Genomic DNA, 72,089 nt, shown 5'->3' with positions numbered 1-72,089 from the left:
ATGAGATCACTTATAACTGGAATCGAATATCCAGCACAAATGAACATCTCCTCAGAAAAGAAAAGCATGGACTTGGAGAAGAGACTTGTGGGTGCCTGCTGGGAGGGGGAGGGAGTGGGAGGGATCCGGAGCTTGGGCTTCTCAGACGCAACTTAGAATAGATTTACAAGGAGATCCTGCTGAATAGCATTGGGAACGTTGTCTAGATACTCATGTTGCAACAGAAGAAAGGGAGGGGGAAGAAATGTAATTGTAATGTATACATGTAAGGACAACCTGACCCCCTTGCTATACAGTGGGAAAATAAAAACATTATTAAGGAAAAAAAAGACACAGAGTGGCTGAGTGGATAAAAAGGCAAGAACCTTCAATATGCTGCCTGCAAGAAACTCACCTTAGGACAAAAGATCCATATAGATTGAAAGTGAAAGCGTAGGGAAAAATATTTCATGCCAATAGACATGACAGAGAAGCAGGAGTCGCAACGCTCATATCAGACAAAATAGACTTTAAAACAAAAGACATAAAGAAAGACAAAGAAGGACACTACTTAATGATTAAGGGATCCATCCAAGGAGAGGATGTTACTATCGTCAACATATATGCCCCAAATACAGGAGCACCCAGATACATTCAACAAATATTAACAGACATAAAGGGAGATATTGATGAGAATACAAGCTTGGTAGGAGACCTTAATACCCCCCTCACAGCAATGGACAGATCCTCTAGACAGAAATCCAATAAAGCAACGGAGATCCTAAAGGAAACAATAGAAAAGTTAGACTTCATTGATATCTGCAGGACACTACATCCAAAAAAATCAGCATACACATTCTTCTCAAATGCTCATGGAACATGCTCAAGAATCGACCACATATTGGGACACAAAGCTAACCTCAACAAATTTAGGAGCATAGAAATGATCTCAAGTATCTTCTCTGACCACAATGCCATGAAGTTAGAAACCAACCATGGGAAAAGGAAAGAGAAAATATCTACTACATGGAGACTAAAGAGCAGGCGACTAAAAAACCAATGGGTCAACGAGGAAATCAAGAAGGAAATTAAAAGCTACCTTGAAACAGATGATAAGGAAGACACCACCTCTCAAAATCTATGGGATGCTGCGAAAGCAGTGCTCAGAGGGAAATTTATAGCAGTACAGGCCTTTCTCACAAAAGAAGAAAGATCCCAAATGGACAACTTAACCCTCCACCTAAACGAATTGGGAAAAGAAGAACAAAAAAGGCCTAAAGTCAGCAGAAGGAAGGAAATCATAAAGATCACAGAAGAAATCAATAAAATAGAGCCTCACAAAACAATAGAGAAAATTAATAAAACCAAGAGCTGGTTCTTTGAAACGGTCAACAAAATTGACAAACCCCTGGCCAGACTCACTAAAAAGAGGAGAGAAAGAACCCAAATAACCAAAATTAGAAATGAAAAAGGAGAAATCACAACGGATACAGCGGAAATACAAAAACCCATAGGAGAACACTATGAACAACTATACGGCAACAAGTTTGACAATCTGGAAGAAATGGACAATTTTCTAGAATCTGACAGCCTGCCGAAACTGAATCAAGCAGAAACAGACCAACTGAACAGACCGATCCCTAGAAATGAAATTGAAGAGGTCATAAAATCACTCCCTACAAATAAAAGTCCAGAACCAGAGGGCTTCACAGGCAAATTCTATCAAACATATAAAGAGGAATTGGGGCCCATCCTCCTTAAACTCTTTCAAAAGGTTGAAGAAGAAGGAATACTCCCAAAGACATTCTATGAGGCCACCATCACCCTCACTCCAAAACCAGACAGAGATGCCACCAAAAAAGAAAACCATCGCCCAATATCATTGATGAATATAGATGCAAAACTTCTCAACAAAATCTTAGCCAACCGAATCCAACAACATACCAAACAAATTATACACCATGACCAGGTTGGGTTCATCCCAGGTTCACAAGGATGGTTCAACATACGCAAATCAATCAGCACCATACACCACATTACCAAAAGAAAAGTCAGAACCACACGATCATCTCAATAGACGCAGAAAAAGCATTTGACAAACTCCAACATCCATTCATGATCAAGACCCTCGCCAAAGTGGGTATAGAGGGAACGTTCCTGAACATAAGCAAAGCCATTTATCATAAAGCCACAGCAAATATAATCCTCAATGGGGAAAAACAGAAAGCCTTCTCATTCAAATCTGGAACAAGACAGGGATGCCCACTCTCACCACTGCTCTTCAACAGAGTTTTGGAAGTCCTAGCCACAGCAATTAGACAACCAAAAGAAATAAAAGGCATCCATATAGGAAGAGAAGAGATCAAACTGTCACTGTATGCAGACGACATGATACTATACATAGAAAACCCTAAGGACTCAACTCCAAAACTACTGGAACTGATTAATAAATTCAGCAAAGTAGCAGGATATAAGATAAACATTCAGAAGTCAGTTGCAGTTCTGTATACCAGCCATGAAACATTAGAAAAGGAATACAAAAATACGATACCTTTCAAAATTGCACCTCACAAAATCAAATACCTCGGAATACAGCTGACCAAGGAGGTAAAGGACCTATACGCCGAGAACTATAAAACTTTAGTCAAAGAAATCAAAGAAGAGGTAAAGAAATGGAAAGACATTCCATGTTCCTGGATTGGGAAATTCAATATTGTAAAAATGGCCATACTACCCAAAGCCATCTACAGATTCAATGCAATCCCTATCAAATGACCCAGGACATTTTTCACAGAACTAGAACAAACAACCCAAACATTTATATGGAACCACAAAAGACCCAGAATCACCAAAGCAATCCTGAGAAACAAAAACCAAGCAGGGGGCATAACTCTCCCAGACTTCAAGAAATACTACCAAGCCACAGTCATCAAAACAGTGTGGTACTGGTATCACAACAGACAGACAGACCAATGGAACAGAAGAGAGGACCCGGAAATAAACCCTGACACCCATGATCAATTAATCCTTGACAAGGGAGGCAAGAACATAAAATGGGAAAAAGAAAGCCTATTCAGCAAGCATTGCTGGGAAACCTGGACAGCTGCATGCAAAGCAGTGAAACGAGAACACACCCTCACACCATGCACAAAAATAAACTCCAAATGGCTGCAAGACTTAAATATACGACAGGACACCATCAAACTCCTAGAAGGAAACATAGGCCAAACACTCTCTGACATCAACGTCAGGAATGTTTTCTCGGGTCAGTCTCCCAAAGCAACAGAAGTAAGGGCAAAAATAAACCCATGGGACCTCATCAAACTGAAACGCTTTTGCACAGCAAAGGAAACCCAAAAGAAAACTAAAAGACAACTTACAGAATGGGAGAAAATAGTTTCAAATGATGCAACCGACAAGGGCTTAATCTCTAGAATATATTAGCCATGTATACAACCCACCAGCAAAAAAGCCACTCAACCAATGGAAAAGTGGGCAAAAGACCTGAATAGACATTTCTCCGAAGAAGATATACAGATGGCCAACAAACACATGAGAAAATGCTCAACATCGCTGACTATAAGAGAAATGCAAATCAAAACAACCATGAGATACCCCCTCACACCAGTCAGAATGGCCATCATTCATAAATCCACAAATAACAAGTGCTGGAGGGGCTGTGGAGAAAAGGGAGCCCTCCTGCACTGCTGGTGGGAATGCAAACTGGTACAGCCACTATGGAGAACAGTCTGGACATACCTTAGAAATCTATACAAAGAACTTCCATATGACCCCGCAATCCCACTCTTGGGCATCTATCTGGACAAAACTCTACTTAAAAGAGACACGTGCACCCGCATGTTCATTGCAGCACTCTTCACAATAGCCAGGACATGGAAACCACCCAAATGTCCATCGACAGAGGATTGGACTCGGAAGAAGTGGTATATATACACAATGGAATACTACTCAGCCATAAAAAGGAATGACATAATGCCATTTGCAGCAACATGGATGGAACTAGAGACTCTCCTCCTGAGTGAAATGAGCCAGAAAGACAAAGACAAATACCATATGAGATCACTTATAACTGGAATCGAATATCCAGCACAAATGAACATCTCCTCAGAAAAGAAAAGCATGGACTTGGAGAAGAGACTTGTGGGTGCCTGCTGGGAGGGGGAGGGAGTGGGAGGGATCCGGAGCTTGGGCTTCTCAGACGCAACTTAGAATAGATTTACAAGGAGATCCTGCTGAATAGCATTGGGAACGTTGTCTAGATACTCATGTTGCAACAGAAGAAAGGGAGGGGGAAGAAATGTAATTGTAATGTATACATGTAAGGACAACCTGACCCCCTTGCTATACAGTGGGAAAATAAAAACATTATTAAGGAAAAAAAAGACACAGAGTGGCTGAGTGGATAAAAAGGCAAGAACCTTCAATATGCTGCCTGCAAGAAACTCACCTTAGGACAAAAGATCCATATAGATTGAAAGTGAAAGCGTAGGGAAAAATATTTCATGCCAATAGACATGACAGAGAAGCAGGAGTCGCAACGCTCATATCAGACAAAATAGACTTTAAAACAAAAGACATAAAGAAAGACAAAGAAGGACACTACTTAATGATTAAGGGATCCATCCAAGGAGAGGATGTTACTATCGTCAACATATATGCCCCAAATACAGGAGCACCCAGATACATTCAACAAATATTAACAGACATAAAGGGAGATATTGATGAGAATACAAGCTTGGTAGGAGACCTTAATACCCCCCTCACAGCAATGGACAGATCCTCTAGACAGAAATCCAATAAAGCAACGGAGATCCTAAAGGAAACAATAGAAAAGTTAGACTTCATTGATATCTGCAGGACACTACATCCAAAAAAATCAGCATACACATTCTTCTCAAATGCTCATGGAACATGCTCAAGAATCGACCACATATTGGGACACAAAGCTAACCTCAACAAATTTAGGAGCATAGAAATGATCTCAAGTATCTTCTCTGACCACAATGCCATGAAGTTAGAAACCAACCATGGGAAAAGGAAAGAGAAAATATCTACTACATGGAGACTAAAGAGCAGGCGACTAAAAAACCAATGGGTCAACGAGGAAATCAAGAAGGAAATTAAAAGCTACCTTGAAACAGATGATAAGGAAGACACCACCTCTCAAAATCTATGGGATGCTGCGAAAGCAGTGCTCAGAGGGAAATTTATAGCAGTACAGGCCTTTCTCACAAAAGAAGAAAGATCCCAAATGGACAACTTAACCCTCCACCTAAACGAATTGGGAAAAGAAGAACAAAAAAGGCCTAAAGTCAGCAGAAGGAAGGAAATCATAAAGATCACAGAAGAAATCAATAAAATAGAGCCTCACAAAACAATAGAGAAAATTAATAAAACCAAGAGCTGGTTCTTTGAAAAGGTCAACAAAATTGACAAACCCCTGGCCAGACTCACTAAAAAGAGGAGAGAAAGAACCCAAATAACCAAAATTAGAAATGAAAAAGGAGAAATCACAACGGATACAGCGGAAATACAAAAACCCATAGGAGAACACTATGAACAACTATACGGCAACAAGTTTGACAATCTGGAAGAAATGGACAATTTTCTAGAATCTGACAGCCTGCCGAAACTGAATCAAGCAGAAACAGACCAACTGAACAGACCGATCCCTAGAAATGAAATTGAAGAGGTCATAAAATCACTCCCTACAAATAAAAGTCCAGAACCAGAGGGCTTCACAGGCAAATTCTATCAAACATATAAAGAGGAATTGGGGCCCATCCTCCTTAAACTCTTTCAAAAGGTTGAAGAAGAAGGAATACTCCCAAAGACATTCTATGAGGCCACCATCACCCTCACTCCAAAACCAGACAGAGATGCCACCAAAAAAGAAAACCATCGCCCAATATCATTGATGAATATAGATGCAAAACTTCTCAACAAAATCTTAGCCAACCGAATCCAACAACATACCAAACAAATTATACACCATGACCAGGTTGGGTTCATCCCAGGTTCACAAGGATGGTTCAACATACGCAAATCAATCAGCACCATACACCACATTACCAAAAGAAAAGTCAGAACCACACGATCATCTCAATAGACGCAGAAAAAGCATTTGACAAACTCCAACATCCATTCATGATCAAGACCCTCGCCAAAGTGGGTATAGAGGGAACGTTCCTGAACATAAGCAAAGCCATTTATCATAAAGCCACAGCAAATATAATCCTCAATGGGGAAAAACTGAAAGCCTTCTCATTCAAATCTGGAACAAGACAGGGATGCCCACTCTCACCACTGCTCTTCAACAGAGTTTTGGAAGTCCTAGCCACAGCAATTAGACAACCAAAAGAAATAAAAGGCATCCATATAGGAAGAGAAGAGATCAAACTGTCACTGTATGCAGACGACATGATACTATACATAGAAAACCCTAAGGACTCAACTCCAAAACTACTGGAACTGATTAATAAATTCAGCAACGTAGCAGGATATAAGATAAACATTCAGAAGTCAGTTGCAGTTCTGTATACCAGCCATGAAACATTAGAAAAGGAATACAAAAATACGATACCTTTCAAAATTGCACCTCACAAAATCAAATACCTCGGAATACAGCTGACCAAGGAGGTAAAGGACCTATACGCCGAGAACTATAAAACTTTAATCAAAGAAATCAAAGAAGAGGTAAAGAAATGGAAAGACATTCCATGTTCCTGGATTGGGAAATTCAATATTGTAAAAATGGCCATACTACCCAAAGCCATCTACAGATTCAATGCAATCCCTATCAAATGACCCAGGACATTTTTCACAGAACTAGAACAAACAACCCAAACATTTATATGGAACCACAAAAGACCCAGAATCACCAAAGCAATCCTGAGAAACAAAAACCAAGCAGGGGGCATAACTCTCCCAGACTTCAAGAAATACTACCAAGCCACAGTCATCAAAACAGTGTGGTACTGGTATCACAACAGACAGACAGACCAATGGAACAGAAGAGAGGACCCGGAAATAAACCCTGACACCCATGATCAATTAATCCTTGACAAGGGAGGCAAGAACATAAAATGGGAAAAAGAAAGCCTATTCAGCAAGCATTGCTGGGAAACCTGGACAGCTGCATGCAAAGCAGTGAAACGAGAACACACCCTCACACCATGCACAAAAATAAACTCCAAATGGCTGCAAGACTTAAATATACGACAGGACACCATCAAACTCCTAGAAGGAAACATAGGCCAAACACTCTCTGACATCAACGTCAGGAATGTTTTCTCGGGTCAGTCTCCCAAAGCAACAGAAGTAAGGGCAAAAATAAACCCATGGGACCTCATCAAACTGAAACGCTTTTGCACAGCAAAGGAAACCCAAAAGAAAACTAAAAGACAACTTACAGAATGGGAGAAAATAGTTTCAAATGATGCAACCGACAAGGGCTTAATCTCTAGAATATATTAGCCATGTATACAACCCACCAGCAAAAAAGCCACTCAACCAATGGAAAAGTGGGCAAAAGACCTGAATAGACATTTCTCCGAAGAAGATATACAGATGGCCAACAAACACATGAGAAAATGCCCAACATTCCTGGTTCTAAGAGAAATGCAAATCAAAACAACCATGAGATACCCCCTCACACCAGTCAGAATGGCCATCATTCATAAATCCACAAATAACAAGTGCTGGAGGGGCTGTGGAGAAAAGGGAGCCCTCCTGCACTGCTGGTGGGAATGCAAACTGGTACAGCCACTATGGAGAACAGTCTGGACATACCTTAGAAATCTATACAAAGAACTTCCATATGACCCCGCAATCCCACTCTTGGGCATCTATCTGGACAAAACTCTACTTAAAAGAGACACGTGCACCCGCATGTTCATTGCAGCACTCTTCACAATAGCCAGGACATGGAAACCACCCAAATGTCCATCGACAGAGGATTGGACTCGGAAGAAGTGGTATATATACACAATGGAATACTACTCAGCCATAAAAAGGAATGACATAATGCCATTTGCAGCAACATGGATGGAACTAGAGACTCTCCTCCTGAGTGAAATGAGCCAGAAAGACAAAGACAAATACCATATGAGATCACTTATAACTGGAATCGAATATCCAGCACAAATGAACATCTCCTCAGAAAAGAAAAGCATGGACTTGGAGAAGAGACTTGTGGGTGCCTGCTGGGAGGGGGAGGGAGTGGGAGGGATCCGGAGCTTGGGCTTCTCAGACGCAACTTAGAATAGATTTACAAGGAGATCCTGCTGAATAGCATTGGGAACGTTGTCTAGATACTCATGTTGCAACAGAAGAAAGGGAGGGGGAAGAAATGTAATTGTAATGTATACATGTAAGGACAACCTGACCCCCTTGCTATACAGTGGGAAAATAAAAACATTATTAAGGAAAAAAAAGACACAGAGTGGCTGAGTGGATAAAAAGGCAAGAACCTTCAATATGCTGCCTGCAAGAAACTCACCTTAGGACAAAAGATCCATATAGATTGAAAGTGAAAGCGTAGGGAAAAATATTTCATGCCAATAGACATGACAGAGAAGCAGGAGTCGCAACGCTCATATCAGACAAAATAGACTTTAAAACAAAAGACATAAAGAAAGACAAAGAAGGACACTACTTAATGATTAAGGGATCCATCCAAGGAGAGGATGTTACTATCGTCAACATATATGCCCCAAATACAGGAGCACCCAGATACATTCAACAAATATTAACAGACATAAAGGGAGATATTGATGAGAATACAAGCTTGGTAGGAGACCTTAATACCCCCCTCACAGCAATGGACAGATCCTCTAGACAGAAATCCAATAAAGCAACGGAGATCCTAAAGGAAACAATAGAAAAGTTAGACTTCATTGATATCTGCAGGACACTACATCCAAAAAAATCAGCATACACATTCTTCTCAAATGCTCATGGAACATGCTCAAGAATCGACCACATATTGGGACACAAAGCTAACCTCAACAAATTTAGGAGCATAGAAATGATCTCAAGTATCTTCTCTGACCACAATGCCATGAAGTTAGAAACCAACCATGGGAAAAGGAAAGAGAAAATATCTACTACATGGAGACTAAAGAGCAGGCGACTAAAAAACCAATGGGTCAACGAGGAAATCAAGAAGGAAATTAAAAGCTACCTTGAAACAGATGATAAGGAAGACACCACCTCTCAAAATCTATGGGATGCTGCGAAAGCAGTGCTCAGAGGGAAATTTATAGCAGTACAGGCCTTTCTCACAAAAGAAGAAAGATCCCAAATGGACAACTTAACCCTCCACCTAAACGAATTGGGAAAAGAAGAACAAAAAAGGCCTAAAGTCAGCAGAAGGAAGGAAATCATAAAGATCACAGAAGAAATCAATAAAATAGAGCCTCACAAAACAATAGAGAAAATTAATAAAACCAAGAGCTGGTTCTTTGAAAAGGTCAACAAAATTGACAAACCCCTGGCCAGACTCACTAAAAAGAGGAGAGAAAGAACCCAAATAACCAAAATTAGAAATGAAAAAGGAGAAATCACAACGGATACAGCGGAAATACAAAAACCCATAGGAGAACACTATGAACAACTATACGGCAACAAGTTTGACAATCTGGAAGAAATGGACAATTTTCTAGAATCTGACAGCCTGCCGAAACTGAATCAAGCAGAAACAGACCAACTGAACAGACCGATCCCTAGAAATGAAATTGAAGAGGTCATAAAATCACTCCCTACAAATAAAAGTCCAGAACCAGAGGGCTTCACAGGCAAATTCTATCAAACATATAAAGAGGAATTGGGGCCCATCCTCCTTAAACTCTTTCAAAAGGTTGAAGAAGAAGGAATACTCCCAAAGACATTCTATGAGGCCACCATCACCCTCACTCCAAAACCAGACAGAGATGCCACCAAAAAAGAAAACCATCGCCCAATATCATTGATGAATATAGATGCAAAACTTCTCAACAAAATCTTAGCCAACCGAATCCAACAACATACCAAACAAATTATACACCATGACCAGGTTGGGTTCATCCCAGGTTCACAAGGATGGTTCAACATACGCAAATCAATCAGCACCATACACCACATTACCAAAAGAAAAGTCAGAACCACACGATCATCTCAATAGACGCAGAAAAAGCATTTGACAAACTCCAACATCCATTCATGATCAAGACCCTCGCCAAAGTGGGTATAGAGGGAACGTTCCTGAACATAAGCAAAGCCATTTATCATAAAGCCACAGCAAATATAATCCTCAATGGGGAAAAACTGAAAGCCTTCTCATTCAAATCTGGAACAAGACAGGGATGCCCACTCTCACCACTGCTCTTCAACAGAGTTTTGGAAGTCCTAGCCACAGCAATTAGACAACCAAAAGAAATAAAAGGCATCCATATAGGAAGAGAAGAGATCAAACTGTCACTGTATGCAGACGACATGATACTATACATAGAAAACCCTAAGGACTCAACTCCAAAACTACTGGAACTGATTAATAAATTCAGCAAAGTAGCAGGATATAAGATAAACATTCAGAAGTCAGTTGCAGTTCTGTATACCAGCCATGAAACATTAGAAAAGGAATACAAAAATACGATACCTTTCAAAATTGCACCTCACAAAATCAAATACCTCGGAATACAGCTGACCAAGGAGGTAAAGGACCTATACGCCGAGAACTATAAAACTTTAATCAAAGAAATCAAAGAAGAGGTAAAGAAATGGAAAGACATTCCATGTTCCTGGATTGGGAAATTCAATATTGTAAAAATGGCCATACTACCCAAAGCCATCTACAGATTCAATGCAATCCCTATCAAATGACCCAGGACATTTTTCACAGAACTAGAACAAACAACCCAAACATTTATATGGAACCACAAAAGACCCAGAATCACCAAAGCAATCCTGAGAAACAAAAACCAAGCAGGGGGCATAACTCTCCCAGACTTCAAGAAATACTACCAAGCCACAGTCATCAAAACAGTGTGGTACTGGTATCACAACAGACAGACAGACCAATGGAACAGAAGAGAGGACCCGGAAATAAACCCTGACACCCATGATCAATTAATCCTTGACAAGGGAGGCAAGAACATAAAATGGGAAAAAGAAAGCCTATTCAGCAAGCATTGCTGGGAAACCTGGACAGCTGCATGCAAAGCAGTGAAACGAGAACACACCCTCACACCATGCACAAAAATAAACTCCAAATGGCTGCAAGACTTAAATATACGACAGGACACCATCAAACTCCTAGAAGGAAACATAGGCCAAACACTCTCTGACATCAACGTCAGGAATGTTTTCTCGGGTCAGTCTCCCAAAGCAACAGAAGTAAGGGCAAAAATAAACCCATGGGACCTCATCAAACTGAAACGCTTTTGCACAGCAAAGGAAACCCAAAAGAAAACTAAAAGACAACTTACAGAATGGGAGAAAATAGTTTCAAATGATGCAACCGACAAGGGCTTAATCTCTAGAATATATTAGCCATGTATACAACCCACCAGCAAAAAAGCCACTCAACCAATGGAAAAGTGGGCAAAAGACCTGAATAGACATTTCTCCGAAGAAGATATACAGATGGCCAACAAACACATGAGAAAATGCCCAACATTCCTGGTTCTAAGAGAAATGCAAATCAAAACAACCATGAGATACCCCCTCACACCAGTCAGAATGGCCATCATTCATAAATCCACAAATAACAAGTGCTGGAGGGGCTGTGGAGAAAAGGGAGCCCTCCTGCACTGCTGGTGGGAATGCAAACTGGTACAGCCACTATGGAGAACAGTCTGGACATACCTTAGAAATCTATACAAAGAACTTCCATATGACCCCGCAATCCCACTCTTGGGCATCTATCTGGACAAAACTCTACTTAAAAGAGACACGTGCACCCGCATGTTCATTGCAGCACTCTTCACAATAGCCAGGACATGGAAACCACCCAAATGTCCATCGACAGAGGATTGGACTCGGAAGAAGTGGTATATATACACAATGGAATACTACTCAGCCATAAAAAGGAATGACATAATGCCATTTGCAGCAACATGGATGGAACTAGAGACTCTCCTCCTGAGTGAAATGAGCCAGAAAGACAAAGACAAATACCATATGAGATCACTTATAACTGGAATCGAATATCCAGCACAAATGAACATCTCCTCAGAAAAGAAAAGCATGGACTTGGAGAAGAGACTTGTGGGTGCCTGCTGGGAGGGGGAGGGAGTGGGAGGGATCCGGAGCTTGGGCTTCTCAGACGCAACTTAGAATAGATTTACAAGGAGATCCTGCTGAATAGCATTGGGAACGTTGTCTAGATACTCATGTTGCAACAGAAGAAAGGGAGGGGGAAGAAATGTAATTGTAATGTATACATGTAAGGACAACCTGACCCCCTTGCTATACAGTGGGAAAATAAAAACATTATTAAGGAAAAAAAAGACACAGAGTGGCTGAGTGGATAAAAAGGCAAGAACCTTCAATATGCTGCCTGCAAGAAACTCACCTTAGGACAAAAGATCCATATAGATTGAAAGTGAAAGCGTAGGGAAAAATATTTCATGCCAATAGACATGACAGAGAAGCAGGAGTCGCAACGCTCATATCAGACAAAATAGACTTTAAAACAAAAGACATAAAGAAAGACAAAGAAGGACACTACTTAATGATTAAGGGATCCATCCAAGGAGAGGATGTTACTATCGTCAACATATATGCCCCAAATACAGGAGCACCCAGATACATTCAACAAATATTAACAGACATAAAGGGAGATATTGATGAGAATACAAGCTTGGTAGGAGACCTTAATACCCCCCTCACAGCAATGGACAGATCCTCTAGACAGAAATCCAATAAAGCAACGGAGATCCTAAAGGAAACAATAGAAAAGTTAGACTTCATTGATATCTGCAGGACACTACATCCAAAAAAATCAGCATACACATTCTTCTCAAATGCTCATGGAACATGCTCAAGAATCGACCACATATTGGGACACAAAGCTAACCTCAACAAATTTAGGAGCATAGAAATGATCTCAAGTATCTTCTCTGACCACAATGCCATGAAGTTAGAAACCAACCATGGGAAAAGGAAAGAGAAAATATCTACTACATGGAGACTAAAGAGCAGGCGACTAAAAAACCAATGGGTCAACGAGGAAATCAAGAAGGAAATTAAAAGCTACCTTGAAACAGATGATAAGGAAGACACCACCTCTCAAAATCTATGGGATGCTGCGAAAGCAGTGCTCAGAGGGAAATTTATAGCAGTACAGGCCTTTCTCACAAAAGAAGAAAGATCCCAAATGGACAACTTAACCCTCCACCTAAACGAATTGGGAAAAGAAGAACAAAAAAGGCCTAAAGTCAGCAGAAGGAAGGAAATCATAAAGATCACAGAAGAAATCAATAAAATAGAGCCTCACAAAACAATAGAGAAAATTAATAAAACCAAGAGCTGGTTCTTTGAAAAGGTCAACAAAATTGACAAACCCCTGGCCAGACTCACTAAAAAGAGGAGAGAAAGAACCCAAATAACCAAAATTAGAAATGAAAAAGGAGAAATCACAACGGATACAGCGGAAATACAAAAACCCATAGGAGAACACTATGAACAACTATACGGCAACAAGTTTGACAATCTGGAAGAAATGGACAATTTTCTAGAATCTGACAGCCTGCCGAAACTGAATCAAGCAGAAACAGACCAACTGAACAGACCGATCCCTAGAAATGAAATTGAAGAGGTCATAAAATCACTCCCTACAAATAAAAGTCCAGAACCAGAGGGCTTCACAGGCAAATTCTATCAAACATATAAAGAGGAATTGGGGCCCATCCTCCTTAAACTCTTTCAAAAGGTTGAAGAAGAAGGAATACTCCCAAAGACATTCTATGAGGCCACCATCACCCTCACTCCAAAACCAGACAGAGATGCCACCAAAAAAGAAAACCATCGCCCAATATCATTGATGAATATAGATGCAAAACTTCTCAACAAAATCTTAGCCAACCGAATCCAACAACATACCAAACAAATTATACACCATGACCAGGTTGGGTTCATCCCAGGTTCACAAGGATGGTTCAACATACGCAAATCAATCAGCACCATACACCACATTACCAAAAGAAAAGTCAGAACCACACGATCATCTCAATAGACGCAGAAAAAGCATTTGACAAACTCCAACATCCATTCATGATCAAGACCCTCGCCAAAGTGGGTATAGAGGGAACGTTCCTGAACATAAGCAAAGCCATTTATCATAAAGCCACAGCAAATATAATCCTCAATGGGGAAAAACTGAAAGCCTTCTCATTCAAATCTGGAACAAGACAGGGATGCCCACTCTCACCACTGCTCTTCAACAGAGTTTTGGAAGTCCTAGCCACAGCAATTAGACAACCAAAAGAAATAAAAGGCATCCATATAGGAAGAGAAGAGATCAAACTGTCACTGTATGCAGACGACATGATACTATACATAGAAAACCCTAAGGACTCAACTCCAAAACTACTGGAACTGATTAATAAATTCAGCAAAGTAGCAGGATATAAGATAAACATTCAGAAGTCAGTTGCAGTTCTGTATACCAGCCATGAAACATTAGAAAAGGAATACAAAAATACGATACCTTTCAAAATTGCACCTCACAAAATCAAATACCTCGGAATACAGCTGACCAAGGAGGTAAAGGACCTATACGCCGAGAACTATAAAACTTTAATCAAAGAAATCAAAGAAGAGGTAAAGAAATGGAAAGACATTCCATGTTCCTGGATTGGGAAATTCAATATTGTAAAAATGGCCATACTACCCAAAGCCATCTACAGATTCAATGCAATCCCTATCAAATGACCCAGGACATTTTTCACAGAACTAGAACAAACAACCCAAACATTTATATGGAACCACAAAAGACCCAGAATCACCAAAGCAATCCTGAGAAACAAAAACCAAGCAGGGGGCATAACTCTCCCAGACTTCAAGAAATACTACCAAGCCACAGTCATCAAAACAGTGTGGTACTGGTATCACAACAGACAGACAGACCAATGGAACAGAAGAGAGGACCCGGAAATAAACCCTGACACCCATGATCAATTAATCCTTGACAAGGGAGGCAAGAACATAAAATGGGAAAAAGAAAGCCTATTCAGCAAGCATTGCTGGGAAACCTGGACAGCTGCATGCAAAGCAGTGAAACGAGAACACACCCTCACACCATGCACAAAAATAAACTCCAAATGGCTGCAAGACTTAAATATACGACAGGACACCATCAAACTCCTAGAAGGAAACATAGGCCAAACACTCTCTGACATCAACGTCAGGAATGTTTTCTCGGGTCAGTCTCCCAAAGCAACAGAAGTAAGGGCAAAAATAAACCCATGGGACCTCATCAAACTGAAACGCTTTTGCACAGCAAAGGAAACCCAAAAGAAAACTAAAAGACAACTTACAGAATGGGAGAAAATAGTTTCAAATGATGCAACCGACAAGGGCTTAATCTCTAGAATATATTAGCCATGTATACAACCCACCAGCAAAAAAGCCACTCAACCAATGGAAAAGTGGGCAAAAGACCTGAATAGACATTTCTCCGAAGAAGATATACAGATGGCCAACAAACACATGAGAAAATGCTCAACATCGCTGACTATAAGAGAAATGCAAATCAAAACAACCATGAGATACCCCCTCACACCAGTCAGAATGGCCATCATTCATAAATCCACAAATAACAAGTGCTGGAGGGGCTGTGGAGAAAAGGGAGCCCTCCTGCACTGCTGGTGGGAATGCAAACTGGTACAGCCACTATGGAGAACAGTCTGGACATACCTTAGAAATCTATACAAAGAACTTCCATATGACCCCGCAATCCCACTCTTGGGCATCTATCTGGACAAAACTCTACTTAAAAGAGACACGTGCACCCGCATGTTCATTGCAGCACTCTTCACAATAGCCAGGACATGGAAACCACCCAAATGTCCATCGACAGAGGATTGGACTCGGAAGAAGTGGTATATATACACAATGGAATACTACTCAGCCATAAAAAGGAATGACATAATGCCATTTGCAGCAACATGGATGGAACTAGAGACTCTCCTCCTGAGTGAAATGAGCCAGAAAGACAAAGACAAATACCATATGAGATCACTTATAACTGGAATCGAATATCCAGCACAAATGAACATCTCCTCAGAAAAGAAAAGCATGGACTTGGAGAAGAGACTTGTGGGTGCCTGCTGGGAGGGGGAGGGAGTGGGAGGGATCCGGAGCTTGGGCTTCTCAGACGCAACTTAGAATAGATTTACAAGGAGATCCTGCTGAATAGCATTGGGAACGTTGTCTAGATACTCATGTTGCAACAGAAGAAAGGGAGGGGGAAGAAATGTAATTGTAATGTATACATGTAAGGACAACCTGACCCCCTTGCTATACAGTGGGAAAATAAAAACATTATTAAGGAAAAAAAAGACACAGAGTGGCTGAGTGGATAAAAAGGCAAGAACCTTCAATATGCTGCCTGCAAGAAACTCACCTTAGGACAAAAGATCCATATAGATTGAAAGTGAAAGCGTAGGGAAAAATATTTCATGCCAATAGACATGACAGAGAAGCAGGAGTCGCAACGCTCATATCAGACAAAATAGACTTTAAAACAAAAGACATAAAGAAAGACAAAGAAGGACACTACTTAATGATTAAGGGATCCATCCAAGGAGAGGATGTTACTATCGTCAACATATATGCCCCAAATACAGGAGCACCCAGATACATTCAACAAATATTAACAGACATAAAGGGAGATATTGATGAGAATACAAGCTTGGTAGGAGACCTTAATACCCCCCTCACAGCAATGGACAGATCCTCTAGACAGAAATCCAATAAAGCAACGGAGATCCTAAAGGAAACAATAGAAAAGTTAGACTTCATTGATATCTGCAGGACACTACATCCAAAAAAATCAGCATACACATTCTTCTCAAATGCTCATGGAACATGCTCAAGAATCGACCACATATTGGGACACAAAGCTAACCTCAACAAATTTAGGAGCATAGAAATGATCTCAAGTATCTTCTCTGACCACAATGCCATGAAGTTAGAAACCAACCATGGGAAAAGGAAAGAGAAAATATCTACTACATGGAGACTAAAGAGCAGGCGACTAAAAAACCAATGGGTCAACGAGGAAATCAAGAAGGAAATTAAAAGCTACCTTGAAAGAGATGATAAGGAAGACACCACCTCTCAAAATCTATGGGATGCTGCGAAAGCAGTGCTCAGAGGGAAATTTATAGCAGTACAGGCCTTTCTCACAAAAGAAGAAAGATCCCAAATGGACAACTTAACCCTCCACCTAAACGAATTGGGAAAAGAAGAACAAAAAAGGCCTAAAGTCAGCAGAAGGAAGGAAATCATAAAGATCACAGAAGAAATCAATAAAATAGAGCCTCACAAAACAATAGAGAAAATTAATAAAACCAAGAGCTGGTTCTTTGAAAAGGTCAACAAAATTGACAAACCCCTGGCCAGACTCACTAAAAAGAGGAGAGAAAGAACCCAAATAACCAAAATTAGAAATGAAAAAGGAGAAATCACAACGGATACAGCGGAAATACAAAAACCCATAGGAGAACACTATGAACAACTATACGGCAACAAGTTTGACAATCTGGAAGAAATGGACAATTTTCTAGAATCTGACAGCCTGCCGAAACTGAATCAAGCAGAAACAGACCAACTGAACAGACCGATCCCTAGAAATGAAATTGAAGAGGTCATAAAATCACTCCCTACAAATAAAAGTCCAGAACCAGAGGGCTTCACAGGCAAATTCTATCAAACATATAAAGAGGAATTGGGGCCCATCCTCCTTAAACTCTTTCAAAAGGTTGAAGAAGAAGGAATACTCCCAAAGACATTCTATGAGGCCACCATCACCCTCACTCCAAAACCAGACAGAGATGCCACCAAAAAAGAAAACCATCGCCCAATATCATTGATGAATATAGATGCAAAACTTCTCAACAAAATCTTAGCCAACCGAATCCAACAACATACCAAACAAATTATACACCATGACCAGGTTGGGTTCATCCCAGGTTCACAAGGATGGTTCAACATACGCAAATCAATCAGCACCATACACCACATTACCAAAAGAAAAGTCAGAACCACACGATCATCTCAATAGACGCAGAAAAAGCATTTGACAAACTCCAACATCCATTCATGATCAAGACCCTCGCCAAAGTGGGTATAGAGGGAACGTTCCTGAACATAAGCAAAGCCATTTATCATAAAGCCACAGCAAATATAATCCTCAATGGGGAAAAACTGAAAGCCTTCTCATTCAAATCTGGAACAAGACAGGGATGCCCACTCTCACCACTGCTCTTCAACAGAGTTTTGGAAGTCCTAGCCACAGCAATTAGACAACCAAAAGAAATAAAAGGCATCCATATAGGAAGAGAAGAGATCAAACTGTCACTGTATGCAGACGACATGATACTATACATAGAAAACCCTAAGGACTCAACTCCAAAACTACTGGAACTGATTAATAAATTCAGCAAAGTAGCAGGATATAAGATAAACATTCAGAAGTCAGTTGCAGTTCTGTATACCAGCCATGAAACATTAGAAAAGGAATACAAAAATACGATACCTTTCAAAATTGCACCTCACAAAATCAAATACCTCGGAATACAGCTGACCAAGGAGGTAAAGGACCTATACGCCGAGAACTATAAAACTTTAATCAAAGAAATCAAAGAAGAGGTAAAGAAATGGAAAGACATTCCATGTTCCTGGATTGGGAAATTCAATATTGTAAAAATGGCCATACTACCCAAAGCCATCTACAGATTCAATGCAATCCCTATCAAATGACCCAGGACATTTTTCACAGAACTAGAACAAACAACCCAAACATTTATATGGAACCACAAAAGACCCAGAATCACCAAAGCAATCCTGAGAAACAAAAACCAAGCAGGGGGCATAACTCTCCCAGACTTCAAGAAATACTACCAAGCCACAGTCATCAAAACAGTGTGGTACTGGTATCACAACAGACAGACAGACCAATGGAACAGAAGAGAGGACCCGGAAATAAACCCTGACACCCATGATCAATTAATCCTTGACAAGGGAGGCAAGAACATAAAATGGGAAAAAGAAAGCCTATTCAGCAAGCATTGCTGGGAAACCTGGACAGCTGCATGCAAAGCAGTGAAACGAGAACACACCCTCACACCATGCACAAAAATAAACTCCAAATGGCTGCAAGACTTAAATATACGACAGGACACCATCAAACTCCTAGAAGGAAACATAGGCCAAACACTCTCTGACATCAACGTCAGGAATGTTTTCTCGGGTCAGTCTCCCAAAGCAACAGAAGTAAGGGCAAAAATAAACCCATGGGACCTCATCAAACTGAAACGCTTTTGCACAGCAAAGGAAACCCAAAAGAAAACTAAAAGACAACTTACAGAATGGGAGAAAATAGTTTCAAATGATGCAACCGACAAGGGCTTAATCTCTAGAATATATTAGCCATGTATACAACCCACCAGCAAAAAAGCCACTCAACCAATGGAAAAGTGGGCAAAAGACCTGAATAGACATTTCTCCGAAGAAGATATACAGATGGCCAACAAACACATGAGAAAATGCTCAACATCGCTGACTATAAGAGAAATGCAAATCAAAACAACCATGAGATACCCCCTCACACCAGTCAGAATGGCCATCATTCATAAATCCACAAATAACAAGTGCTGGAGGGGCTGTGGAGAAAAGGGAGCCCTCCTGCACTGCTGGTGGGAATGCAAACTGGTACAGCCACTATGGAGAACAGTCTGGACATACCTTAGAAATCTATACAAAGAACTTCCATATGACCCCGCAATCCCACTCTTGGGCATCTATCTGGACAAAACTCTACTTAAAAGAGACACGTGCACCCGCATGTTCATTGCAGCACTCTTCACAATAGCCAGGACATGGAAACCACCCAAATGTCCATCGACAGAGGATTGGACTCGGAAGAAGTGGTATATATACACAATGGAATACTACTCAGCCATAAAAAGGAATGACATAATGCCATTTGCAGCAACATGGATGGAACTAGAGACTCTCCTCCTGAGTGAAATGAGCCAGAAAGACAAAGACAAATACCATATGAGATCACTTATAACTGGAATCGAATATCCAGCACAAAGGAACATCTCCTCAGAAAAGAAAAGCATGGACTTGGAGAAGAGACTTGTGGGTGCCTGCTGGGAGGGGGAGGGAGTGGGAGGGATCCGGAGCTTGGGCTTCTCAGACGCAACTTAGAATAGATTTACAAGGAGATCCTGCTGAATAGCATTGGGAACGTTGTCTAGATACTCATGTTGCAACAGAAGAAAGGGAGGGGGAAGAAATGTAATTGTAATGTATACATGTAAGGACAACCTGACCCCCTTGCTATACAGTGGGAAAATAAAAACATTATTAAGGAAAAAAAAGACACAGAGTGGCTGAGTGGATAAAAAGGCAAGAACCTTCAATATGCTGCCTGCAAGAAACTCACCTTAGGACAAAAGATCCATATAGATTGAAAGTGAAAGCGTAGGGAAAAATATTTCATGCCAATAGACATGACAGAGAAGCAGGAGTCGCAACGCTCATATCAGACAAAATAGACTTTAAAACAAAAGACATAAAGAAAGACAAAGAAGGACACTACTTAATGATTAAGGGATCCATCCAAGGAGAGGATGTTACTATCGTCAACATATATGCCCCAAATACAGGAGCACCCAGATACATTCAACAAATATTAACAGACATAAAGGGAGATATTGATGAGAATACAAGCTTGGTAGGAGACCTTAATACCCCCCTCACAGCAATGGACAGATCCTCTAGACAGAAATCCAATAAAGCAACGGAGATCCTAAAGGAAACAATAGAAAAGTTAGACTTCATTGATATCTGCAGGACACTACATCCAAAAAAATCAGCATACACATTCTTCTCAAATGCTCATGGAACATGCTCAAGAATCGACCACATATTGGGACACAAAGCTAACCTCAACAAATTTAGGAGCATAGAAATGATCTCAAGTATCTTCTCTGACCACAATGCCATGAAGTTAGAAACCAACCATGGGAAAAGGAAAGAGAAAATATCTACTACATGGAGACTAAAGAGCAGGCGACTAAAAAACCAATGGGTCAACGAGGAAATCAAGAAGGAAATTAAAAGCTACCTTGAAACAGATGATAAGGAAGACACCACCTCTCAAAATCTATGGGATGCTGCGAAAGCAGTGCTCAGAGGGAAATTTATAGCAGTACAGGCCTTTCTCACAAAAGAAGAAAGATCCCAAATGGACAACTTAACCCTCCACCTAAACGAATTGGGAAAAGAAGAACAAAAAAGGCCTAAAGTCAGCAGAAGGAAGGAAATCATAAAGATCACAGAAGAAATCAATAAAATAGAGCCTCACAAAACAATAGAGAAAATTAATAAAACCAAGAGCTGGTTCTTTGAAAAGGTCAACAAAATTGACAAACCCCTGGCCAGACTCACTAAAAAGAGGAGAGAAAGAACCCAAATAACCAAAATTAGAAATGAAAAAGGAGAAATCACAACGGATACAGCGGAAATACAAAAACCCATAGGAGAACACTATGAACAACTATACGGCAACAAGTTTGACAATCTGGAAGAAATGGACAATTTTCTAGAATCTGACAGCCTGCCGAAACTGAATCAAGCAGAAACAGACCAACTGAACAGACCGATCCCTAGAAATGAAATTGAAGAGGTCATAAAATCACTCCCTACAAATAAAAGTCCAGAACCAGAGGGCTTCACAGGCAAATTCTATCAAACATATAAAGAGGAATTGGGGCCCATCCTCCTTAAACTCTTTCAAAAGGTTGAAGAAGAAGGAATACTCCCAAAGACATTCTATGAGGCCACCATCACCCTCACTCCAAAACCAGACAGAGATGCCACCAAAAAAGAAAACCATCGCCCAATATCATTGATGAATATAGATGCAAAACTTCTCAACAAAATCTTAGCCAACCGAATCCAACAACATACCCAAAAAATTATACACCATGACCAGGTTGGGTTCATCCCAGGTTCACAAGGATGGTTCAACATACGCAAATCAATCAGCACCATACACCACATTACCAAAAGAAAAGTCAGAACCACACGATCATCTCAATAGACGCAGAAAAAGCATTTGACAAACTCCAACATCCATTCATGATCAAGACCCTCGCCAAAGTGGGTATAGAGGGAACGTTCCTGAACATAAGCAAAGCCATTTATCATAAAGCCACAGCAAATATAATCCTCAATGGGGAAAAACTGAAAGCCTTCTCATTCAAATCTGGAACAAGACAGGGATGCCCACTCTCACCACTGCTCTTCAACAGAGTTTTGGAAGTCCTAGCCACAGCAATTAGACAACCAAAAGAAATAAAAGGCATCCATATAGGAAGAGAAGAGATCAAACTGTCACTGTATGCAGACGACATGATACTATACATAGAAAACCCTAAGGACTCAACTCCAAAACTACTGGAACTGATTAATAAATTCAGCAAAGTAGCAGGATATAAGATAAACATTCAGAAGTCAGTTGCAGTTCTGTATACCAGCCATGAAACATTAGAAAAGGAATACAAAAATACGATACCTTTCAAAATTGCACCTCACAAAATCAAATACCTCGGAATACAGCTGACCAAGGAGGTAAAGGACCTATACGCCGAGAACTATAAAACTTTAATCAAAGAAATCAAAGAAGAGGTAAAGAAATGGAAAGACATTCCATGTTCCTGGATTGGGAAATTCAATATTGTAAAAATGGCCATACTACCCAAAGCCATCTACAGATTCAATGCAATCCCTATCAAATGACCCAGGACATTTTTCACAGAACTAGAACAAACAACCCAAACATTTATATGGAACCACAAAAGACCCAGAATCACCAAAGCAATCCTGAGAAACAAAAACCAAGCAGGGGGCATAACTCTCCCAGACTTCAAGAAATACTACCAAGCCACAGTCATCAAAACAGTGTGGTACTGGTATCACAACAGACAGACAGACCAATGGAACAGAAGAGAGGACCCGGAAATAAACCCTGACACCCATGATCAATTAATCCTTGACAAGGGAGGCAAGAACATAAAATGGGAAAAAGAAAGCCTATTCAGCAAGCATTGCTGGGAAACCTGGACAGCTGCATGCAAAGCAGTGAAACGAGAACACACCCTCACACCATGCACAAAAATAAACTCCAAATGGCTGCAAGACTTAAATATACGACAGGACACCATCAAACTCCTAGAAGGAAACATAGGCCAAACACTCTCTGACATCAACGTCAGGAATGTTTTCTCGGGTCAGTCTCCCAAAGCAACAGAAGTAAGGGCAAAAATAAACCCATGGGACCTCATCAAACTGAAACGCTTTTGCACAGCAAAGGAAACCCAAAAGAAAACTAAAAGACAACTTACAGAATGGGAGAAAATAGTTTCAAATGATGCAACCGACAAGGGCTTAATCTCTAGAATATATTAGCCATGTATACAACCCACCAGCAAAAAAGCCACTCAACCAATGGAAAAGTGGGCAAAAGACCTGAATAGACATTTCTCCGAAGAAGATATACAGATGGCCAACAAACACATGAGAAAATGCTCAACATCGCTGACTATAAGAGAAATGCAAATCAAAACTCCCATGAGATACCCCCTCACACCAGTCAGAATGGCCATCATTCATAAATCCACAAATAACAAGTGCTGGAGGGGCTGTGGAGAAAAGGGAGCCCTCCTGCACTGCTGGTGGGAATGCAAACTGGTACAGCCACTATGGAGAACAGTCTGGACATACCTTAGAAATCTATACAAAGAACTTCCATATGACCCCGCAATCCCACTCTTGGGCATCTATCTGGACAAAACTCTACTTAAAAGAGACACGTGCACCCGCATGTTCATTGCAGCACTCTTCACAATAGCCAGGACATGGAAACCACCCAAATGTCCATCGACAGAGGATTGGACTCGGAAGAAGTGGTATATATACACAATGGAATACTACTCAGCCATAAAAAGGAATGACATAATGCCATTTGCAGCAACATGGATGGAACTAGAGACTCTCCTCCTGAGTGAAATGAGCCAGAAAGACAAAGACAAATACCATATGAGATCACTTATAACTGGAATCGAATATCCAGCACAAATGAACATCTCCTCAGAAAAGAAAAGCATGGACTTGGAGAAGAGACTTGTGGGTGCCTGCTGGGAGGGGGAGGGAGTGGGAGGGATCCGGAGCTTGGGCTTCTCAGACGCAACTTAGAATAGATTTACAAGGAGATCCTGCTGAATAGCATTGGGAACGTTGTCTAGATACTCATGTTGCAACAGAAGAAAGGGAGGGGGAAGAAATGTAATTGTAATGTATACATGTAAGGACAACCTGACCCCCTTGCTATACAGTGGGAAAATAAAAACATTATTAAGGAAAAAAAAGACACAGAGTGGCTGAGTGGATAAAAAGGCAAGAACCTTCAATATGCTGCCTGCAAGAAACTCACCTTAGGACAAAAGATCCATATAGATTGAAAGTGAAAGCGTAGGGAAAAATATTTCATGCCAATAGACATGACAGAGAAGCAGGAGTCGCAACGCTCATATCAGACAAAATAGACTTTAAAACAAAAGACATAAAGAAAGACAAAGAAGGACACTACTTAATGATTAAGGGATCCATCCAAGGAGAGGATGTTACTATCGTCAACATATATGCCCCAAATACAGGAGCACCCAGATACATTCAACAAATATTAACAGACATAAAGGGAGATATTGATGAGAATACAAGCTTGGTAGGAGACCTTAATACCCCCCTCACAGCAATGGACAGATCCTCTAGACAGAAATCCAATAAAGCAACGGAGATCCTAAAGGAAACAATAGAAAAGTTAGACTTCATTGATATCTGCAGGACACTACATCCAAAAAAATCAGCATACACATTCTTCTCAAATGCTCATGGAACATGCTCAAGAATCGACCACATATTGGGACACAAAGCTAACCTCAACAAATTTAGGAGCATAGAAATGATCTCAAGTATCTTCTCTGACCACAATGCCATGAAGTTAGAAACCAACCATGGGAAAAGGAAAGAGAAAATATCTACTACATGGAGACTAAAGAGCAGGCGACTAAAAAACCAATGGGTCAACGAGGAAATCAAGAAGGAAATTAAAAGCTACCTTGAAACAGATGATAAGGAAGACACCACCTCTCAAAATCTATGGGATGCTGCGAAAGCAGTGCTCAGAGGGAAATTTATAGCAGTACAGGCCTTTCTCACAAAAGAAGAAAGATCCCAAATGGACAACTTAACCCTCCACCTAAACGAATTGGGAAAAGAAGAACAAAAAAGGCCTAAAGTCAGCAGAAGGAAGGAAATCATAAAGATCACAGAAGAAATCAATAAAATAGAGCCTCACAAAACAATAGAGAAAATTAATAAAACCAAGAGCTGGTTCTTTGAAAAGGTCAACAAAATTGACAAACCCCTGGCCAGACTCACTAAAAAGAGGAGAGAAAGAACCCAAATAACCAAAATTAGAAATGAAAAAGGAGAAATCACAACGGATACAGCGGAAATACAAAAACCCATAGGAGAACACTATGAACAACTATACGGCAACAAGTTTGACAATCTGGAAGAAATGGACAATTTTCTAGAATCTGACAGCCTGCCGAAACTGAATCAAGCAGAAACAGACCAACTGAACAGACCGATCCCTAGAAATGAAATTGAAGAGGTCATAAAATCACTCCCTACAAATAAAAGTCCAGAACCAGAGGGCTTCACAGGCAAATTCTATCAAACATATAAAGAGGAATTGGGGCCCATCCTCCTTAAACTCTTTCAAAAGGTTGAAGAAGAAGGAATACTCCCAAAGACATTCTATGAGGCCACCATCACCCTCACTCCAAAACCAGACAGAGATGCCACCAAAAAAGAAAACCATCGCCCAATATCATTGATGAATATAGATGCAAAACTTCTCAACAAAATCTTAGCCAACCGAATCCAACAACATACCCAAAAAATTATACACCATGACCAGGTTGGGTTCATCCCAGGTTCACAAGGATGGTTCAACATACGCAAATCAATCAGCACCATACACCACATTACCAAAAGAAAAGTCAGAACCACACGATCATCTCAATAGACGCAGAAAAAGCATTTGACAAACTCCAACATCCATTCATGATCAAGACCCTCGCCAAAGTGGGTATAGAGGGAACGTTCCTGAACATAAGCAAAGCCATTTATCATAAAGCCACAGCAAATATAATCCTCAATGGGGAAAAACTGAAAGCCTTCTCATTCAAATCTGGAACAAGACAGGGATGCCCACTCTCACCACTGCTCTTCAACAGAGTTTTGGAAGTCCTAGCCACAGCAATTAGACAACCAAAAGAAATAAAAGGCATCCATATAGGAAGAGAAGAGATCAAACTGTCACTGTATGCAGACGACATGATACTATACATAGAAAACCCTAAGGACTCAACTCCAAAACTACTGGAACTGATTAATAAATTCAGCAAAGTAGCAGGATATAAGATAAACATTCAGAAGTCAGTTGCAGTTCTGTATACCAGCCATGAAACATTAGAAAAGGAATACAAAAATACGATACCTTTCAAAATTGCACCTCACAAAATCAAATACCTCGGAATACAGCTGACCAAGGAGGTAAAGGACCTATACGCCGAGAACTATAAAACTTTAATCAAAGAAATCAAAGAAGAGGTAAAGAAATGGAAAGACATTCCATGTTCCTGGATTGGGAAATTCAATATTGTAAAAATGGCCATACTACCCAAAGCCATCTACAGATTCAATGCAATCCCTATCAAATGACCCAGGACATTTTTCACAGAACTAGAACAAACAACCCAAACATTTATATGGAACCACAAAAGACCCAGAATCACCAAAGCAATCCTGAGAAACAAAAACCAAGCAGGGGGCATAACTCTCCCAGACTTCAAGAAATACTACCAAGCCACAGTCATCAAAACAGTGTGGTACTGGTATCACAACAGACAGACAGACCAATGGAACAGAAGAGAGGACCCGGAAATAAACCCTGACACCCATGATCAATTAATCCTTGACAAGGGAGGCAAGAACATAAAATGGGAAAAAGAAAGCCTATTCAGCAAGCATTGCTGGGAAACCTGGACAGCTGCATGCAAAGCAGTGAAACGAGAACACACCCTCACACCATGCACAAAAATAAACTCCAAATGGCTGCAAGACTTAAATATACGACAGGACACCATCAAACTCCTAGAAGGAAACATAGGCCAAACACTCTCTGACATCAACGTCAGGAATGTTTTCTCGGGTCAGTCTCCCAAAGCAACAGAAGTAAGGGCAAAAATAAACCCATGGGACCTCATCAAACTGAAACGCTTTTGCACAGCAAAGGAAACCCAAAAGAAAACTAAAAGACAACTTACAGAATGGGAGAAAATAGTTTCAAATGATGCAACCGACAAGGGCTTAATCTCTAGAATATATTAGCCATGTATACAACCCACCAGCAAAAAAGCCACTCAACCAATGGAAAAGTGGGCAAAAGACCTGAATAGACATTTCTCCGAAGAAGATATACAGATGGCCAACAAACACATGAGAAAATGCTCAACATCGCTGACTATAAGAGAAATGCAAATCAAAACTCCCATGAGATACCCCCTCACACCAGTCAGAATGGCCATCATTCATAAATCCACAAATAACAAGTGCTGGAGGGGCTGTGGAGAAAAGGGAGCCCTCCTGCACTGCTGGTGGGAATGCAAACTGGTACAGCCACTATGGAGAACAGTCTGGACATACCTTAGAAATCTATACAAAGAACTTCCATATGACCCCGCAATCCCACTCTTGGGCATCTATCTGGACAAAACTCTACTTAAAAGAGACACGTGCACCCGCATGTTCATTGCAGCACTCTTCACAATAGCCAGGACATGGAAACCACCCAAATGTCCATCGACAGAGGATTGGACTCGGAAGAAGTGGTATATATACACAATGGAATACTACTCAGCCATAAAAAGGAATGACATAATGCCATTTGCAGCAACATGGATGGAACTAGAGACTCTCCTCCTGAGTGAAATGAGCCAGAAAGACAAAGACAAATACCATATGAGATCACTTATAACTGGAATCGAATATCCAGCACAAATGAACATCTCCTCAGAAAAGAAAAGCATGGACTTGGAGAAGAGACTTGTGGGTGCCTGCTGGGAGGGGGAGGGAGTGGGAGGGATCCGGAGCTTGGGCTTCTCAGACGCAACTTAGAATAGATTTACAAGGAGATCCTGCTGAATAGCATTGGGAACGTTGTCTAGATACTCATGTTGCAACAGAAGAAAGGGAGGGGGAAGAAATGTAATTGTAATGTATACATGTAAGGACAACCTGACCCCCTTGCTATACAGTGGGAAAATAAAAACATTATTAAGGAAAAAAAAGACACAGAGTGGCTGAGTGGATAAAAAGGCAAGAACCTTCAATATGCTGCCTGCAAGAAACTCACCTTAGGACAAAAGATCCATATAGATTGAAAGTGAAAGCGTAGGGAAAAATATTTCATGCCAATAGACATGACAGAGAAGCAGGAGTCGCAACGCTCATATCAGACAAAATAGACTTTAAAACAAAAGACATAAAGAAAGACAAAGAAGGACACTACTTAATGATTAAGGGATCCATCCAAGGAGAGGATGTTACTATCGTCAACATATATGCCCCAAATACAGGAGCACCCAGATACATTCAACAAATATTAACAGACATAAAGGGAGATATTGATGAGAATACAAGCTTGGTAGGAGACCTTAATACCCCCCTCACAGCAATGGACAGATCCTCTAGACAGAAATCCAATAAAGCAACGGAGATCCTAAAGGAAACAATAGAAAAGTTAGACTTCATTGATATCTGCAGGACACTACATCCAAAAAAATCAGCATACACATTCTTCTCAAATGCTCATGGAACATGCTCAAGAATCGACCACATATTGGGACACAAAGCTAACCTCAACAAATTTAGGAGCATAGAAATGATCTCAAGTATCTTCTCTGACCACAATGCCATGAAGTTAGAAACCAACCATGGGAAAAGGAAAGAGAAAATATCTACTACATGGAGACTAAAGAGCAGGCGACTAAAAAACCAATGGGTCAACGAGGAAATCAAGAAGGAAATTAAAAGCTACCTTGAAACAGATGATAAGGAAGACACCACCTCTCAAAATCTATGGGATGCTGCGAAAGCAGTGCTCAGAGGGAAATTTATAGCAGTACAGGCCTTTCTCACAAAAGAAGAAAGATCCCAAATGGACAACTTAACCCTCCACCTAAACGAATTGGGAAAAGAAGAACAAAAAAGGCCTAAAGTCAGCAGAAGGAAGGAAATCATAAAGATCACAGAAGAAATCAATAAAATAGAGCCTCACAAAACAATAGAGAAAATTAATAAAACCAAGAGCTGGTTCTTTGAAAAGGTCAACAAAATTGACAAACCCCTGGCCAGACTCACTAAAAAGAGGAGAGAAAGAACCCAAATAACCAAAATTAGAAATGAAAAAGGAGAAATCACAACGGATACAGCGGAAATACAAAAACCCATAGGAGAACACTATGAACAACTATACGGCAACAAGTTTGACAATCTGGAAGAAATGGACAATTTTCTAGAATCTGACAGCCTGCCGAAACTGAATCAAGCAGAAACAGACCAACTGAACAGACCGATCCCTAGAAATGAAATTGAAGAGGTCATAAAATCACTCCCTACAAATAAAAGTCCAGAACCAGAGGGCTTCACAGGCAAATTCTATCAAACATATAAAGAGGAATTGGGGCCCATCCTCCTTAAACTCTTTCAAAAGGTTGAAGAAGAAGGAATACTCCCAAAGACATTCTATGAGGCCACCATCACCCTCACTCCAAAACCAGACAGAGATGCCACCAAAAAAGAAAACCATCGCCCAATATCATTGATGAATATAGATGCAAAACTTCTCAACAAAATCTTAGCCAACCGAATCCAACAACATACCCAAAAAATTATACACCATGACCAGGTTGGGTTCATCCCAGGTTCACAAGGATGGTTCAACATACGCAAATCAATCAGCACCATACACCACATTACCAAAAGAAAAGTCAGAACCACACGATCATCTCAATAGACGCAGAAAAAGCATTTGACAAACTCCAACATCCATTCATGATCAAGACCCTCGCCAAAGTGGGTATAGAGGGAACGTTCCTGAACATAAGCAAAGCCATTTATCATAAAGCCACAGCAAATATAATCCTCAATGGGGAAAAACTGAAAGCCTTCTCATTCAAATCTGGAACAAGACAGGGATGCCCACTCTCACCACTGCTCTTCAACAGAGTTTTGGAAGTCCTAGCCACAGCAATTAGACAACCAAAAGAAATAAAAGGCATCCATATAGGAAGAGAAGAGATCAAACTGTCACTGTATGCAGACGACATGATACTATACATAGAAAACCCTAAGGACTCAACTCCAAAACTACTGGAACTGATTAATAAATTCAGCAAAGTAGCAGGATATAAGATAAACATTCAGAAGTCAGTTGCAGTTCTGTATACCAGCCATGAAACATTAGAAAAGGAATACAAAAATACGATACCTTTCAAAATTGCACCTCACAAAATCAAATACCTCGGAATACAGCTGACCAAGGAGGTAAAGGACCTATACGCCGAGAACTATAAAACTTTAATCAAAGAAATCAAAGAAGAGGTAAAGAAATGGAAAGACATTCCATGTTCCTGGATTGGGAAATTCAATATTGTAAAAATGGCCATACTACCCAAAGCCATCTACAGATTCAATGCAATCCCTATCAAATGACCCAGGACATTTTTCACAGAACTAGAACAAACAACCCAAACATTTATATGGAACCACAAAAGACCCAGAATCACCAAAGCAATCCTGAGAAACAAAAACCAAGCAGGGGGCATAACTCTCCCAGACTTCAAGAAATACTACCAAGCCACAGTCATCAAAACAGTGTGGTACTGGTATCACAACAGACAGACAGACCAATGGAACAGAAGAGAGGACCCGGAAATAAACCCTGACACCCATGATCAATTAATCCTTGACAAGGGAGGCAAGAACATAAAATGGGAAAAAGAAAGCCTATTCAGCAAGCATTGCTGGGAAACCTGGACAGCTGCATGCAAAGCAGTGAAACGAGAACACACCCTCACACCATGCACAAAAATAAACTCCAAATGGCTGCAAGACTTAAATATACGACAGGACACCATCAAACTCCTAGAAGGAAACATAGGCCAAACACTCTCTGACATCAACGTCAGGAATGTTTTCTCGGGTCAGTCTCCCAAAGCAACAGAAGTAAGGGCAAAAATAAACCCATGGGACCTCATCAAACTGAAACGCTTTTGCACAGCAAAGGAAACCCAAAAGAAAACTAAAAGACAACTTACAGAATGGGAGAAAATAGTTTCAAATGATGCAACCGACAAGGGCTTAATCTCTAGAATATATTAGCCATGTATACAACCCACCAGCAAAAAAGCCACTCAACCAATGGAAAAGTGGGCAAAAGACCTGAATAGACATTTCTCCGAAGAAGATATACAGATGGCCAACAAACACATGAGAAAATGCTCAACATCGCTGACTATAAGAGAAATGCAAATCAAAACAACCATGAGATACCCCCTCACACCAGTCAGAATGGCCATCATTCATAAATCCACAAATAACAAGTGCTGGAGGGGCTGTGGAGAAAAGGGAGCCCTCCTGCACTGCTGGTGGGAATGCAAACTGGTACAGCCACTATGGAGAACAGTCTGGACATACCTTAGAAATCTATACAAAGAACTTCCATATGACCCCGCAATCCCACTCTTGGGCATCTATCTGGACAAAACTCTACTTAAAAGAGACACGTGCACCCGCATGTTCATTGCAGCACTCTTCACAATAGCCAGGACATGGAAACCACCCAAATGTCCATCGACAGAGGATTGGACTCGGAAGAAGTGGTATATATACACAATGGAATACTACTCAGCCATAAAAAGGAATGACATAATGCCATTTGCAGCAACATGGATGGAACTAGAGACTCTCCTCCTGAGTGAAATGAGCCAGAAAGACAAAGACAAATACCATATGAGATCACTTATAACTGGAATCGAATATCCAGCACAAATGAACATCTCCTCAGAAAAGAAAAGCATGGACTTGGAGAAGAGACTTGTGGGTGCCTGCTGGGAGGGGGAGGGAGTGGGAGGGATCCGGAGCTTGGGCTTCTCAGACGCAACTTAGAATAGATTTACAAGGAGATCCTGCTGAATAGCATTGGGAACGTTGTCTAGATACTCATGTTGCAACAGAAGAAAGGGAGGGGGAAGAAATGTAATTGTAATGTATACATGTAAGGACAACCTGACCCCCTTGCTATACAGTGGGAAAATAAAAACATTATTAAGGAAAAAAAAGACACAGAGTGGCTGAGTGGATAAAAAGGCAAGAACCTTCAATATGCTGCCTGCAAGAAACTCACCTTAGGACAAAAGATCCATATAGATTGAAAGTGAAAGCGTAGGGAAAAATATTTCATGCCAATAGACATGACAGAGAAGCAGGAGTCGCAACGCTCATATCAGACAAAATAGACTTTAAAACAAAAGACATAAAGAAAGACAAAGAAGGACACTACTTAATGATTAAGGGATCCATCCAAGGAGAGGATGTTACTATCGTCAACATATATGCCCCAAATACAGGAGCACCCAGATACATTCAACAAATATTAACAGACATAAAGGGAGATATTGATGAGAATACAAGCTTGGTAGGAGACCTTAATACCCCCCTCACAGCAATGGACAGATCCTCTAGACAGAAATCCAATAAAGCAACGGAGATCCTAAAGGAAACAATAGAAAAGTTAGACTTCATTGATATCTGCAGGACACTACATCCAAAAAAATCAGCATACACATTCTTCTCAAATGCTCATGGAACATGCTCAAGAATCGACCACATATTGGGACACAAAGCTAACCTCAACAAATTTAGGAGCATAGAAATGATCTCAAGTATCTTCTCTGACCACAATGCCATGAAGTTAGAAACCAACCATGGGAAAAGGAAAGAGAAAATATCTACTACATGGAGACTAAAGAGCAGGCGACTAAAAAACCAATGGGTCAACGAGGAAATCAAGAAGGAAATTAAAAGCTACCTTGAAACAGATGATAAGGAAGACACCACCTCTCAAAATCTATGGGATGCTGCGAAAGCAGTGCTCAGAGGGAAATTTATAGCAGTACAGGCCTTTCTCACAAAAGAAGAAAGATCCCAAATGGACAACTTAACCCTCCACCTAAACGAATTGGGAAAAGAAGAACAAAAAAGGCCTAAAGTCAGCAGAAGGAAGGAAATCATAAAGATCACAGAAGAAATCAATAAAATAGAGCCTCACAAAACAATAGAGAAAATTAATAAAACCAAGAGCTGGTTCTTTGAAAAGGTCAACAAAATTGACAAACCCCTGGCCAGACTCACTAAAAAGAGGAGAGAAAGAACCCAAATAACCAAAATTAGAAATGAAAAAGGAGAAATCACAACGGATACAGCGGAAATACAAAAACCCATAGGAGAACACTATGAACAACTATACGGCAACAAGTTTGACAATCTGGAAGAAATGGACAATTTTCTAGAATCTGACAGCCTGCCGAAACTGAATCAAGCAGAAACAGACCAACTGAACAGACCGATCCCTAGAAATGAAATTGAAGAGGTCATAAAATCACTCCCTACAAATAAAAGTCCAGAACCAGAGGGCTTCACAGGCAAATTCTATCAAACATATAAAGAGGAATTGGGGCCCATCCTCCTTAAACTCTTTCAAAAGGTTGAAGAAGAAGGAATACTCCCAAAGACATTCTATGAGGCCACCATCACCCTCACTCCAAAACCAGACAGAGATGCCACCAAAAAAGAAAACCATCGCCCAATATCATTGATGAATATAGATGCAAAACTTCTCAACAAAATCTTAGCCAACCGAATCCAACAACATACCAAACAAATTATACACCATGACCAGGTTGGGTTCATCCCAGGTTCACAAGGATGGTTCAACATACGCAAATCAATCAGCACCATACACCACATTACCAAAAGAAAAGTCAGAACCACACGATCATCTCAATAGACGCAGAAAAAGCATTTGACAAACTCCAACATCCATTCATGATCAAGACCCTCGCCAAAGTGGGTATAGAGGGAACGTTCCTGAACATAAGCAAAGCCATTTATCATAAAGCCACAGCAAATATAATCCTCAATGGGGAAAAACTGAAAGCCTTCTCATTCAAATCTGGAACAAGACAGGGATGCCCACTCTCACCACTGCTCTTCAACAGAGTTTTGGAAGTCCTAGCCACAGCAATTAGACAACCAAAAGAAATAAAAGGCATCCATATAGGAAGAGAAGAGATCAAACTGTCACTGTATGCAGACGACATGATACTATACATAGAAAACCCTAAGGACTCAACTCCAAAACTACTGGAACTGATTAATAAATTCAGCAAAGTAGCAGGATATAAGATAAACATTCAGAAGTCAGTTGCAGTTCTGTATACCAGCCATGAAACATTAGAAAAGGAATACAAAAATACGATACCTTTCAAAATTGCACCTCACAAAATCAAATACCTCGGAATACAGCTGACCAAGGAGGTAAAGGACCTATACGCCGAGAACTATAAAACTTTAGTCAAAGAAATCAAAGAAGAGGTAAAGAAATGGAAAGACATTCCATGTTCCTGGATTGGGAAATTCAATATTGTAAAAATGGCCATACTACCCAAAGCCATCTACAGATTCAATGCAATCCCTATCAAATGACCCAGGACATTTTTCACAGAACTAGAACAAACAACCCAAACATTTATATGGAACCACAAAAGACCCAGAATCACCAAAGCAATCCTGAGAAACAAAAACCAAGCAGGGGGCATAACTCTCCCAGACTTCAAGAAATACTACCAAGCCACAGTCATCAAAACAGTGTGGTACTGGTATCACAACAGACAGACAGACCAATGGAACAGAAGAGAGGACCCGGAAATAAACCCTGACACCCATGATCAATTAATCCTTGACAAGGGAGGCAAGAACATAAAATGGGAAAAAGAAAGCCTATTCAGCAAGCATTGCTGGGAAACCTGGACAGCTGCATGCAAAGCAGTGAAACGAGAACACACCCTCACACCATGCACAAAAATAAACTCCAAATGGCTGCAAGACTTAAATATACGACAGGACACCATCAAACTCCTAGAAGGAAACATAGGCCAAACACTCTCTGACATCAACGTCAGGAATGTTTTCTCGGGTCAGTCTCCCAAAGCAACAGAAGTAAGGGCAAAAATAAACCCATGGGACCTCATCAAACTGAAACGCTTTTGCACAGCAAAGGAAACCCAAAAGAAAACTAAAAGACAACTTACAGAATGGGAGAAAATAGTTTCAAATGATGCAACCGACAAGGGCTTAATCTCTAGAATATATTAGCCATGTATACAACCCACCAGCAAAAAAGCCACTCAACCAATGGAAAAGTGGGCAAAAGACCTGAATAGACATTTCTCCGAAGAAGATATACAGATGGCCAACAAACACATGAGAAAATGCTCAACATCGCTGACTATAAGAGAAATGCAAATCAAAACAACCATGAGATACCCCCTCACACCAGTCAGAATGGCCATCATTCATAAATCCACAAATAACAAGTGCTGGAGGGGCTGTGGAGAAAAGGGAGCCCTCCTGCACTGCTGGTGGGAATGCAAACTGGTACAGCCACTATGGAGAACAGTCTGGACATACCTTAGAAATCTATACAAAGAACTTCCATATGACCCCGCAATCCCACTCTTGGGCATCTATCTGGACAAAACTCTACTTAAAAGAGACACGTGCACCCGCATGTTCATTGCAGCACTCTTCACAATAGCCAGGACATGGAAACCACCCAAATGTCCATCGACAGAGGATTGGACTCGGAAGAAGTGGTATATATACACAATGGAATACTACTCAGCCATAAAAAGGAATGACATAATGCCATTTGCAGCAACATGGATGGAACTAGAGACTCTCCTCCTGAGTGAAATGAGCCAGAAAGACAAAGACAAATACCATATGAGATCACTTATAACTGGAATCGAATATCCAGCACAAATGAACATCTCCTCAGAAAAGAAAAGCATGGACTTGGAGAAGAGACTTGTGGGTGCCTGCTGGGAGGGGGAGGGAGTGGGAGGGATCCGGAGCTTGGGCTTCTCAGACGCAACTTAGAATAGATTTACAAGGAGATCCTGCTGAATAGCATTGGGAACGTTGTCTAGATACTCATGTTGCAACAGAAGAAAGGGAGGGGGAAGAAATGTAATTGTAATGTATACATGTAAGGACAACCTGACCCCCTTGCTATACAGTGGGAAAATAAAAACATTATTAAGGAAAAAAAAGACACAGAGTGGCTGAGTGGATAAAAAGGCAAGAACCTTCAATATGCTGCCTGCAAGAAACTCACCTTAGGACAAAAGATCCATATAGATTGAAAGTGAAAGCGTAGGGAAAAATATTTCATGCCAATAGACATGACAGAGAAGCAGGAGTCGCAACGCTCATATCAGACAAAATAGACTTTAAAACAAAAGACATAAAGAAAGACAAAGAAGGACACTACTTAATGATTAAGGGATCCATCCAAGGAGAGGATGTTACTATCGTCAACATATATGCCCCAAATACAGGAGCACCCAGATACATTCAACAAATATTAACAGACATAAAGGGAGATATTGATGAGAATACAAGCTTGGTAGGAGACCTTAATACCCCCCTCACAGCAATGGACAGATCCTCTAGACAGAAATCCAATAAAGCAACGGAGATCCTAAAGGAAACAATAGAAAAGTTAGACTTCATTGATATCTGCAGGACACTACATCCAAAAAAATCAGCATACACATTCTTCTCAAATGCTCATGGAACATGCTCAAGAATCGACCACATATTGGGACACAAAGCTAACCTCAACAAATTTAGGAGCATAGAAATGATCTCAAGTATCTTCTCTGACCACAATGCCATGAAGTTAGAAACCAACCATGGGAAAAGGAAAGAGAAAATATCTACTACATGGAGACTAAAGAGCAGGCGACTAAAAAACCAATGGGTCAACGAGGAAATCAAGAAGGAAATTAAAAGCTACCTTGAAACAGATGATAAGGAAGACACCACCTCTCAAAATCTATGGGATGCTGCGAAAGCAGTGCTCAGAGGGAAATTTATAGCAGTACAGGCCTTTCTCACAAAAGAAGAAAGATCCCAAATGGACAACTTAACCCTCCACCTAAACGAATTGGGAAAAGAAGAACAAAAAAGGCCTAAAGTCAGCAGAAGGAAGGAAATCATAAAGATCACAGAAGAAATCAATAAAATAGAGCCTCACAAAACAATAGAGAAAATTAATAAAACCAAGAGCTGGTTCTTTGAAAAGGTCAACAAAATTGACAAACCCCTGGCCAGACTCACTAAAAAGAGGAGAGAAAGAACCCAAATAACCAAAATTAGAAATGAAAAAGGAGAAATCACAACGGATACAGCGGAAATACAAAAACCCATAGGAGAACACTATGAACAACTATACGGCAACAAGTTTGACAATCTGGAAGAAATGGACAATTTTCTAGAATCTGACAGCCTGCCGAAACTGAATCAAGCAGAAACAGACCAACTGAACAGACCGATCCCTAGAAATGAAATTGAAGAGGTCATAAAATCACTCCCTACAAATAAAAGTCCAGAACCAGAGGGCTTCACAGGCAAATTCTATCAAACATATAAAGAGGAATTGGGGCCCATCCTCCTTAAACTCTTTCAAAAGGTTGAAGAAGAAGGAATACTCCCAAAGACATTCTATGAGGCCACCATCACCCTCACTCCAAAACCAGACAGAGATGCCACCAAAAAAGAAAACCATCGCCCAATATCATTGATGAATATAGATGCAAAACTTCTCAACAAAATCTTAGCCAACCGAATCCAACAACATACCCAACAAATTATACACCATGACCAGGTTGGGTTCATCCCAGGTTCACAAGGATGGTTCAACATACGCAAATCAATCAGCACCATACACCACATTACCAAAAGAAAAGTCAGAACCACACGATCATCTCAATAGACGCAGAAAAAGCATTTGACAAACTCCAACATCCATTCATGATCAAGACCCTCGCCAAAGTGGGTATAGAGGGAACGTTCCTGAACATAAGCAAAGCCATTTATCATAAAGCCACAGCAAATATAATCCTCAATGGGGAAAAACTGAAAGCCTTCTCATTCAAATCTGGAACAAGACAGGGATGCCCACTCTCACCACTGCTCTTCAACAGAGTTTTGGAAGTCCTAGCCACAGCAATTAGACAACCAAAAGAAATAAAAGGCATCCATATAGGAAGAGAAGAGATCAAACTGTCACTGTATGCAGACGACATGATACTATACATAGAAAACCCTAAGGACTCAACTCCAAAACTACTGGAACTGATTAATAAATTCAGCAAAGTAGCAGGATATAAGATAAACATTCAGAAGTCAGTTGCAGTTCTGTATACCAGCCATGAAACATTAGAAAAGGAATACAAAAATACGATACCTTTCAAAATTGCACCTCACAAAATCAAATACCTCGGAATACAGCTGACCAAGGAGGTAAAGGACCTATACGCCGAGAACTATAAAACTTTAGTCAAAGAAATCAAAGAAGAGGTAAAGAAATGGAAAGACATTCCATGTTCCTGGATTGGGAAATTCAATATTGTAAAAATGGCCATACTACCCAAAGCCATCTACAGATTCAATGCAATCCCTATCAAATGACCCAGGACATTTTTCACAGAACTAGAACAAACAACCCAAACATTTATATGGAACCACAAAAGACCCAGAATCACCAAAGCAATCCTGAGAAACAAAAACCAAGCAGGGGGCATAACTCTCCCAGACTTCAAGAAATACTACCAAGCCACAGTCATCAAAACAGTGTGGTACTGGTATCACAACAGACAGACAGACCAATGGAACAGAAGAGAGGACCCGGAAATAAACCCTGACACCCATGATCAATTAATCCTTGACAAGGGAGGCAAGAACATAAAATGGGAAAAAGAAAGCCTATTCAGCAAGCATTGCTGGGAAACCTGGACAGCTGCATGCAAAGCAGTGAAACGAGAACACACCCTCACACCATGCACAAAAATAAACTCCAAATGGCTGCAAGACTTAAATATACGACAGGACACCATCAAACTCCTAGAAGGAAACATAGGCCAAACACTCTCTGACATCAACGTCAGGAATGTTTTCTCGGGTCAGTCTCCCAAAGCAACAGAAGTAAGGGCAAAAATAAACCCATGGGACCTCATCAAACTGAAACGCTTTTGCACAGCAAAGGAAACCCAAAAGAAAACTAAAAGACAACTTACAGAATGGGAGAAAATAGTTTCAAATGATGCAACCGACAAGGGCTTAATCTCTAGAATATATTAGCCATGTATACAACCCACCAGCAAAAAAGCCACTCAACCAATGGAAAAGTGGGCAAAAGACCTGAATAGACATTTCTCCGAAGAAGATATACAGATGGCCAACAAACACATGAGAAAATGCTCAACATCGCTGACTATAAGAGAAATGCAAATCAAAACAACCATGAGATACCCCCTCACACCAGTCAGAATGGCCATCATTCATAAATCCACAAATAACAAGTGCTGGAGGGGCTGTGGAGAAAAGGGAGCCCTCCTGCACTGCTGGTGGGAATGCAAACTGGTACAGCCACTATGGAGAACAGTCTGGACATACCTTAGAAATCTATACAAAGAACTTCCATATGACCCCGCAATCCCACTCTTGGGCATCTATCTGGACAAAACTCTACTTAAAAGAGACACGTGCACCCGCATGTTCATTGCAGCACTCTTCACAATAGCCAGGACATGGAAACCACCCAAATGTCCATCGACAGAGGATTGGACTCGGAAGAAGTGGTATATATACACAATGGAATACTACTCAGCCATAAAAAGGAATGACATAATGCCATTTGCAGCAACATGGATGGAACTAGAGACTCTCCTCCTGAGTGAAATGAGCCAGAAAGACAAAGACAAATACCATATGAGATCACTTATAACTGGAATCGAATATCCAGCACAAATGAACATCTCCTCAGAAAAGAAAAGCATGGACTTGGAGAAGAGACTTGTGGGTGCCTGCTGGGAGGGGGAGGGAGTGGGAGGGATCCGGAGCTTGGGCTTCTCAGACGCAACTTAGAATAGATTTACAAGGAGATCCTGCTGAATAGCATTGGGAACGTTGTCTAGATACTCATGTTGCAACAGAAGAAAGGGAGGGGGAAGAAATGTAATTGTAATGTATACATGTAAGGACAACCTGACCCCCTTGCTATACAGTGGGAAAATAAAAACATTATTAAGGAAAAAAAAGACACAGAGTGGCTGAGTGGATAAAAAGGCAAGAACCTTCAATATGCTGCCTGCAAGAAACTCACCTTAGGACAAAAGATCCATATAGATTGAAAGTGAAAGCGTAGGGAAAAATATTTCATGCCAATAGACATGACAGAGAAGCAGGAGTCGCAACGCTCATATCAGACAAAATAGACTTTAAAACAAAAGACATAAAGAAAGACAAAGAAGGACACTACTTAATGATTAAGGGATCCATCCAAGGAGAGGATGTTACTATCGTCAACATATATGCCCCAAATACAGGAGCACCCAGATACATTCAACAAATATTAACAGACATAAAGGGAGATATTGATGAGAATACAAGCTTGGTAGGAGACCTTAATACCCCCCTCACAGCAATGGACAGATCCTCTAGACAGAAATCCAATAAAGCAACGGAGATCCTAAAGGAAACAATAGAAAAGTTAGACTTCATTGATATCTGCAGGACACTACATCCAAAAAAATCAGCATACACATTCTTCTCAAATGCTCATGGAACATGCTCAAGAATCGACCACATATTGGGACACAAAGCTAACCTCAACAAATTTAGGAGCATAGAAATGATCTCAAGTATCTTCTCTGACCACAATGCCATGAAGTTAGAAACCAACCATGGGAAAAGGAAAGAGAAAATATCTACTACATGGAGACTAAAGAGCAGGCGACTAAAAAACCAATGGGTCAACGAGGAAATCAAGAAGGAAATTAAAAGCTACCTTGAAACAGATGATAAGGAAGACACCACCTCTCAAAATCTATGGGATGCTGCGAAAGCAGTGCTCAGAGGGAAATTTATAGCAGTACAGGCCTTTCTCACAAAAGAAGAAAGATCCCAAATGGACAACTTAACCCTCCACCTAAACGAATTGGGAAAAGAAGAACAAAAAAGGCCTAAAGTCAGCAGAAGGAAGGAAATCATAAAGATCACAGAAGAAATCAATAAAATAGAGCCTCACAAAACAATAGAGAAAATTAATAAAACCAAGAGCTGGTTCTTTGAAAAGGTCAACAAAATTGACAAACCCCTGGCCAGACTCACTAAAAAGAGGAGAGAAAGAACCCAAATAACCAAAATTAGAAATGAAAAAGGAGAAATCACAACGGATACAGCGGAAATACAAAAACCCATAGGAGAACACTATGAACAACTATACGGCAACAAGTTTGACAATCTGGAAGAAATGGACAATTTTCTAGAATCTGACAGCCTGCCGAAACTGAATCAAGCAGAAACAGACCAACTGAACAGACCGATCCCTAGAAATGAAATTGAAGAGGTCATAAAATCACTCCCTACAAATAAAAGTCCAGAACCAGAGGGCTTCACAGGCAAATTCTATCAAACATATAAAGAGGAATTGGGGCCCATCCTCCTTAAACTCTTTCAAAAGGTTGAAGAAGAAGGAATACTCCCAAAGACATTCTATGAGGCCACCATCACCCTCACTCCAAAACCAGACAGAGATGCCACCAAAAAAGAAAACCATCGCCCAATATCATTGATGAATATAGATGCAAAACTTCTCAACAAAATCTTAGCCAACCGAATCCAACAACATACCCAAAAAATTATACACCATGACCAGGTTGGGTTCATCCCAGGTTCACAAGGATGGTTCAACATACGCAAATCAATCAGCACCATACACCACATTACCAAAAGAAAAGTCAGAACCACACGATCATCTCAATAGACGCAGAAAAAGCATTTGACAAACTCCAACATCCATTCATGATCAAGACCCTCGCCAAAGTGGGTATAGAGGGAACGTTCCTGAACATAAGCAAAGCCATTTATCATAAAGCCACAGCAAATATAATCCTCAATGGGGAAAAACTGAAAGCCTTCTCATTCAAATCTGGAACAAGACAGGGATGCCCACTCTCACCACTGCTCTTCAACAGAGTTTTGGAAGTCCTAGCCACAGCAATTAGACAACCAAAAGAAATAAAAGGCATCCATATAGGAAGAGAAGAGATCAAACTGTCACTGTATGCAGACGACATGATACTATACATAGAAAACCCTAAGGACTCAACTCCAAAACTACTGGAACTGATTAATAAATTCAGCAAAGTAGCAGGATATAAGATAAACATTCAGAAGTCAGTTGCAGTTCTGTATACCAGCCATGAAACATTAGAAAAGGAATACAAAAATACGATACCTTTCAAAATTGCACCTCACAAAATCAAATACCTCGGAATACAGCTGACCAAGGAGGTAAAGGACCTATACGCCGAGAACTATAAAACTTTAGTCAAAGAAATCAAAGAAGAGGTAAAGAAATGGAAAGACATTCCATGTTCCTGGATTGGGAAATTCAATATTGTAAAAATGGCCATACTACCCAAAGCCATCTACAGATTCAATGCAATCCCTATCAAATGACCCAGGACATTTTTCACAGAACTAGAACAAACAACCCAAACATTTATATGGAACCACAAAAGACCCAGAATCACCAAAGCAATCCTGAGAAACAAAAACCAAGCAGGGGGCATAACTCTCCCAGACTTCAAGAAATACTACCAAGCCACAGTCATCAAAACAGTGTGGTACTGGTATCACAACAGACAGACAGACCAATGGAACAGAAGAGAGGACCCGGAAATAAACCCTGACACCCATGATCAATTAATCCTTGACAAGGGAGGCAAGAACATAAAATGGGAAAAAGAAAGCCTATTCAGCAAGCATTGCTGGGAAACCTGGACAGCTGCATGCAAAGCAGTGAAACGAGAACACACCCTCACACCATGCACAAAAATAAACTCCAAATGGCTGCAAGACTTAAATATACGACAGGACACCATCAAACTCCTAGAAGGAAACATAGGCCAAACACTCTCTGACATCAACGTCAGGAATGTTTTCTCGGGTCAGTCTCCCAAAGCAACAGAAGTAAGGGCAAAAATAAACCCATGGGACCTCATCAAACTGAAACGCTTTTGCACAGCAAAGGAAACCCAAAAGAAAACTAAAAGACAACTTACAGAATGGGAGAAAATAGTTTCAAATGATGCAACCGACAAGGGCTTAATCTCTAGAATATATTAGCCATGTATACAACCCACCAGCAAAAAAGCCACTCAACCAATGGAAAAGTGGGCAAAAGACCTGAATAGACATTTCTCCGAAGAAGATATACAGATGGCCAACAAACACATGAGAAAATGCTCAACATCGCTGACTATAAGAGAAATGCAAATCAAAACAACCATGAGATACCCCCTCACACCAGTCAGAATGGCCATCATTCATAAATCCACAAATAACAAGTGCTGGAGGGGCTGTGGAGAAAAGGGAGCCCTCCTGCACTGCTGGTGGGAATGCAAACTGGTACAGCCACTATGGAGAACAGTCTGGACATACCTTAGAAATCTATACAAAGAACTTCCATATGACCCCGCAATCCCACTCTTGGGCATCTATCTGGACAAAACTCTACTTAAAAGAGACACGTGCACCCGCATGTTCATTGCAGCACTCTTCACAATAGCCAGGACATGGAAACCACCCAAATGTCCATCGACAGAGGATTGGACTCGGAAGAAGTGGTATATATACACAATGGAATACTACTCAGCCATAAAAAGGAATGACATAATGCCATTTGCAGCAACATGGATGGAACTAGAGACTCTCCTCCTGAGTGAAATGAGCCAGAAAGACAAAGACAAATACCATATGAGATCACTTATAACTGGAATCGAATATCCAGCACAAATGAACATCTCCTCAGAAAAGAAAAGCATGGACTTGGAGAAGAGACTTGTGGGTGCCTGCTGGGAGGGGGAGGGAGTGGGAGGGATCCGGAGCTTGGGCTTCTCAGACGCAACTTAGAATAGATTTACAAGGAGATCCTGCTGAATAGCATTGGGAACGTTGTCTAGATACTCATGTTGCAACAGAAGAAAGGGAGGGGGAAGAAATGTAATTGTAATGTATACATGTAAGGACAACCTGACCCCCTTGCTATACAGTGGGAAAATAAAAACATTATTAAGGAAAAAAAAGACACAGAGTGGCTGAGTGGATAAAAAGGCAAGAACCTTCAATATGCTGCCTGCAAGAAACTCACCTTAGGACAAAAGATCCATATAGATTGAAAGTGAAAGCGTAGGGAAAAATATTTCATGCCAATAGACATGACAGAGAAGCAGGAGTCGCAACGCTCATATCAGACAAAATAGACTTTAAAACAAAAGACATAAAGAAAGACAAAGAAGGACACTACTTAATGATTAAGGGATCCATCCAAGGAGAGGATGTTACTATCGTCAACATATATGCCCCAAATACAGGAGCACCCAGATACATTCAACAAATATTAACAGACATAAAGGGAGATATTGATGAGAATACAAGCTTGGTAGGAGACCTTAATACCCCCCTCACAGCAATGGACAGATCCTCTAGACAGAAATCCAATAAAGCAACGGAGATCCTAAAGGAAACAATAGAAAAGTTAGACTTCATTGATATCTGCAGGACACTACATCCAAAAAAATCAGCATACACATTCTTCTCAAATGCTCATGGAACATGCTCAAGAATCGACCACATATTGGGACACAAAGCTAACCTCAACAAATTTAGGAGCATAGAAATGATCTCAAGTATCTTCTCTGACCACAATGCCATGAAGTTAGAAACCAACCATGGGAAAAGGAAAGAGAAAATATCTACTACATGGAGACTAAAGAGCAGGCGACTAAAAAACCAATGGGTCAACGAGGAAATCAAGAAGGAAATTAAAAGCTACCTTGAAACAGATGATAAGGAAGACACCACCTCTCAAAATCTATGGGATGCTGCGAAAGCAGTGCTCAGAGGGAAATTTATAGCAGTACAGGCCTTTCTCACAAAAGAAGAAAGATCCCAAATGGACAACTTAACCCTCCACCTAAACGAATTGGGAAAAGAAGAACAAAAAAGGCCTAAAGTCAGCAGAAGGAAGGAAATCATAAAGATCACAGAAGAAATCAATAAAATAGAGCCTCACAAAACAATAGAGAAAATTAATAAAACCAAGAGCTGGTTCTTTGAAAAGGTCAACAAAATTGACAAACCCCTGGCCAGACTCACTAAAAAGAGGAGAGAAAGAACCCAAATAACCAAAATTAGAAATGAAAAAGGAGAAATCACAACGGATACAGCGGAAATACAAAAACCCATAGGAGAACACTATGAACAACTATACGGCAACAAGTTTGACAATCTGGAAGAAATGGACAATTTTCTAGAATCTGACAGCCTGCCGAAACTGAATCAAGCAGAAACAGACCAACTGAACAGACCGATCCCTAGAAATGAAATTGAAGAGGTCATAAAATCACTCCCTACAAATAAAAGTCCAGAACCAGAGGGCTTCACAGGCAAATTCTATCAAACATATAAAGAGGAATTGGGGCCCATCCTCCTTAAACTCTTTCAAAAGGTTGAAGAAGAAGGAATACTCCCAAAGACATTCTATGAGGCCACCATCACCCTCACTCCAAAACCAGACAGAGATGCCACCAAAAAAGAAAACCATCGCCCAATATCATTGATGAATATAGATGCAAAACTTCTCAACAAAATCTTAGCCAACCGAATCCAACAACATACCCAAAAAATTATACACCATGACCAGGTTGGGTTCATCCCAGGTTCACAAGGATGGTTCAACATACGCAAATCAATCAGCACCATACACCACATTACCAAAAGAAAAGTCAGAACCACACGATCATCTCAATAGACGCAGAAAAAGCATTTGACAAACTCCAACATCCATTCATGATCAAGACCCTCGCCAAAGTGGGTATAGAGGGAACGTTCCTGAACATAAGCAAAGCCATTTATCATAAAGCCACAGCAAATATAATCCTCAATGGGGAAAAACTGAAAGCCTTCTCATTCAAATCTGGAACAAGACAGGGATGCCCACTCTCACCACTGCTCTTCAACAGAGTTTTGGAAGTCCTAGCCACAGCAATTAGACAACCAAAAGAAATAAAAGGCATCCATATAGGAAGAGAAGAGATCAAACTGTCACTGTATGCAGACGACATGATACTATACATAGAAAACCCTAAGGACTCAACTCCAAAACTACTGGAACTGATTAATAAATTCAGCAAAGTAGCAGGATATAAGATAAACATTCAGAAGTCAGTTGCAGTTCTGTATACCAGCCATGAAACATTAGAAAAGGAATACAAAAATACGATACCTTTCAAAATTGCACCTCACAAAATCAAATACCTCGGAATACAGCTGACCAAGGAGGTAAAGGACCTATACGCCGAGAACTATAAAACTTTAATCAAAGAAATCAAAGAAGAGGTAAAGAAATGGAAAGACATTCCATGTTCCTGGATTGGGAAATTCAATATTGTAAAAATGGCCATACTACCCAAAGCCATCTACAGATTCAATGCAATCCCTATCAAATGACCCAGGACATTTTTCACAGAACTAGAACAAACAACCCAAACATTTATATGGAACCACAAAAGACCCAGAATCACCAAAGCAATCCTGAGAAACAAAAACCAAGCAGGGGGCATAACTCTCCCAGACTTCAAGAAATACTACCAAGCCACAGTCATCAAAACAGTGTGGTACTGGTATCACAACAGACAGACAGACCAATGGAACAGAAGAGAGGACCCGGAAATAAACCCTGACACCCATGATCAATTAATCCTTGACAAGGGAGGCAAGAACATAAAATGGGAAAAAGAAAGCCTATTCAGCAAGCATTGCTGGGAAACCTGGACAGCTGCATGCAAAGCAGTGAAACGAGAACACACCCTCACACCATGCACAAAAATAAACTCCAAATGGCTGCAAGACTTAAATATACGACAGGACACCATCAAACTCCTAGAAGGAAACATAGGCCAAACACTCTCTGACATCAACGTCAGGAATGTTTTCTCGGGTCAGTCTCCCAAAGCAACAGAAGTAAGGGCAAAAATAAACCCATGGGACCTCATCAAACTGAAACGCTTTTGCACAGCAAAGGAAACCCAAAAGAAAACTAAAAGACAACTTACAGAATGGGAGAAAATAGTTTCAAATGATGCAACCGACAAGGGCTTAATCTCTAGAATATATTAGCCATGTATACAACCCACCAGCAAAAAAGCCACTCAACCAATGGAAAAGTGGGCAAAAGACCTGAATAGACATTTCTCCGAAGAAGATATACAGATGGCCAACAAACACATGAGAAAATGCTCAACATCGCTGACTATAAGAGAAATGCAAATCAAAACAACCATGAGATACCCCCTCACACCAGTCAGAATGGCCATCATTCATAAATCCACAAATAACAAGTGCTGGAGGGGCTGTGGAGAAAAGGGAGCCCTCCTGCACTGCTGGTGGGAATGCAAACTGGTACAGCCACTATGGAGAACAGTCTGGACATACCTTAGAAATCTATACAAAGAACTTCCATATGACCCCGCAATCCCACTCTTGGGCATCTATCTGGACAAAACTCTACTTAAAAGAGACACGTGCACCCGCATGTTCATTGCAGCACTCTTCACAATAGCCAGGACATGGAAACCACCCAAATGTCCATCGACAGAGGATTGGACTCGGAAGAAGTGGTATATATACACAATGGAATACTACTCAGCCATAAAAAGGAATGACATAATGCCATTTGCAGCAACATGGATGGAACTAGAGACTCTCCTCCTGAGTGAAATGAGCCAGAAAGACAAAGACAAATACCATATGAGATCACTTATAACTGGAATCGAATATCCAGCACAAATGAACATCTCCTCAGAAAAGAAAAGCATGGACTTGGAGAAGAGACTTGTGGGTGCCTGCTGGGAGGGGGAGGGAGTGGGAGGGATCCGGAGCTTGGGCTTCTCAGACGCAACTTAGAATAGATTTACAAGGAGATCCTGCTGAATAGCATTGGGAACGTTGTCTAGATACTCATGTTGCAACAGAAGAAAGGGAGGGGGAAGAAATGTAATTGTAATGTATACATGTAAGGACAACCTGACCCCCTTGCTATACAGTGGGAAAATAAAAACATTATTAAGGAAAAAAAAGACACAGAGTGGCTGAGTGGATAAAAAGGCAAGAACCTTCAATATGCTGCCTGCAAGAAACTCACCTTAGGACAAAAGATCCATATAGATTGAAAGTGAAAGCGTAGGGAAAAATATTTCATGCCAATAGACATGACAGAGAAGCAGGAGTCGCAACGCTCATATCAGACAAAATAGACTTTAAAACAAAAGACATAAAGAAAGACAAAGAAGGACACTACTTAATGATTAAGGGATCCATCCAAGGAGAGGATGTTACTATCGTCAACATATATGCCCCAAATACAGGAGCACCCAGATACATTCAACAAATATTAACAGACATAAAGGGAGATATTGATGAGAATACAAGCTTGGTAGGAGACCTTAATACCCCCCTCACAGCAATGGACAGATCCTCTAGACAGAAATCCAATAAAGCAACGGAGATCCTAAAGGAAACAATAGAAAAGTTAGACTTCATTGATATCTGCAGGACACTACATCCAAAAAAATCAGCATACACATTCTTCTCAAATGCTCATGGAACATGCTCAAGAATCGACCACATATTGGGACACAAAGCTAACCTCAACAAATTTAGGAGCATAGAAATGATCTCAAGTATCTTCTCTGACCACAATGCCATGAAGTTAGAAACCAACCATGGGAAAAGGAAAGAGAAAATATCTACTACATGGAGACTAAAGAGCAGGCGACTAAAAAACCAATGGGTCAACGAGGAAATCAAGAAGGAAATTAAAAGCTACCTTGAAACAGATGATAAGGAAGACACCACCTCTCAAAATCTATGGGATGCTGCGAAAGCAGTGCTCAGAGGGAAATTTATAGCAGTACAGGCCTTTCTCACAAAAGAAGAAAGATCCCAAATGGACAACTTAACCCTCCACCTAAACGAATTGGGAAAAGAAGAACAAAAAAGGCCTAAAGTCAGCAGAAGGAAGGAAATCATAAAGATCACAGAAGAAATCAATAAAATAGAGCCTCACAAAACAATAGAGAAAATTAATAAAACCAAGAGCTGGTTCTTTGAAAAGGTCAACAAAATTGACAAACCCCTGGCCAGACTCACTAAAAAGAGGAGAGAAAGAACCCAAATAACCAAAATTAGAAATGAAAAAGGAGAAATCACAACGGATACAGCGGAAATACAAAAACCCATAGGAGAACACTATGAACAACTATACGGCAACAAGTTTGACAATCTGGAAGAAATGGACAATTTTCTAGAATCTGACAGCCTGCCGAAACTGAATCAAGCAGAAACAGACCAACTGAACAGACCGATCCCTAGAAATGAAATTGAAGAGGTCATAAAATCACTCCCTACAAATAAAAGTCCAGAACCAGAGGGCTTCACAGGCAAATTCTATCAAACATATAAAGAGGAATTGGGGCCCATCCTCCTTAAACTCTTTCAAAAGGTTGAAGAAGAAGGAATACTCCCAAAGACATTCTATGAGGCCACCATCACCCTCACTCCAAAACCAGACAGAGATGCCACCAAAAAAGAAAACCATCGCCCAATATCATTGATGAATATAGATGCAAAACTTCTCAACAAAATCTTAGCCAACCGAATCCAACAACATACCCAAAAAATTATACACCATGACCAGGTTGGGTTCATCCCAGGTTCACAAGGATGGTTCAACATACGCAAATCAATCAGCACCATACACCACATTACCAAAAGAAAAGTCAGAACCACACGATCATCTCAATAGACGCAGAAAAAGCATTTGACAAACTCCAACATCCATTCATGATCAAGACCCTCGCCAAAGTGGGTATAGAGGGAACGTTCCTGAACATAAGCAAAGCCATTTATCATAAAGCCACAGCAAATATAATCCTCAATGGGGAAAAACTGAAAGCCTTCTCATTCAAATCTGGAACAAGACAGGGATGCCCACTCTCACCACTGCTCTTCAACAGAGTTTTGGAAGTCCTAGCCACAGCAATTAGACAACCAAAAGAAATAAAAGGCATCCATATAGGAAGAGAAGAGATCAAACTGTCACTGTATGCAGACGACATGATACTATACATAGAAAACCCTAAGGACTCAACTCCAAAACTACTGGAACTGATTAATAAATTCAGCAAAGTAGCAGGATATAAGATAAACATTCAGAAGTCAGTTGCAGTTCTGTATACCAGCCATGAAACATTAGAAAAGGAATACAAAAATACGATACCTTTCAAAATTGCACCTCACAAAATCAAATACCTCGGAATACAGCTGACCAAGGAGGTAAAGGACCTATACGCCGAGAACTATAAAACTTTAATCAAAGAAATCAAAGAAGAGGTAAAGAAATGGAAAGACATTCCATGTTCCTGGATTGGGAAATTCAATATTGTAAAAATGGCCATACTACCCAAAGCCATCTACAGATTCAATGCAATCCCTATCAAATGACCCAGGACATTTTTCACAGAACTAGAACAAACAACCCAAACATTTATATGGAACCACAAAAGACCCAGAATCACCAAAGCAATCCTGAGAAACAAAAACCAAGCAGGGGGCATAACTCTCCCAGACTTCAAGAAATACTACCAAGCCACAGTCATCAAAACAGTGTGGTACTGGTATCACAACAGACAGACAGACCAATGGAACAGAAGAGAGGACCCGGAAATAAACCCTGACACCCATGATCAATTAATCCTTGACAAGGGAGGCAAGAACATAAAATGGGAAAAAGAAAGCCTATTCAGCAAGCATTGCTGGGAAACCTGGACAGCTGCATGCAAAGCAGTGAAACGAGAACACACCCTCACACCATGCACAAAAATAAACTCCAAATGGCTGCAAGACTTAAATATACGACAGGACACCATCAAACTCCTAGAAGGAAACATAGGCCAAACACTCTCTGACATCAACGTCAGGAATGTTTTCTCGGGTCAGTCTCCCAAAGCAACAGAAGTAAGGGCAAAAATAAAGCCATGGGACCTCATCAAACTGAAACGCTTTTGCACAGCAAAGGAAACCCAAAAGAAAACTAAAAGACAACTTACAGAATGGGAGAAAATAGTTTCAAATGATGCAACCGACAAGGGCTTAATCTCTAGAATATATTAGCCATGTATACAACCCACCAGCAAAAAAGCCACTCAACCAATGGAAAAGTGGGCAAAAGACCTGAATAGACATTTCTCCGAAGAAGATATACAGATGGCCAACAAACACATGAGAAAATGCTCAACATCGCTGACTATAAGAGAAATGCAAATCAAAACTCCCATGAGATACCCCCTCACACCAGTCAGAATGGCCATCATTCATAAATCCACAAATAACAAGTGCTGGAGGGGCTGTGGAGAAAAGGGAGCCCTCCTGCACTGCTGGTGGGAATGCAAACTGGTACAGCCACTATGGAGAACAGTCTGGACATACCTTAGAAATCTATACAAAGAACTTCCATATGACCCCGCAATCCCACTCTTGGGCATCTATCTGGACAAAACTCTACTTAAAAGAGACACGTGCACCCGCATGTTCATTGCAGCACTCTTCACAATAGCCAGGACATGGAAACCACCCAAATGTCCATCGACAGAGGATTGGACTCGGAAGAAGTGGTATATATACACAATGGAATACTACTCAGCCATAAAAAGGAATGACATAATGCCATTTGCAGCAACATGGATGGAACTAGAGACTCTCCTCCTGAGTGAAATGAGCCAGAAAGACAAAGACAAATACCATATGAGATCACTTATAACTGGAATCGAATATCCAGCACAAATGAACATCTCCTCAGAAAAGAAAAGCATGGACTTGGAGAAGAGACTTGTGGGTGCCTGCTGGGAGGGGGAGGGAGTGGGAGGGATCCGGAGCTTGGGCTTCTCAGACGCAACTTAGAATAGATTTACAAGGAGATCCTGCTGAATAGCATTGGGAACGTTGTCTAGATACTCATGTTGCAACAGAAGAAAGGGAGGGGGAAGAAATGTAATTGTAATGTATACATGTAAGGACAACCTGACCCCCTTGCTATACAGTGGGAAAATAAAAACATTATTAAGGAAAAAAAAGACACAGAGTGGCTGAGTGGATAAAAAGGCAAGAACCTTCAATATGCTGCCTGCAAGAAACTCACCTTAGGACAAAAGATCCATATAGATTGAAAGTGAAAGCGTAGGGAAAAATATTTCATGCCAATAGACATGACAGAGAAGCAGGAGTCGCAACGCTCATATCAGACAAAATAGACTTTAAAACAAAAGACATAAAGAAAGACAAAGAAGGACACTACTTAATGATTAAGGGATCCATCCAAGGAGAGGATGTTACTATCGTCAACATATATGCCCCAAATACAGGAGCACCCAGATACATTCAACAAATATTAACAGACATAAAGGGAGATATTGATGAGAATACAAGCTTGGTAGGAGACCTTAATACCCCCCTCACAGCAATGGACAGATCCTCTAGACAGAAATCCAATAAAGCAACGGAGATCCTAAAGGAAACAATAGAAAAGTTAGACTTCATTGATATCTGCAGGACACTACATCCAAAAAAATCAGCATACACATTCTTCTCAAATGCTCATGGAACATGCTCAAGAATCGACCACATATTGGGACACAAAGCTAACCTCAACAAATTTAGGAGCATAGAAATGATCTCAAGTATCTTCTCTGACCACAATGCCATGAAGTTAGAAACCAACCATGGGAAAAGGAAAGAGAAAATATCTACTACATGGAGACTAAAGAGCAGGCGACTAAAAAACCAATGGGTCAACGAGGAAATCAAGAAGGAAATTAAAAGCTACCTTGAAACAGATGATAAGGAAGACACCACCTCTCAAAATCTATGGGATGCTGCGAAAGCAGTGCTCAGAGGGAAATTTATAGCAGTACAGGCCTTTCTCACAAAAGAAGAAAGATCCCAAATGGACAACTTAACCCTCCACCTAAACGAATTGGGAAAAGAAGAACAAAAAAGGCCTAAAGTCAGCAGAAGGAAGGAAATCATAAAGATCACAGAAGAAATCAATAAAATAGAGCCTCACAAAACAATAGAGAAAATTAATAAAACCAAGAGCTGGTTCTTTGAAAAGGTCAACAAAATTGACAAACCCCTGGCCAGACTCACTAAAAAGAGGAGAGAAAGAACCCAAATAACCAAAATTAGAAATGAAAAAGGAGAAATCACAACGGATACAGCGGAAATACAAAAACCCATAGGAGAACACTATGAACAACTATACGGCAACAAGTTTGACAATCTGGAAGAAATGGACAATTTTCTAGAATCTGACAGCCTGCCGAAACTGAATCAAGCAGAAACAGACCAACTGAACAGACCGATCCCTAGAAATGAAATTGAAGAGGTCATAAAATCACTCCCTACAAATAAAAGTCCAGAACCAGAGGGCTTCACAGGCAAATTCTATCAAACATATAAAGAGGAATTGGGGCCCATCCTCCTTAAACTCTTTCAAAAGGTTGAAGAAGAAGGAATACTCCCAAAGACATTCTATGAGGCCACCATCACCCTCACTCCAAAACCAGACAGAGATGCCACCAAAAAAGAAAACCATCGCCCAATATCATTGATGAATATAGATGCAAAACTTCTCAACAAAATCTTAGCCAACCGAATCCAACAACATACCCAAAAAATTATACACCATGACCAGGTTGGGTTCATCCCAGGTTCACAAGGATGGTTCAACATACGCAAATCAATCAGCACCATACACCACATTACCAAAAGAAAAGTCAGAACCACACGATCATCTCAATAGACGCAGAAAAAGCATTTGACAAACTCCAACATCCATTCATGATCAAGACCCTCGCCAAAGTGGGTATAGAGGGAACGTTCCTGAACATAAGCAAAGCCATTTATCATAAAGCCACAGCAAATATAATCCTCAATGGGGAAAAACTGAAAGCCTTCTCATTCAAATCTGGAACAAGACAGGGATGCCCACTCTCACCACTGCTCTTCAACAGAGTTTTGGAAGTCCTAGCCACAGCAATTAGACAACCAAAAGAAATAAAAGGCATCCATATAGGAAGAGAAGAGATCAAACTGTCACTGTATGCAGACGACATGATACTATACATAGAAAACCCTAAGGACTCAACTCCAAAACTACTGGAACTGATTAATAAATTCAGCAAAGTAGCAGGATATAAGATAAACATTCAGAAGTCAGTTGCAGTTCTGTATACCAGCCATGAAACATTAGAAAAGGAATACAAAAATACGATACCTTTCAAAATTGCACCTCACAAAATCAAATACCTCGGAATACAGCTGACCAAGGAGGTAAAGGACCTATACGCCGAGAACTATAAAACTTTAATCAAAGAAATCAAAGAAGAGGTAAAGAAATGGAAAGACATTCCATGTTCCTGGATTGGGAAATTCAATATTGTAAAAATGGCCATACTACCCAAAGCCATCTACAGATTCAATGCAATCCCTATCAAATGACCCAGGACATTTTTCACAGAACTAGAACAAACAACCCAAACATTTATATGGAACCACAAAAGACCCAGAATCACCAAAGCAATCCTGAGAAACAAAAACCAAGCAGGGGGCATAACTCTCCCAGACTTCAAGAAATACTACCAAGCCACAGTCATCAAAACAGTGTGGTACTGGTATCACAACAGACAGACAGACCAATGGAACAGAAGAGAGGACCCGGAAATAAACCCTGACACCCATGATCAATTAATCCTTGACAAGGGAGGCAAGAACATAAAATGGGAAAAAGAAAGCCTATTCAGCAAGCATTGCTGGGAAACCTGGACAGCTGCATGCAAAGCAGTGAAACGAGAACACACCCTCACACCATGCACAAAAATAAACTCCAAATGGCTGCAAGACTTAAATATACGACAGGACACCATCAAACTCCTAGAAGGAAACATAGGCCAAACACTCTCTGACATCAACGTCAGGAATGTTTTCTCGGGTCAGTCTCCCAAAGCAACAGAAGTAAGGGCAAAAATAAACCCATGGGACCTCATCAAACTGAAACGCTTTTGCACAGCAAAGGAAACCCAAAAGAAAACTAAAAGACAACTTACAGAATGGGAGAAAATAGTTTCAAATGATGCAACCGACAAGGGCTTAATCTCTAGAATATATTAGCCATGTATACAACCCACCAGCAAAAAAGCCACTCAACCAATGGAAAAGTGGGCAAAAGACCTGAATAGACATTTCTCCGAAGAAGATATACAGATGGCCAACAAACACATGAGAAAATGCTCAACATCGCTGACTATAAGAGAAATGCAAATCAAAACAACCATGAGATACCCCCTCACACCAGTCAGAATGGCCATCATTCATAAATCCACAAATAACAAGTGCTGGAAGGGCTGTGGAGAAAAGGGAGCCCTCCTGCACTGCTGGTGGGAATGCAAACTGGTACAGCCACTATGGAGAACAGTCTGGACATACCTTAGAAATCTATACAAAGAACTTCCATATGACCCCGCAATCCCACTCTTGGGCATCTATCTGGACAAAACTCTACTTAAAAGAGACACGTGCACCCGCATGTTCATTGCAGCACTCTTCACAATAGCCAGGACATGGAAACCACCCAAATGTCCATCGACAGAGGATTGGACTCGGAAGAAGTGGTATATATACACAATGGAATACTACTCAGCCATAAAAAGGAATGACATAATGCCATTTGCAGCAACATGGATGGAACTAGAGACTCTCCTCCTGAGTGAAATGAGCCAGAAAGACAAAGACAAATACCATATGAGATCACTTATAACTGGAATCGAATATCCAGCACAAATGAACATCTCCTCAGAAAAGAAAAGCATGGACTTGGAGAAGAGACTTGTGGGTGCCTGCTGGGAGGGGGAGGGAGTGGGAGGGATCCGGAGCTTGGGCTTCTCAGACGCAACTTAGAATAGATTTACAAGGAGATCCTGCTGAATAGCATTGGGAACGTTGTCTAGATACTCATGTTGCAACAGAAGAAAGGGAGGGGGAAGAAATGTAATTGTAATGTATACATGTAAGGACAACCTGACCCCCTTGCTATACAGTGGGAAAATAAAAACATTATTAAGGAAAAAAAAGACACAGAGTGGCTGAGTGGATAAAAAGGCAAGAACCTTCAATATGCTGCCTGCAAGAAACTCACCTTAGGACAAAAGATCCATATAGATTGAAAGTGAAAGCGTAGGGAAAAATATTTCATGCCAATAGACATGACAGAGAAGCAGGAGTCGCAACGCTCATATCAGACAAAATAGACTTTAAAACAAAAGACATAAAGAAAGACAAAGAAGGACACTACTTAATGATTAAGGGATCCATCCAAGGAGAGGATGTTACTATCGTCAACATATATGCCCCAAATACAGGAGCACCCAGATACATTCAACAAATATTAACAGACATAAAGGGAGATATTGATGAGAATACAAGCTTGGTAGGAGACCTTAATACCCCCCTCACAGCAATGGACAGATCCTCTAGACAGAAATCCAATAAAGCAACGGAGATCCTAAAGGAAACAATAGAAAAGTTAGACTTCATTGATATCTGCAGGACACTACATCCAAAAAAATCAGCATACACATTCTTCTCAAATGCTCATGGAACATGCTCAAGAATCGACCACATATTGGGACACAAAGCTAACCTCAACAAATTTAGGAGCATAGAAATGATCTCAAGTATCTTCTCTGACCACAATGCCATGAAGTTAGAAACCAACCATGGGAAAAGGAAAGAGAAAATATCTACTACATGGAGACTAAAGAGCAGGCGACTAAAAAACCAATGGGTCAACGAGGAAATCAAGAAGGAAATTAAAAGCTACCTTGAAACAGATGATAAGGAAGACACCACCTCTCAAAATCTATGGGATGCTGCGAAAGCAGTGCTCAGAGGGAAATTTATAGCAGTACAGGCCTTTCTCACAAAAGAAGAAAGATCCCAAATGGACAACTTAACCCTCCACCTAAACGAATTGGGAAAAGAAGAACAAAAAAGGCCTAAAGTCAGCAGAAGGAAGGAAATCATAAAGATCACAGAAGAAATCAATAAAATAGAGCCTCACAAAACAATAGAGAAAATTAATAAAACCAAGAGCTGGTTCTTTGAAAAGGTCAACAAAATTGACAAACCCCTGGCCAGACTCACTAAAAAGAGGAGAGAAAGAACCCAAATAACCAAAATTAGAAATGAAAAAGGAGAAATCACAACGGATACAGCGGAAATACAAAAACCCATAGGAGAACACTATGAACAACTATACGGCAACAAGTTTGACAATCTGGAAGAAATGGACAATTTTCTAGAATCTGACAGCCTGCCGAAACTGAATCAAGCAGAAACAGACCAACTGAACAGACCGATCCCTAGAAATGAAATTGAAGAGGTCATAAAATCACTCCCTACAAATAAAAGTCCAGAACCAGAGGGCTTCACAGGCAAATTCTATCAAACATATAAAGAGGAATTGGGGCCCATCCTCCTTAAACTCTTTCAAAAGGTTGAAGAAGAAGGAATACTCCCAAAGACATTCTATGAGGCCACCATCACCCTCACTCCAAAACCAGACAGAGATGCCACCAAAAAAGAAAACCATCGCCCAATATCATTGATGAATATAGATGCAAAACTTCTCAACAAAATCTTAGCCAACCGAATCCAACAACATACCAAACAAATTATACACCATGACCAGGTTGGGTTCATCCCAGGTTCACAAGGATGGTTCAACATACGCAAATCAATCAGCACCATACACCACATTACCAAAAGAAAAGTCAGAACCACACGATCATCTCAATAGACGCAGAAAAAGCATTTGACAAACTCCAACATCCATTCATGATCAAGACCCTCGCCAAAGTGGGTATAGAGGGAACGTTCCTGAACATAAGCAAAGCCATTTATCATAAAGCCACAGCAAATATAATCCTCAATGGGGAAAAACTGAAAGCCTTCTCATTCAAATCTGGAACAAGACAGGGATGCCCACTCTCACCACTGCTCTTCAACAGAGTTTTGGAAGTCCTAGCCACAGCAATTAGACAACCAAAAGAAATAAAAGGCATCCATATAGGAAGAGAAGAGATCAAACTGTCACTGTATGCAGACGACATGATACTATACATAGAAAACCCTAAGGACTCAACTCCAAAACTACTGGAACTGATTAATAAATTCAGCAAAGTAGCAGGATATAAGATAAACATTCAGAAGTCAGTTGCAGTTCTGTATACCAGCCATGAAACATTAGAAAAGGAATACAAAAATACGATACCTTTCAAAATTGCACCTCACAAAATCAAATACCTCGGAATACAGCTGACCAAGGAGGTAAAGGACCTATACGCCGAGAACTATAAAACTTTAGTCAAAGAAATCAAAGAAGAGGTAAAGAAATGGAAAGACATTCCATGTTCCTGGATTGGGAAATTCAATATTGTAAAAATGGCCATACTACCCAAAGCCATCTACAGATTCAATGCAATCCCTATCAAATGACCCAGGACATTTTTCACAGAACTAGAACAAACAACCCAAACATTTATATGGAACCACAAAAGACCCAGAATCACCAAAGCAATCCTGAGAAACAAAAACCAAGCAGGGGGCATAACTCTCCCAGACTTCAAGAAATACTACCAAGCCACAGTCATCAAAACAGTGTGGTACTGGTATCACAACAGACAGACAGACCAATGGAACAGAAGAGAGGACCCGGAAATAAACCCTGACACCCATGATCAATTAATCCTTGACAAGGGAGGCAAGAACATAAAATGGGAAAAAGAAAGCCTATTCAGCAAGCATTGCTGGGAAACCTGGACAGCTGCATGCAAAGCAGTGAAACGAGAACACACCCTCACACCATGCACAAAAATAAACTCCAAATGGCTGCAAGACTTAAATATACGACAGGACACCATCAAACTCCTAGAAGGAAACATAGGCCAAACACTCTCTGACATCAACGTCAGGAATGTTTTCTCGGGTCAGTCTCCCAAAGCAACAGAAGTAAGGGCAAAAATAAACCCATGGGACCTCATCAAACTGAAACGCTTTTGCACAGCAAAGGAAACCCAAAAGAAAACTAAAAGACAACTTACAGAATGGGAGAAAATAGTTTCAAATGATGCAACCGACAAGGGCTTAATCTCTAGAATATATTAGCCATGTATACAACCCACCAGCAAAAAAGCCACTCAACCAATGGAAAAGTGGGCAAAAGACCTGAATAGACATTTCTCCGAAGAAGATATACAGATGGCCAACAAACACATGAGAAAATGCTCAACATCGCTGACTATAAGAGAAATGCAAATCAAAACAACCATGAGATACCCCCTCACACCAGTCAGAATGGCCATCATTCATAAATCCACAAATAACAAGTGCTGGAGGGGCTGTGGAGAAAAGGGAGCCCTCCTGCACTGCTGGTGGGAATGCAAACTGGTACAGCCACTATGGAGAACAGTCTGGACATACCTTAGAAATCTATACAAAGAACTTCCATATGACCCCGCAATCCCACTCTTGGGCATCTATCTGGACAAAACTCTACTTAAAAGAGACACGTGCACCCGCATGTTCATTGCAGCACTCTTCACAATAGCCAGGACATGGAAACCACCCAAATGTCCATCGACAGAGGATTGGACTCGGAAGAAGTGGTATATATACACAATGGAATACTACTCAGCCATAAAAAGGAATGACATAATGCCATTTGCAGCAACATGGATGGAACTAGAGACTCTCCTCCTGAGTGAAATGAGCCAGAAAGACAAAGACAAATACCATATGAGATCACTTATAACTGGAATCGAATATCCAGCACAAATGAACATCTCCTCAGAAAAGAAAAGCATGGACTTGGAGAAGAGACTTGTGGGTGCCTGCTGGGAGGGGGAGGGAGTGGGAGGGATCCGGAGCTTGGGCTTCTCAGACGCAACTTAGAATAGATTTACAAGGAGATCCTGCTGAATAGCATTGGGAACGTTGTCTAGATACTCATGTTGCAACAGAAGAAAGGGAGGGGGAAGAAATGTAATTGTAATGTATACATGTAAGGACAACCTGACCCCCTTGCTATACAGTGGGAAAATAAAAACATTATTAAGGAAAAAAAAGACACAGAGTGGCTGAGTGGATAAAAAGGCAAGAACCTTCAATATGCTGCCTGCAAGAAACTCACCTTAGGACAAAAGATCCATATAGATTGAAAGTGAAAGCGTAGGGAAAAATATTTCATGCCAATAGACATGACAGAGAAGCAGGAGTCGCAACGCTCATATCAGACAAAATAGACTTTAAAACAAAAGACATAAAGAAAGACAAAGAAGGACACTACTTAATGATTAAGGGATCCATCCAAGGAGAGGATGTTACTATCGTCAACATATATGCCCCAAATACAGGAGCACCCAGATACATTCAACAAATATTAACAGACATAAAGGGAGAAAGTAATGAGAATACAAGCTTGGTAGGAGACCTTAATACCCCCCTCACAGCAATGGACAGATCCTCTAGACAGAAATCCAATAAAGCAACGGAGATCCTAAAGGAAACAATAGAAAAGTTAGACTTCATTGATATCTGCAGGACACTACATCCAAAAAAATCAGCATACACATTCTTCTCAAATGCTCATGGAACATGCTCAAGAATCGACCACATATTGGGACACAAAGCTAACCTCAACAAATTTAGGAGCATAGAAATGATCTCAAGTATCTTCTCTGACCACAATGCCATGAAGTTAGAAACCAACCATGGGAAAAGGAAAGAGAAAATATCTACTACATGGAGACTAAAGAGCAGGCGACTAAAAAACCAATGGGTCAACGAGGAAATCAAGAAGGAAATTAAAAGCTACCTTGAAACAGATGATAAGGAAGACACCACCTCTCAAAATCTATGGGATGCTGCGAAAGCAGTGCTCAGAGGGAAATTTATAGCAGTACAGGCCTTTCTCACAAAAGAAGAAAGATCCCAAATGGACAACTTAACCCTCCACCTAAACGAATTGGGAAAAGAAGAACAAAAAAGGCCTAAAGTCAGCAGAAGGAAGGAAATCATAAAGATCACAGAAGAAATCAATAAAATAGAGCCTCACAAAACAATAGAGAAAATTAATAAAACCAAGAGCTGGTTCTTTGAAAAGGTCAACAAAATTGACAAACCCCTGGCCAGACTCACTAAAAAGAGGAGAGAAAGAACCCAAATAACCAAAATTAGAAATGAAAAAGGAGAAATCACAACGGATACAGCGGAAATACAAAAACCCATAGGAGAACACTATGAACAACTATACGGCAACAAGTTTGACAATCTGGAAGAAATGGACAATTTTCTAGAATCTGACAGCCTGCCGAAACTGAATCAAGCAGAAACAGACCAACTGAACAGACCGATCCCTAGAAATGAAATTGAAGAGGTCATAAAATCACTCCCTACAAATAAAAGTCCAGAACCAGAGGGCTTCACAGGCAAATTCTATCAAACATATAAAGAGGAATTGGGGCCCATCCTCCTTAAACTCTTTCAAAAGGTTGAAGAAGAAGGAATACTCCCAAAGACATTCTATGAGGCCACCATCACCCTCACTCCAAAACCAGACAGAGATGCCACCAAAAAAGAAAACCATCGCCCAATATCATTGATGAATATAGATGCAAAACTTCTCAACAAAATCTTAGCCAACCGAATCCAACAACATACCAAACAAATTATACACCATGACCAGGTTGGGTTCATCCCAGGTTCACAAGGATGGTTCAACATACGCAAATCAATCAGCACCATACACCACATTACCAAAAGAAAAGTCAGAACCACACGATCATCTCAATAGACGCAGAAAAAGCATTTGACAAACTCCAACATCCATTCATGATCAAGACCCTCGCCAAAGTGGGTATAGAGGGAACGTTCCTGAACATAAGCAAAGCCATTTATCATAAAGCCACAGCAAATATAATCCTCAATGGGGAAAAACTGAAAGCCTTCTCATTCAAATCTGGAACAAGACAGGGATGCCCACTCTCACCACTGCTCTTCAACAGAGTTTTGGAAGTCCTAGCCACAGCAATTAGACAACCAAAAGAAATAAAAGGCATCCATATAGGAAGAGAAGAGATCAAACTGTCACTGTATGCAGACGACATGATACTATACATAGAAAACCCTAAGGACTCAACTCCAAAACTACTGGAACTGATTAATAAATTCAGCAAAGTAGCAGGATATAAGATAAACATTCAGAAGTCAGTTGCAGTTCTGTATACCAGCCATGAAACATTAGAAAAGGAATACAAAAATACGATACCTTTCAAAATTGCACCTCACAAAATCAAATACCTCGGAATACAGCTGACCAAGGAGGTAAAGGACCTATACGCCGAGAACTATAAAACTTTAGTCAAAGAAATCAAAGAAGAGGTAAAGAAATGGAAAGACATTCCATGTTCCTGGATTGGGAAATTCAATATTGTAAAAATGGCCATACTACCCAAAGCCATCTACAGATTCAATGCAATCCCTATCAAATGACCCAGGACATTTTTCACAGAACTAGAACAAACAACCCAAACATTTATATGGAACCACAAAAGACCCAGAATCACCAAAGCAATCCTGAGAAACAAAAACCAAGCAGGGGGCATAACTCTCCCAGACTTCAAGAAATACTACCAAGCCACAGTCATCAAAACAGTGTGGTACTGGTATCACAACAGACAGACAGACCAATGGAACAGAAGAGAGGACCCGGAAATAAACCCTGACACCCATGATCAATTAATCCTTGACAAGGGAGGCAAGAACATAAAATGGGAAAAAGAAAGCCTATTCAGCAAGCATTGCTGGGAAACCTGGACAGCTGCATGCAAAGCAGTGAAACGAGAACACACCCTCACACCATGCACAAAAATAAACTCCAAATGGCTGCAAGACTTAAATATACGACAGGACACCATCAAACTCCTAGAAGGAAACATAGGCCAAACACTCTCTGACATCAACGTCAGGAATGTTTTCTCGGGTCAGTCTCCCAAAGCAACAGAAGTAAGGGCAAAAATAAACCCATGGGACCTCATCAAACTGAAACGCTTTTGCACAGCAAAGGAAACCCAAAAGAAAACTAAAAGACAACTTACAGAATGGGAGAAAATAGTTTCAAATGATGCAACCAACAAGGGCTTAATCTCTAGAATATATTAGCCATGTATACAACCCACCAGCAAAAAAGCCACTCAACCAATGGAAAAGTGGGCAAAAGACCTGAATAGACATTTCTCCGAAGAAGATATACAGATGGCCAACAAACACATGAGAAAATGCTCAACATCGCTGACTATAAGAGAAATGCAAATCAAAACAACCATGAGATACCCCCTCACACCAGTCAGAATGGCCATCATTCATAAATCCACAAATAACAAGTGCTGGAAGGGCTGTGGAGAAAAGGGAGCCCTCCTGCACTGCTGGTGGGAATGCAAACTGGTACAGCCACTATGGAGAACAGTCTGGACATACCTTAGAAATCTATACAAAGAACTTCCATATGACCCCGCAATCCCACTCTTGGGCATCTATCTGGACAAAACTCTACTTAAAAGAGACACGTGCACCCGCATGTTCATTGCAGCACTCTTCACAATAGCCAGGACATGGAAACCACCCAAATGTCCATCGACAGAGGATTGGACTCGGAAGAAGTGGTATATATACACAATGGAATACTACTCAGCCATAAAAAGGAATGACATAATGCCATTTGCAGCAACATGGATGGAACTAGAGACTCTCCTCCTGAGTGAAATGAGCCAGAAAGACAAAGACAAATACCATATGAGATCACTTATAACTGGAATCGAATATCCAGCACAAAGGAACATCTCCTCAGAAAAGAAAAGCATGGACTTGGAGAAGAGACTTGTGGGTGCCTGCTGGGAGGGGGAGGGAGTGGGAGGGATCCGGAGCTTGGGCTTCTCAGACGCAACTTAGAATAGATTTACAAGGAGATCCTGCTGAATAGCATTGGGAACGTTGTCTAGATACTCATGTTGCAACAGAAGAAAGGGAGGGGGAAGAAATGTAATTGTAATGTATACATGTAAGGACAACCTGACCCCCTTGCTATACAGTGGGAAAATAAAAACATTATTAAGGAAAAAAAAGACACAGAGTGGCTGAGTGGATAAAAAGGCAAGAACCTTCAATATGCTGCCTGCAAGAAACTCACCTTAGGACAAAAGATCCATATAGATTGAAAGTGAAAGCGTAGGGAAAAATATTTCATGCCAATAGACATGACAGAGAAGCAGGAGTCGCAACGCTCATATCAGACAAAATAGACTTTAAAACAAAAGACATAAAGAAAGACAAAGAAGGACACTACTTAATGATTAAGGGATCCATCCAAGGAGAGGATGTTACTATCGTCAACATATATGCCCCAAATACAGGAGCACCCAGATACATTCAACAAATATTAACAGACATAAAGGGAGATATTGATGAGAATACAAGCTTGGTAGGAGACCTTAATACCCCCCTCACAGCAATGGACAGATCCTCTAGACAGAAAACCAATAAAGCAACGGAGATCCTAAAGGAAACAATAGAAAAGTTAGACTTCATTGATATCTGCAGGACACTACATCCAAAAAAATCAGCATACACATTCTTCTCAAATGCTCATGGAACATGCTCAAGAATCGACCACATATTGGGACACAAAGCTAACCTCAACAAATTTAGGAGCATAGAAATGATCTCAAGTATCTTCTCTGACCACAATGCCATGAAGTTAGAAACCAACCATGGGAAAAGGAAAGAGAAAATATCTACTACATGGAGACTAAAGAGCAGGCGACTAAAAAACCAATGGGTCAACGAGGAAATCAAGAAGGAAATTAAAAGCTACCTTGAAAGAGATGATAAGGAAGACACCACCTCTCAAAATCTATGGGATGCTGCGAAAGCAGTGCTCAGAGGGAAATTTATAGCAGTACAGGCCTTTCTCACAAAAGAAGAAAGATCCCAAATGGACAACTTAACCCTCCACCTAAACGAATTGGGAAAAGAAGAACAAAAAAGGCCTAAAGTCAGCAGAAGGAAGGAAATCATAAAGATCACAGAAGAAATCAATAAAATAGAGCCTCACAAAACAATAGAGAAAATTAATAAAACCAAGAGCTGGTTCTTTGAAAAGGTCAACAAAATTGACAAACCCCTGGCCAGACTCACTAAAAAGAGGAGAGAAAGAACCCAAATAACCAAAATTAGAAATGAAAAAGGAGAAATCACAACGGATACAGCGGAAATACAAAAACCCATAGGAGAACACTATGAACAACTATACGGCAACAAGTTTGACAATCTGGAAGAAATGGACAATTTTCTAGAATCTGACAGCCTGCCGAAACTGAATCAAGCAGAAACAGACCAACTGAACAGACCGATCCCTAGAAATGAAATTGAAGAGGTCATAAAATCACTCCCTACAAATAAAAGTCCAGAACCAGAGGGCTTCACAGGCAAATTCTATCAAACATATAAAGAGGAATTGGGGCCCATCCTCCTTAAACTCTTTCAAAAGGTTGAAGAAGAAGGAATACTCCCAAAGACATTCTATGAGGCCACCATCACCCTCACTCCAAAACCAGACAGAGATGCCACCAAAAAAGAAAACCATCGCCCAATATCATTGATGAATATAGATGCAAAACTTCTCAACAAAATCTTAGCCAACCGAATCCAACAACATACCAAACAAATTATACACCATGACCAGGTTGGGTTCATCCCAGGTTCACAAGGATGGTTCAACATACGCAAATCAATCAGCACCATACACCACATTACCAAAAGAAAAGTCAGAACCACACGATCATCTCAATAGACGCAGAAAAAGCATTTGACAAACTCCAACATCCATTCATGATCAAGACCCTCGCCAAAGTGGGTATAGAGGGAACGTTCCTGAACATAAGCAAAGCCATTTATCATAAAGTCACAGCAAATATAATCCTCAATGGGGAAAAACTGAAAGCCTTCTCATTCAAATCTGGAACAAGACAGGGATGCCCACTCTCACCACTGCTCTTCAACAGAGTTTTGGAAGTCCTAGCCACAGCAATTAGACAACCAAAAGAAATAAAAGGCATCCATATAGGAAGAGAAGAGATCAAACTGTCACTGTATGCAGACGACATGATACTATACATAGAAAACCCTAAGGACTCAACTCCAAAACTACTGGAACTGATTAATAAATTCAGCAAAGTAGCAGGATATAAGATAAACATTCAGAAGTCAGTTGCAGTTCTGTATACCAGCCATGAAACATTAGAAAAGGAATACAAAAATACGATACCTTTCAAAATTGCACCTCACAAAATCAAATACCTCGGAATACAGCTGACCAAGGAGGTAAAGGACCTATACGCCGAGAACTATAAAACTTTAATCAAAGAAATCAAAGAAGAGGTAAAGAAATGGAAAGACATTCCATGTTCCTGGATTGGGAAATTCAATATTGTAAAAATGGCCATACTACCCAAAGCCATCTACAGATTCAATGCAATCCCTATCAAATGACCCAGGACATTTTTCACAGAACTAGAACAAACAACCCAAACATTTATATGGAACCACAAAAGACCCAGAATCACCAAAGCAATCCTGAGAAACAAAAACCAAGCAGGGGGCATAACTCTCCCAGACTTCAAGAAATACTACCAAGCCACAGTCATCAAAACAGTGTGGTACTGGTATCACAACAGACAGACAGACCAATGGAACAGAAGAGAGGACCCGGAAATAAACCCTGACACCCATGATCAATTAATCCTTGACAAGGGAGGCAAGAACATAAAATGGGAAAAAGAAAGCCTATTCAGCAAGCATTGCTGGGAAACCTGGACAGCTGCATGCAAAGCAGTGAAACGAGAACACACCCTCACACCATGCACAAAAATAAACTCCAAATGGCTGCAAGACTTAAATATACGACAGGACACCATCAAACTCCTAGAAGGAAACATAGGCCAAACACTCTCTGACATCAACGTCAGGAATGTTTTCTCGGGTCAGTCTCCCAAAGCAACAGAAGTAAGGGCAAAAATAAACCCATGGGACCTCATCAAACTGAAACGCTTTTGCACAGCAAAGGAAACCCAAAAGAAAACTAAAAGACAACTTACAGAATGGGAGAAAATAGTTTCAAATGATGCAACCGACAAGGGCTTAATCTCTAGAATATATTAGCCATGTATACAACCCACCAGCAAAAAAGCCACTCAACCAATGGAAAAGTGGGCAAAAGACCTGAATAGACATTTCTCCGAAGAAGATATACAGATGGCCAACAAACACATGAGAAAATGCTCAACATCGCTGACTATAAGAGAAATGCAAATCAAAACTCCCATGAGATACCCCCTCACACCAGTCAGAATGGCCATCATTCATAAATCCACAAATAACAAGTGCTGGAGGGGCTGTGGAGAAAAGGGAGCCCTCCTGCACTGCTGGTGGGAATGCAAACTGGTACAGCCACTATGGAGAACAGTCTGGACATACCTTAGAAATCTATACAAAGAACTTCCATATGACCCCGCAATCCCACTCTTGGGCATCTATCTGGACAAAACTCTACTTAAAAGAGACACGTGCACCCGCATGTTCATTGCAGCACTCTTCACAATAGCCAGGACATGGAAACCACCCAAATGTCCATCGACAGAGGATTGGACTCGGAAGAAGTGGTATATATACACAATGGAATACTACTCAGCCATAAAAAGGAATGACATAATGCCATTTGCAGCAACATGGATGGAACTAGAGACTCTCCTCCTGAGTGAAATGAGCCAGAAAGACAAAGACAAATACCATATGAGATCACTTATAACTGGAATCGAATATCCAGCACAAATGAACATCTCCTCAGAAAAGAAAAGCATGGACTTGGAGAAGAGACTTGTGGGTGCCTGCTGGGAGGGGGAGGGAGTGGGAGGGATCCGGAGCTTGGGCTTCTCAGACGCAACTTAGAATAGATTTACAAGGAGATCCTGCTGAATAGCATTGGGAACGTTGTCTAGATACTCATGTTGCAACAGAAGAAAGGGAGGGGGAAGAAATGTAATTGTAATGTATACATGTAAGGACAACCTGACCCCCTTGCTATACAGTGGGAAAATAAAAACATTATTAAGGAAAAAAAAGACACAGAGTGGCTGAGTGGATAAAAAGGCAAGAACCTTCAATATGCTGCCTGCAAGAAACTCACCTTAGGACAAAAGATCCATATAGATTGAAAGTGAAAGCGTAGGGAAAAATATTTCATGCCAATAGACATGACAGAGAAGCAGGAGTCGCAACGCTCATATCAGACAAAATAGACTTTAAAACAAAAGACATAAAGAAAGACAAAGAAGGACACTACTTAATGATTAAGGGATCCATCCAAGGAGAGGATGTTACTATCGTCAACATATATGCCCCAAATACAGGAGCACCCAGATACATTCAACAAATATTAACAGACATAAAGGGAGAAAGTAATGAGAATACAAGCTTGGTAGGAGACCTTAATACCCCCCTCACAGCAATGGACAGATCCTCTAGACAGAAATCCAATAAAGCAACGGAGATCCTAAAGGAAACAATAGAAAAGTTAGACTTCATTGATATCTGCAGGACACTACATCCAAAAAAATCAGCATACACATTCTTCTCAAATGCTCATGGAACATGCTCAAGAATCGACCACATATTGGGACACAAAGCTAACCTCAACAAATTTAGGAGCATAGAAATGATCTCAAGTATCTTCTCTGACCACAATGCCATGAAGTTAGAAACCAACCATGGGAAAAGGAAAGAGAAAATATCTACTACATGGAGACTAAAGAGCAGGCGACTAAAAAACCAATGGGTCAACGAGGAAATCAAGAAGGAAATTAAAAGCTACCTTGAAACAGATGATAAGGAAGACACCACCTCTCAAAATCTATGGGATGCTGCGAAAGCAGTGCTCAGAGGGAAATTTATAGCAGTACAGGCCTTTCTCACAAAAGAAGAAAGATCCCAAATGGACAACTTAACCCTCCACCTAAACGAATTGGGAAAAGAAGAACAAAAAAGGCCTAAAGTCAGCAGAAGGAAGGAAATCATAAAGATCACAGAAGAAATCAATAAAATAGAGCCTCACAAAACAATAGAGAAAATTAATAAAACCAAGAGCTGGTTCTTTGAAAAGGTCAACAAAATTGACAAACCCCTGGCCAGACTCACTAAAAAGAGGAGAGAAAGAACCCAAATAACCAAAATTAGAAATGAAAAAGGAGAAATCACAACGGATACAGCGGAAATACAAAAACCCATAGGAGAACACTATGAACAACTATACGGCAACAAGTTTGACAATCTGGAAGAAATGGACAATTTTCTAGAATCTGACAGCCTGCCGAAACTGAATCAAGCAGAAACAGACCAACTGAACAGACCGATCCCTAGAAATGAAATTGAAGAGGTCATAAAATCACTCCCTACAAATAAAAGTCCAGAACCAGAGGGCTTCACAGGCAAATTCTATCAAACATATAAAGAGGAATTGGGGCCCATCCTCCTTAAACTCTTTCAAAAGGTTGAAGAAGAAGGAATACTCCCAAAGACATTCTATGAGGCCACCATCACCCTCACTCCAAAACCAGACAGAGATGCCACCAAAAAAGAAAACCATCGCCCAATATCATTGATGAATATAGATGCAAAACTTCTCAACAAAATCTTAGCCAACCGAATCCAACAACATACCAAACAAATTATACACCATGACCAGGTTGGGTTCATCCCAGGTTCACAAGGATGGTTCAACATACGCAAATCAATCAGCACCATACACCACATTACCAAAAGAAAAGTCAGAACCACACGATCATCTCAATAGACGCAGAAAAAGCATTTGACAAACTCCAACATCCATTCATGATCAAGACCCTCGCCAAAGTGGGTATAGAGGGAACGTTCCTGAACATAAGCAAAGCCATTTATCATAAAGCCACAGCAAATATAATCCTCAATGGGGAAAAACTGAAAGCCTTCTCATTCAAATCTGGAACAAGACAGGGATGCCCACTCTCACCACTGCTCTTCAACAGAGTTTTGGAAGTCCTAGCCACAGCAATTAGACAACCAAAAGAAATAAAAGGCATCCATATAGGAAGAGAAGAGATCAAACTGTCACTGTATGCAGACGACATGATACTATACATAGAAAACCCTAAGGACTCAACTCCAAAACTACTGGAACTGATTAATAAATTCAGCAAAGTAGCAGGATATAAGATAAACATTCAGAAGTCAGTTGCAGTTCTGTATACCAGCCATGAAACATTAGAAAAGGAATACAAAAATACGATACCTTTCAAAATTGCACCTCACAAAATCAAATACCTCGGAATACAGCTGACCAAGGAGGTAAAGGACCTATACGCCGAGAACTATAAAACTTTAATCAAAGAAATCAAAGAAGAGGTAAAGAAATGGAAAGACATTCCATGTTCCTGGATTGGGAAATTCAATATTGTAAAAATGGCCATACTACCCAAAGCCATCTACAGATTCAATGCAATCCCTATCAAATGACCCAGGACATTTTTCACAGAACTAGAACAAACAACCCAAACATTTATATGGAACCACAAAAGACCCAGAATCACCAAAGCAATCCTGAGAAACAAAAACCAAGCAGGGGGCATAACTCTCCCAGACTTCAAGAAATACTACCAAGCCACAGTCATCAAAACAGTGTGGTACTGGTATCACAACAGACAGACAGACCAATGGAACAGAAGAGAGGACCCGGAAATAAACCCTGACACCCATGATCAATTAATCCTTGACAAGGGAGGCAAGAACATAAAATGGGAAAAAGAAAGCCTATTCAGCAAGCATTGCTGGGAAACCTGGACAGCTGCATGCAAAGCAGTGAAACGAGAACACACCCTCACACCATGCACAAAAATAAACTCCAAATGGCTGCAAGACTTAAATATACGACAGGACACCATCAAACTCCT

This window comes from Sus scrofa, chromosome X, assembly GCF_054392235.1.
Source record: "Sus scrofa isolate SSC_HxYL_T2T_F1_AM1 chromosome X, Sscrofa_HxYL_maternal_Yorkshire_Landrace_v2.0, whole genome shotgun sequence".
Taxonomy (NCBI): Eukaryota; Metazoa; Chordata; class Mammalia; order Artiodactyla; family Suidae; genus Sus; species Sus scrofa.
This window is presented reverse-complemented; position numbering follows the sequence as displayed.